The sequence below is a fragment of the Rousettus aegyptiacus genome, unplaced genomic scaffold (genome assembly GCF_014176215.1).
Source record: "Rousettus aegyptiacus isolate mRouAeg1 unplaced genomic scaffold, mRouAeg1.p scaffold_m13_p_17, whole genome shotgun sequence".
NCBI classification, from domain to species: domain Eukaryota; kingdom Metazoa; phylum Chordata; class Mammalia; order Chiroptera; family Pteropodidae; genus Rousettus; species Rousettus aegyptiacus.
In genome coordinates this window covers 39822225-39894313 of record NW_023416292.1, presented here as the reverse complement: position 1 = coordinate 39894313, position 72089 = coordinate 39822225, and the positions used below count along the sequence as shown (strand labels likewise).

The 72089-nt window shown below is 36.6% G+C and overlaps 1 protein-coding gene across 3 annotated transcripts; it reads left to right on the top strand.

Moving 5' to 3' along the window:
- Positions 1 to 27157: 27157 nt before the first annotated feature.
- Positions 27158 to 43453, top strand: VCAM1 (vascular cell adhesion molecule 1). Of its 3 annotated transcripts, XM_016133541.2 has the most exons (9): positions 27159 to 27370; positions 27905 to 28180; positions 30461 to 30781; positions 31909 to 32175; positions 34024 to 34299; positions 36221 to 36541; positions 37405 to 37671; positions 38771 to 39037; positions 42537 to 43453. In XM_016133541.2, the coding sequence occupies exons 1-9, from the start codon at positions 27307 to 27309 to the stop codon at positions 42695 to 42697; spliced, it is 2220 nt and encodes a 739-aa protein (XP_015989027.2). In that variant the 5' UTR covers positions 27159 to 27306; the 3' UTR covers positions 42698 to 43453. The 3 variants fall into 3 exon arrangements, with proteins under 3 accessions (XP_036091033.1, XP_036091034.1, XP_015989027.2); XM_036235140.1 differs by lacking the exon at positions 37405 to 37671 and having other exon boundaries at positions 27158 to 27370; XM_036235141.1 differs by lacking the exons at positions 37405 to 37671; positions 38771 to 39037 and having other exon boundaries at positions 27158 to 27370.
- The last annotated feature ends 28636 nt before the right edge of the window (positions 43454 to 72089 follow it).

The following is a 72089-nucleotide window of genomic DNA, read 5'->3' as shown; positions in this document are numbered from 1 at the left end:
TCTCCATTTCTTCCCAAAGGAAAAAATGGAAAATTGCCACAACGTCTGTCCTTGTATGAAACTTACACATCAAAAAGGATGTGTGTGTGTGTGAGCGGGAACGGGGGTGGGGGGTGAGGGGGTGGGGGGAGGCACCTTTAGATATTTGTGTGGCATGATGCCCAAGAAAAGATAGTTCAAGTTTTCTTAGATTTAAAAGACTTAAAAGTCTCGATCTTTGATTTTAAATGTTTGGCAAATTGTTACAAAGCTTGTTATTGTTGTTCTCATTTAACTTTTTAAAAAGACTGGTTAACCAGTCTGCAAAGCTTTGTCTTCATGGAAGGGGAAGCTTTCAGCGTCCTCACTAAGACGATATTAGTCAGCTTTTTATTATCTCTTGTAAATAATAGTCGGATATGGTTTTCATCATATAAATAAATAGTTATTTATCCAAATATCCAACAGAGACTATATGTTTCTAATTAACAGCTGTGTAACAAGAACATTACAAGCTATTTCCTTTTAACAGGACTTCTATGTCCAATGCAATACTGCCTCAACATGGAACAGTCTCCTAAATGTCTTTGGCTGTTTCTAATGCTCCCTACCTCTCCAATCTTGAAATTTTATTTTTGCTTGTATATTTTTTACAAAACAACAACAAAATGCAACATGACTCGACTTATGTCTTTGATGTCAGAAACGACCAGTTAAAATTGATACAAAATTTATATACCATATTTCTTCTATATTTCAATAACTTCTTTCTTATATCTACTGTTTCATATATTTACACTTTCGACATTTTATTTAGGTATGCTGATATAAAGGGTATCATTCACGTCCTCAAGTATCCTGCAGGCTAGTTAGGGGCAGTGGGATTTGTGGGGGAGATAAATAATCAGAATTTAAGGTGCAGTGTATCATCCATTTTTTTATCTAACATAAGTTGATTGAGTATGTGTCATCAGCCAGAGAAACTTCTAAACATTGGGATATAGCGAGTGCAAGGCATAGCCTTTACTCACTGATTAGAAGATAATGAGAGCATGAGAGGGAAGTAGGCTTCCATTAATTCTCACTCCCATAATAATCTCAGTTTCTTTCACTCTTACCCCAGATTCTTTCTCTCAAACTCCAGCCTATTGGGCTTTCATTCAGTAGATCTAGGGTGAAAACAGGAAATCGATTTTTTTTAAAGCTCTCCTTGATAATTCTGATACACCGTCAAGTTTCAGTCAACATATGACTAAATAGCCATAATGATCTTACACAGAAATAGAAGAAATTGTTGAAAAGCAGCAGAAAACAATTATCTTTCCTCACCAATCTTGCTGCTGTTAGAATTTTGGTTTAGAATTCTATTATTAATGGTATTGTTGCTAACTCTGTCTGACTATTGATAAGACTCTACTGTGCTCTTCTGTACGATTCTTAGTTTTTGCAAATTATTGAGTTAATATTCAACTGACATTATTTCTTTAGTTTTCATTTGAAATTTTCTTATGAAAATGTCACAATCTATTTTCTTATAATTCATCCAATTGGTGCAAGTCTGTGACTTTCATACAGTTTTATAAACATTTCATAAATGTTTTCTCATCTCTGGGCCTTTGCACATGCAACTCCCTTCCCCATTCTTTGGCTCATTCATAATCAGATATCAAGTGTAGAAAAAGAATCAATTTGTGTGCACATATAAGTTCTCAAAAAAAAAAAAAGTAATTCTATGCATCCTGTCATAGAAAGCTATTAGAGATTGGAAAAACAAGAAGGAGGAAGACAATGTTTAGGAAATAGCTAGCTGAGGAATAGCAGCCAAGCAGAGGAAGTCCCAGAATGGTGCTGTGCAGAAGGATGCAGAAATCCGGAGGGAGAGCTCTAGAGGAAATAATAAAAAGAGAGTTCTTTAAAAATAATATAGACAAACATTTGACAGATATGATGAAGTAATTAGTCATGTAGAAAACTTTGCAAGTGAAAAAAGAAGGCAAAACAGAAGGCTGTTGATAAAGTATAATTCTTGCATACTCTTTGGCTCAGTGGTAAATAATATTTACATCATCAGTGCAATACAGTCATTGATTACTTCTTTTACCTCACACTGTGATGACTTTCTTGGGATGAGGAGAGAGGGGAACTGAGCGTGTTAGTCATGGTGGCGTAAGGGTGTTAAATCCTCTGCCAATGAAAAAAGGTCAATAAGGAAGATGTCAATTGGATAACTCAAAAAGTAATATGCGTATTGGAATCTAGAATAGAGAAAAATACCAGTAGGAATGGCTATAAGAATTCAAAGTCACTGCCTAAGTTGAGGATGGATGGGAGATAGAGGAGGTGTACAGAGGACTGTGTTGTTTTTTTCTAATGAAAGTTCTTTACATTTTTAGAATTTTTTGTTGTCATTTAAAAGGTATATATATTCCTTTGATTACAAAATAAATAAATCAATTTATATATATTAAGTAACTACCATGTGGTTGGCAAAGTGCTTAACTCTACCCAAGATACAAGAAAAGCTATAAAACAGGTTCTGATACTCCAGGGCCCTAAGTCACTTTGGAGGATATAAGCTACAACCCATATACAAAAAAAAAAAAAAAACAATGAAAGAAAAAGCTATGAGTAAATCTGAGAAGAAACACAAGAAGTTTTGTGTTCAAATTATATGTACCTTAATATTTATAAAAGTGTTTAAAATAAAAAGTGATATTAGATTTCCTTTCTCAAAGGGCAATGGAAATGAATCATTCTGGTTCAGTTCCTCCCTAAGGGTTCACAAATTTGGCTCCACCGAAGCTTTCCTGAAAGCAGGACTAAACTGAACTAAAATTCTGACTTTCTACTGTAATAGCTACCTTTTCAGTTTTCAATCTCAGCTCTGTTAGAAGAAGGAGGAGGAGAAGAAGAAGGAGGAGGAGGAGAAGAAGAAGAAGAAGAAGAAGAAGAAGAAGAAGAAGAAGAAGAAGAAGAAGAAGAAGAAGAAGAAGCAGCAGCAGCAGCAGCAGCAGCAGCAGCAGCAGCAGCAGCAGCAGCAGCAGTTGTTAATTGCTTACTCCGTATCAAGCATTTTGTTCTTATAAGGTGAGCAATGGGTTCGTGTTCCCTTTTGCCCAATAACTGTCTTAAAGAATGCTGCAGAGACGGCTGAAGAAGCACGAGCAAGTAAGAAAATCAAAACAAGAGTCAGAAGAATGGAGGGCAAGAAGGAAAAAGAATACAAATATTGTGTTTGTCAAGATTTTGAGAGCAGTTTCACAAATGCATTTCTTGCCATTGTTGCATATTTTACTTGGACATCCTGTTACTTCCTCTGTGCCCTTTGCTACAGAAGTATTTGTTAAGAAGGTTAAAATCACTGAACAAATTGTTTATGTAGCATGTTCATTAGTAAAAGTTTGATCCCCTAAATCCTTTGAAAAGTGTTAAGTTACAGCAGAAAATTAAGCCTACTTAGGTTAGTGTCAAAAGCGCTCGAATTAAAGAAAAAGCAAAAGAACTTTCTGCTGGCAAGGGGTATCTCAGCAATCCACCATTGTGTATATTCTGGGAGTTTTGTTTCCCAAAGTTAACAAAACCGACAGTCTCAAAGCCTGAAAACTAATCTGCCTTTTTTGACTAGTGGATTTTAAAGGTAATACATTTTTATTAAATACATTTTGGCAAAAGAAGACAACTATACAGAATGGGCCTGGCTCCCAAGCCGCTGTGAACAGCGCAGGAAAATCACTTAAATAGTGCAGGCTGTGATGCCGCCATCCCAAGTCATGAACTCATGCCAGAACACGAGCATAATGTGGGAGACGTGAGTCTTTTATCCTGGCTGTTTCTCTGCTCTGCATCTTTCCTTAGACTGTTCTTTCAGAATTCCAGAAGAATATCTATTCATCTTGCAAGTCTCAGCTCAAGGGTTGTTACTTCTGTAAAATCTTTTCTGACAAGCTCATCCCCCATCATTATCTGTTCCTTTCTTTCTTCTCTCCCTCTCTGAATCCGGTCAGTCGCTGAGAGGCAGAAAAGCTTAGATTTTTTTCCAGCATTTAATCAGAGTCCTATGCTGGTGTGAGAATAGTTACTGTAATAGTGTCGTTTTAAAGAAAGCTATATATTCTGGTCACATAGAGGGTGTTTGGCAGCTGTCCAAGACCTTATGCACATAGACATTTTTGGTAATTGCTCCCTTCTGGACCCGAGACTGAGACACGTGGAGGAGGGGAATAGGCCCATCCTGCAGGCTAAACACAAGTGTTTGAATATCTCCTTTGGGCAGAGGAATGTCCATTTATCTTTCCTTTTCTTGAATCCATTTCTTCATTTGGGTGCAATCAATCATCCTTTTGTTAGGAAAAATAATTTAAATGTCTTATAGTGAGTTTACCTTGCAATTGGAGAGAAGCTAGAGAAAGATTATTCTTGTATAGAAAATCATCTTGCCATTCAAAATGTAACCCAAAGACACATCGAAACTGAAAGTAGTTGGACTGAAGTTTGTAGCCAAAATAGTTATTTTGAGACATATTTTTGGTAAGCACACTTGAAGTGCCTCACTACCTGCTGCCATTGCTGTTGTTTAATCAACAGTCTCCAGGTGTCAGGTCAGCAGGCCTGGATCCATCAGCCCTTTGTGACTAAAGGCGAATGCAATTAATAACTTAATTTTGAGATGCCTGAGTTTAATTCCATTAAATGCTTGTTATGAAACTATGGTTCTACGGAGGATTTATAACTAAAGAAGATAGCTACAAATAAAGCCTTCATATGGTTTTTACTCAATTTGGGTTCCATCACTAACTCTGGCCTTTCAGCCATACTCCTTTGCTATTAAGCAAACAACCAAGCGACTTACTCAAAGATTCAGTCCTGTGACCCACTACTGAAAAGGGATGTTTACTTTCCTCCCTGAGCATTTTTATTTTTGTTTGCATTTTGGTGGAAGTGGGCAGACACCAAGATGTCATGACCAAATGATTTTTTTAAAGACTAATTTTTGAGAGCAGTTTTAGGTTTACAATCAAATTGTGGAGAAGCAACAGATTTCCTATATACCCCCCACTCCTACACAGGCATAGCCTCTTGCAAAATGGTTCTTTATTTCTGTAGAGATGTCCTCTAGATCTCACAGAATAAATTCTTACATTGGTAACTTTTCCTTCACCTCTCTTCCTACTACAAGCAAATTCATTCAGTCATCATTTACTGAGGGAATGATAAATAAATACATCCGGGTATCTGGATCCTCCCTCTTCCCCCAACTCATGCCCTTCCAAGACAGCATTAACAGATCATAGCGCATCCATGGGGGACAGTGCTAGTGGATCGCAGTGCTGTCTGAGCCTTGGAATCCTCAGTACAGAGCTCCCAGTAACAACTACCAGTAGACCAGCAGTCCCTAACCTTTTGGTCACCAGAGACTGGTGCTCCTGTGAGAATCCAATGCCTGATGATCTGAGGTGGAGCTGAGGTGGTGATGCTAGTGCTGGGGAGTGGCTGCAAATACAGATGAAGCTTCTCTCCTGTGCCTTTCACCTCTCTCCCGCTGTGCGGCCTGGTGTTCCTAACAAGCCACAGTACCCGGGAGTTGGCGGCCCCTGCAGTATGTTATAATTGAGAAACAAGTTAATACCTTTGTGCTACTCATGGTCTACATGCCATATACCGAGTATATCTAGATGAATAACACACAGTCTTTGCATTAAGACCACTGCACACCGGTGGGTGAAAGAAAGTTAATAGTCCCTTACCTCCATCCCACCCCTACTGTACTTCCTGTTCTTGAGAAACCCATAATAGGAATAACTTTCATGGCTAAAGGTGAGAAAGCTAAGACCATTTTAATTCTCAAGTCTTTCCTTCTGCTGAAAGGTCTAAAATTGAAATGTATTATTTAATTATAAAATTGCATAATTTGTGTTTGTTTTTCTCCTTATTCTGGTTTAATTACTTCTGGCCTAAAACAGCAGAGCCGCATACTTCAGTGGGGAAAGATTTAAATTTCCTCTTTGTGGCTGGTAAAACCACCCACCCACCCCTAATGAGATTATTTTTTTTCCCTTGCTGAGAAGGTAGCCACAAAATTTCCTTCCTCAAAATCCTAAGCTAGTAAATGGTGTGACTTGGGCTCAGGGCTGGCAAGTGAAAAGGGAATTGCCCACTTCTTTGTCCTGCAGTCCTGGGTCTCAGCTCCAAGAGGGATAGGCCTGGCAAGACCCTCAGCTTCCACCCAAAGCTCCTCCTCTCTCTTCCCACAATTGCTTTGATAAGCCACTGAGTTTCTCACTCAACAATTAGAGGTCAACCTTGAAAAGCAAGTGCCCCTCAGCAATAAAGCTTTTGTTTACACTGAGATGTAAATTATTCAAAATGGATTTGTAGCCAGAGCAATGAGGAAGCAGGACAAAGCTGGCCAGTAAGGGGAAGGGGAAATAAGTCTTTCCCAGCAAGAGGATTCTGAAGTATGGGAGGTCGGGGGAGGAGGGAGGACTTACAGTGGCTTCCTCATCATTTAACTAGGCCTTGCCTTTCACTAACACTGAGAGATGCCTTGGGTATCTTCCAAATAACTCCACCCCTGAGACTCCTCTTATCCTCTTGCCTCCGTTGCACATGGATTGTTCTTCCTTGCCTAGAAAGGCAGTGGGGTTCCTGGATGCTCTTGATGAACCCCAGAAGAACAAAGCCCTGAGGATTTAGCTGTTTTCACGCCTGCTAAGAAAGGCCATTCCTTTGTTTGAGCATCTGGTTTCATTTTGTGCTTTCTGAGAAAACTCCATTTGTAAGAGAGGAAAATATCCCCATACATTTCTTCTGAAATAGCTCATTGTATGGAATGGTTGACAGGATAAAGGCATGCTGTGCATTCTTGGCTACCATTGGCTGACAACTCAGGAACTAGATGCCTCATTGCGTTTATGACACAGCAGTTTCTCACACGCTCTGAGGTGTAGTGAAAGCTGACTGCCTTTCTAATTACTTCCTCAGGCCCTTCACACCTCTTTAAGGACTAAGGAGCCATTTCCTTTCCTAGTTTTAGCTCATTTCAGAGTGTCGATTCACATTTGCTTAGAATGTTTATATATTTTTTTTGTACTTGGTAAATATTGTGTTGTATTTTAACATTGGCGTCAGGATAATATGAGTTCAACGGAGTTTCTGTAATTTTCCACCAGTGACCCTCGTCGAATTCCATGGCCTTTCTAAATCACAGTGCCATTGTCTTTTTAGTGTGGATATCAATACCTAATCTGAGGTGATGAAAAATAATGGGAAAATATATGTATTCAGTATACATATATGATAGTATTATTACATCTACATGTTCCAATTTTTTAAAACAGTGAGAAAATTGCTGTGATAATGATAAGCATACCAATAACAAGAACATTAACAGGAAATTACATTCCGCCAAACGCTTTACATGCATTTTCTTATTTGAGCTTAACAACTTGGTAAATTTGGTAAAGTGGGTATTTGTAAATATCTATTTGAGAAACTGGAAATTGAGAATCAGAGAGGCAAATTTAAAGTCACGCAGTTGGTCAGGTAGGTATTGTGCATCCTATTGTCGAGAGGATGATACTAACATTCAAAGATAAGTGATTTGTTGAAAGGAGCAAGGCAGATAAAAAGACACAAAAACTAGAAGACAAGAGAGATGATAGCAATTTGAATTAATATCAAATATCATACTTTTTGTCACAGATAACTTTAATTCTCAAGAAATTTTCTGTTTAATATATCACTTTATGAAAGAGGTATGTTAATATTACCAACTATCAATTGTGACTTCTTGAACTGTTCATTTTCTCAGCATTATAGAACATCGCTCTTCAACTCATGTTTTTATTTTGAAGTGTATTTTGATATTAAAATTTCTATACTGATTTTCTTTTGGGTCATATTCACCTTTTCTCCCTTTATTTTCAACTCTCCTTGTCCTTTTCTTACAATTGCGTGACCCCTGTAGACTGCTTACCCCTGGTTTTGGTTTTGCAAACACAAAATGAGACACTCCTCTTTTGATCGCTAAATTTATTTATATCCTGTTATTGTAATTACTCTTACATTAAAACTTATTTCTGCTAACTCATTTTATATTTCCTAATTATCTTCTTCCCTTTAAAAACAATTCTTTTCTGTCTCCATTTGACTAGATTAAATTATATTCTGGCCATTTAAAAGTTATATTTTCTATCTTTGTTTTTTGTATGGTTTCCTTACACATACAATTTATTACTCTTAATATTTCCCTCTATGCAAACAGACAAACAACTGAATACATTTTCATCTCCCTCTTTTTTTTGAATTTCTTTTTGTTCCCTGTCTCTAGCCATTTCCTATTATTATTTTCTAAAATTTTAGCTCTGGGTCGATAAACATTATTGAAAATTAGAATTTTTTTGTCATTTTGTTTTGTGTGATTGTGTTTAGAAAGCAATAAATCTTTGGTAAGTTTTTTACCCTCCTTTTTTATGCATGGTGACTTTAAAACATGTCTGTAGATTATTTGCATTTCTTCCACAAATGATAGATCTAAATTTCCTCCCTTTGGATATGGACCCGTTAGTGGCTCCCTTCCTCTCTCCCTTCCTCCCTCCCTTCTTTCCTTCCTTCTTTCCCTTTTCCTTCTTCCTTCCCTCTTTCCCTCCTTCTTTCCTTCCTTTTCTCCTTTTTCTCTCTTTCTTTCTTGGCATATGGTTTCTAACTGTTCCACCCCATTTGTTGAAAGGCTATCTATCACTTGTCCACTGAATTACCTTTGCACAATTGCATCATTGTCCATATAGGCATCAATCTATTTCTGGACTCTCTATCTTATTTCATTTATCTATTATTTGTCTATCTTTATAAAAATACTGCACTGTCTTGATTATCGTAGCTTTCTAATAAGTCTCTAAATGAGGTAGTATTAGTCTTTTTAACTTTTTTACTCTTTGTAAAGTTGATTTGGCTGTTCTAGGTCCTTTGCATTCCTATATGAGTTTTAGAATTAGCATGTCAGTTTCTGGGGGGAAAACTGCTAAAATTTTCATTGAAGTTGTATTAAATCTCTAAATTATTCTGGGAAAATTGACATCTTAACAATATGGAGTTTGCTGACCAATTGGCATGGCGTATCTCTCTATTTACTTAGGTCTCCTTTAAAATTTCTCAGTAATGCTTTATAGTTTTTAGTGTACAAGTCTTGCAAAGCTATGTAAATATACCTAAATATAACATTTTTGATGCTATTATAAATAGTATCTTTTCATACTTTCGTTTTCAATCATTCATTTCTAATATATAGAAATTGAATGGATTTTTGTATGTTATTCTTGTATCTTGCAACCTTGCAAACCCACTTGTTAGTTCTATTTTTCTACATCGCATGGGATTTTCTACATAGAAAATCATGTTGTTTGTGAATAAAGACAGTTTTACTTCTTCCTTTCTAGTATAGATGTCTTTCTCTCTTCCTTATTATCTGATTCAATATATAGGGCCTCCAATGCAATATGGAATGGAAATGGTAAGAGTAGACATCTTAACTTTTTCCTGGTTTTAGGAGGAAATTCTTTCACTATTAAGTATGATGCCAGCTGTAGGTTTTTTTTAAATATGATCTTCATGAAGTTAAGGAAGTTTCCCTCACTTCTTAATTTGCTGAGTTTTTAAATCAGGAATTGGTGCTAGATTTTATCAAATGATTTTCCTGTTTCCATTGAGATTATGTCATATGGTTTTTCCATTTTAGTTTTTTGATATGATAAATTATGATGATTGGTCTGTAATTCAGCTTTGCATTCTCAGGGTAAACCACACTTGTCACAATGTATTATCATCTTAATATATTGTTGATTTGGTTTGCTAAACTTTTTATTAGATTTTTTTTCACCTATGTTCATGAGAGATAGTTGCCTGCAGTTTTCTTTTCTTGTGATATATTTTTCAGTTTTAGTATTAAGGTAATGCCAGACTCATAGAATGTATTGGGAACTATTTTCTCCTCTTCAGTTTTCTGAAAAAAAATTCTGTAGAATTGGTATCATTTATTTTTTAAGTGCTCGGCAGATCAAACCAGTGAAGCCAACAGGCTAGTATAGGGATATAAACTTTATTTCTTCTTGAATGAGTTTTGGTAATTTGTGTTTTCAATAAATTGTTCATTCCATCCAAGTTGTAATGGCATAGACTTGTTTATAATATTCCCTTATTGTCTTTTCAATACCTGCAGAGTCTATCATGTTGCTATCGCTTTCATTCCTGATACTGTAATTTGTTTATTCTCTCTCTTCTTTCTTAATTGTCATGCTTGCTGGAGGTTTGCCAATTTTATTGCTCTTCTTGAAGAACCAGCTTTTCTTTTTCCTCAGGACTTCTGTTTTTCTATTTTCTATTTTACTCTGATCTTTACTATTTTCTTTCTTATGTTTACATGGGTTTGTCAACATTTTTTCTTGTTTCTTATAGTATAAGATGCTTTCTTTTTTTAGGTGTTTGGTACTACAGATATTATAAACACTGAATTAGTAGCATCCCATAAAATTTTATGCTATGTTTTAAATTTCATTTCATTCAAAATTTTTTCTTATTTCCTCATTAATTTCTTCTTTGACCCATTAGATTATATAAAAGTGTGTTCTTCAGTTTCCAAACATTTGAGAACTTGCTTTTATTGATTTCTATAATAATTGAATTAATTATTTAATTCAATTGCACATCCATGAAGTAAGCCAGCAAAGCGAAAGCGAACTTCCAAAATTCTTAGTTATCTTGTTCTCATATTCTGAGTATGAGAAAAAAAAAAAAAAAAAAGCTCAGTGCTGCTTCTCTTGACTGATGCTTTTTTACTTTCACTCCACACCCCCCAAACCTCCATTAACTGAAATACAATTGCCTTCCAACTGGTCCTTCTCCCAGTTTTTATATTAGTGTTTAGGCTCCATATTGTTCCCCATTACCTGTTTGGTGACGTCAGACTGGTGAAGGAAAAGCTAGCAACCCATGTATTTGTTATCACATCAGCTGTAATGATATTCAAATGTAAGTTTGGGATTTTTTTGTAAGAAATTATTAAAGTAATATAAAAAATGATAAAAGAAGCGACTGGCTTTGTTGGTTATGTGACTTTGCTTTTCTAAAGATTAGTTTGGCACAGTTCTCTTCTGACAAATCTTTCTTAAGGGAAAGGACGATTATGAATAAGCTTTTAATCATAGGGTTTTTAAAGAGTTGTACATTTTTTGGCCCAAGCACCAGAGTAGATATGCACTTAAGGAGAGCTGGTTGTATCAATTCCCCCTAAAAATGACAAGGAAAGGCTCTACCACGACCAACATCTGCTCTTCTTATTTTGGAATATCATTTATCTACCCAATTCTTCCCTTTGGGTCAATAAATTGCAGCAGTATTTCCTTAGAAACCAAAGGAAAAAATACATCCTTCCTGTGCCTTTAATTTCTAATCCTGGCTTGTGGCTGGTTAGAGTAACTGGTAGCATCTAGCCTGGCCAATACATTTTCATGTGTCTCTGAGATGAATTTCCCAGTGCTCTGCAATATAAAGCTACATAAAATCAAGGCAAACAACATAAACTAAATTTTATTCTTATTTGGGTATCATAATAAAATTTAAATTCTCATAAATGACTAAAATAAATTCAACCACTTAACACAATATACCAGAAATTATGGGGTCTTAAAATTATTTTTTGAGCAAGTGACAACTCAATATCTGGATCTTTTAGAGTGGAGCATTCTGGTCAAATAATTACTATAGAAATGCTCCTCAATCAAGTAAAACACGTACACACGCGCGCGCGCGTGCACGCGAGAGAGAGAGAGAGAGAGAGAGAGAGAGAGAGAGAGAGAGAGCGCAGAAGATATTAATGCTCTTATTTGATAATGCTTTTACCGTAAACTATTTTTGGAAGATATTTTGAAAGATAAACGTTTTGAGGGCAGGCCACATACTATGCTCCTTCGCTGTCTTACAAGATATGGGAGATTGAGTAAGACTGAGCAAAGAACAAGAGTGTCTTCAACACTTTAAAATTCACAAAAAAAGTTACCAGGTAAAAGGGGACAAGTTTAGTGACTGATCTTCCTGACAAAAATGACTGTGTCATGACAATGGCTATGAAAGTTTGATGACCCTTAACATCTAATAAAACAAAGGAGTCAGTTAAACAAGGTGAAAATGTTAAAGGGGAATATAAGAAACACAAAAGAAAGATGACAAAGTGACAAGTTAAACATAATCCCCAGAATAAGAAACGTCAGATGCCTCCTCCGCAGTACACCTACAAACACCTGCCCTTTTGTTAATACATAAAAGAGAGCCTCTCACTCTTCTTCCCTTTCTTGGTGGTGGAGAAACCAGATGACTAGGCTGCGAGGTGGTGGGAGAGATTTTCCTGGGCAACTCTCTGGTCAATGAATCCAGCAAGCTGTATTTTACTAAATCGATCTTTTATTCATTGCCCCCAGTTAACAAATATTCTAATTATTCAAGTCTTTCAAATCTACCTCATTTCTCCTTTTTCTCTCCACTCACAAAATCTCAAAGGTGTTAATAAAGTAGACATATTCACTGAATAATTCACTTGTTTTGCATAAGAATGGTAGAGAGACCACCTTGACCTGAAATCTTCTACTTTGATATCTTATTCAAATTTTAAATCTACTGTCACAGACCCTGAGGAACTTTGATGTCTATGACCTGGTACTGGTGGAGTACTCTCCACACTTCCAAACAGTTCACCCATTTGCCTTAGTCTTAGATTCCACCATAAAGGGGAGAGCCTTTCATTTTAAACATTTCTTTGCATCTAGTAATAAGAAATAGTATTTGAGTGAATAAGACAACGGGGTACAAAAAACCATATAAATGAGTTACTCATATCTGTTCCTCTAATGGAAGAATTGCTGTAGTTGATGAAAAAAAATTTTCAGTGAAGAGTTAATGGAAAGGGATGAAAAGTCGGGAATAGAGGCAACAATTGTCTTCTTAATAAATATATAATTTATTATATATATATTATATATCCATTTCCTATGGGCTATCTGACTATTCTCTCCTTTGTGAATAAAGTGTAATAGAGATTCACAGGACTAGGTTAGTGATGTGGGCTATACAAACTCCTTGTTGGCTGATGGCAACTCTACTGATCTCATTTAACCATTTTCCAGTGTACTTCTGCATCAAACATCAGGGACACTCAAATGAGTGCAATTTGCTGGCACAGGTTTAGAGGTAAATTTCCAAGAAGAAAGCTGGCCCTGAAGATCTATTAAAGTAATAAATCTTTTAATTAGTACCCCTTGTATATGAAACATATGTAAGACTTAACACCATTGGCTTATGAAAGGAGAGATTAGACTTAAATCTGGTGAAAAAAGGAAATAGAGCAAAGCCACCTTGTGATAGATTCCTCAAACATAGTTTATAAATACTTAATGATAAATAATCTGAGTGTTACACTAATTGTATTTTGTAATTCATTGTCATTGTGTATGTATTATTTTCTTTGTTTTTAATGTCATTTCACACAAAGCCCCCACATTCTTCTGATATTGTCATGTGGCAGCCCCAGTGACCACACTGCAAGCAATACCTCTCTTATCAACTTGAGGTTCTCAGTCCCCAAAAAATCCCGATATAGTCATTCCAGACATTCTTACACAGATATTTTTCTTTTACAGGGCCTTTGAACTTCAATGCGAAGTCAAAGAATTATTTTGCGAGGGAGAATGCATCCTATAATTCACAATGGAAATTTACTTCATCAAGAACAATGACTGACTCTCAAGTTGAAAAGAGAGATAGGGAGACTTCTCTTAGGGTCTCCTGGGATGCAAGTGTGTGTGTTTGGAAAAGAGGAGGTTTTAAATACTACAAGCCTTTACCTAAGAGATTCTGATCCCCTCCCCCGCTGAATGTTGACCCAGTCACCCACCACCTATAACTTTTAGGTCAATTTTCCACATTTTTTTTTTTTTTGTAGACAATCCACCCCTATAAACAATAACTGTGTCAACTGTCACTTAAGCAAATGTCTTTTCCAGAGCCTGTAAAACAAGCTTTAGCAAACTGGGTTAAGTGATTGGTCAAATTAAATTTTAGGAGAAAATATCTCCTAGGTTTCTTCAATAGCCGTGACATTTTTATTTTTCAAAAAGTAACAGAGTCTATTAACCCACTGCAAAAGCAGTGAGCTCATGTTAGGCATGAGGCCTGGGTTGTAATCGTGGTCTCTGTAAACAGCCTGTGTATTTGGGAACATGATGACTCTTCTGGGCTTTAGTTGGACTAGACAAATGCCAAGATCTTGTCCAGTTCATAAGTTATTAAGCTATTAAGCCTAGAGGAAAAAGCAAACTACAATAGGAACTTAGAATTATACCTCTGATTGTCCTCATTTTCTATTTTTTTTGGTGGTGGGGGGATCAAGAACATAAAATACTGTTTCCTTTCATCTTGAAACATTTTTTCCGTGATTTAATCTTCTCTGGAGCAAAACTATTAACATATGTAGAGGCTCTGTGCTAAGAGGCAGGTTAGACCAAAAAAGTGTGTTTCTGGCCCCTTTTGTTGGACAGCCTAGGAGAAAAAGGGGGTTTCCTTGAGAAGCTCTCTTTGGAGAAGAGTGGTTTTCATACTTTAGCAGCATCAGAATCATACAGATTGCTTGGCTTCACTCTCAGAGTTGCTGATTCAGTAGGTCTGGGGCGGGGTCTGAAAATTTGTATTTCTGTTAAGTTTTCAGGTGGTGCTAATACTGCGGGTCTAGGGAGCGTGCTTGGAGAACCACTGTGACAGAACGTCCTCTGCCCAGTGTTGGGGCAGTAATCTGAATCTCTCCATGCCAACATCTCCCCTAGTTACAGTAATGTGATAAGCAGTTTTTGAGATGATGCCATGACCTTCTGTTTTGGATTCCAGAAGATTCTGTTTTCCAGTAATAATCAACACACACACACACACACACACACACACACACACACACACACACACCAGTAACACACCAGCAACGCAGAAAATGGAGAATGAGGCAAACACATATAGTCACCCAATTTCCCTTCTTTCTTTCTGGCTTAAAACTGCAGACAGTCTACTCCATATAATCGACCTAAAATAAAAAAAAGTTGGTGTATTTTGGATGAAGTATCATCAGTTTTCAGCAGACTCCAATGAAGAAAGATCACTAATCAGAGTTCAGATATGATCTTTCTTTCTCTGTGGGTTAGCTGATATTTATTGAGTATTTTCTGTTTACCATGAAATGTATTATTAACTCTACTTACATTACCTCTCGTAACCCTTTACACAATCCTATTAGATGGGTATTATTTTTATCTTATAGATAGAGAAAACAAGACCTAGAGAGGAAAAGTAACTTACCTGAGGATGTTAAAGAAAAAGGGGTGGAACTAGGATTTGCCGTACCATACTGCCTCCAACTATATAATAATGCAAAACCCTTAACATCCACCTTACTGTTTACATTCTGTAAAACGGGTCCATGTACCAGGGATAATGTGGTAATGAATACGATAGCAGACACTAAACACCATGGAGAAAAAATGTGTTGTGGCTACAAAATACTACTTTTTGAAATACTTTATATGTTCCTCTCTTTATCTACAACAAATCAAATGCTGCATTGTATACATTTATTATCTATTTTACTCTCTTTGCGTATCTGATCCTTAAAGAATTATTTTTATGTTCTTTTCCTTGAAATGGTCATGCATTCCTTTTTCCTGCTGACATTCGATGGAACTACTCAAAAATTATTTACTTTTAATGTGTAACCACAAAGGCTAGTGTCACCAGTGATGAATGGAAAAATGGCTCTCAGGATTGGAGTTCTGTGCCCAGTCCTGTGGCTGGTCACTGTGACTCCGGTAGTCACTGAATCTTTATAAAATATTTTAAATATCCATGAGGACAATGCAATATGAAAGTTGTAATTTCCTTTCCAAACATTTTTATCAATTAGTATTTACCTTATTTGTCCTGGCACAAAGTCTTCAAAAACAGGATATTCTCCTTACGTCTTATTTTAGCTATAATGTGGCAAATCACAGGCAAGTTTTTCTAATTTTTTTATATGGAAGTCTTGGAATTTCCACAGCTTATGTTCTGAGCCAATAAAAATATACAGAGATGGAAAGCAGGGAGTTTTTGAAATCAGTTGACTTACTTTACAACACACTTTTTACAAATATATTTGCTTGACAGGCCAGTACATTTTAAGTGTGATTTGGAAACAGAAAGTTAATGTTTGTAAAATTGGAAGGTAAAATGGTAAAAATGGTTTGCCTCTGACGATATCATATCCTAGGAAAGGGTGATGCCTACGTTATCTCCAAGGCTTTCCTGGCAAGTCACTGGTACAGGAAGACCAAAAAAGCCTGGGTTTGAGCTGAACTGGGTCGATTTTGAAAGTAAGCAGTGTGCTAGAGCAGAAGGAACACTAAACATGGAATTGGGACATTTAACTTCTAGTTCTAATTTTCCTATTACCCAGCTGGTTAGCCAGTAGGTCAGTTAACCTCTCTGCCCCTAGCATAGCTTCCTCCTGCATCTGATGGAGATGGCAATACTCACCCTGCATACTTCCTAGGAGTATTAGGAGGCTCACATGAGATAAGATATATTAAAGAATTTTAAAAATTATAAAGCACTTTACAAATGTGATATACCTTTCTATCATGTTTCAACGATTCGCTTAATTTTTTTAACTAGATGGGATGACAAGATTACTAGGGACGTTTTAGTTGTCGAGGACACGTTCTGTGTATCAGTAGTACTTGTTTATACCTTCAGAAGTCTGTCTAAATATCTGTTTGAAGAAGGGTCAACAAACATTAAAGATTCTACTGTAAGATTTAAGGAAAGCCGATTAAGCTCCTCTTATTTCTGTTAAGATCACCTTTCTCGATTCTGCTCTTCTTCCAAAATTCAAGACGCTCTGGAAAGACTTCCCCTCCCCTGCCCATCGTAGTCATACCACTAGAAATTGCTTATGAAGTGGCCCCAGAAGATGGTAATAATTAGGTCTGATTCTAGGCCTTCATCCAAGAGACCATTCAGGCAAATCCCACCTTTCCTTATACCCTTCTTGACAAGTTCAAATGCCTCAACTCATTTTCAATATCTCTCTGTACAATCCTTATTCTGAGCCAATTCTGGGCCTTCTAAAGTTTTCATTGTGCCCTCCAGAATTCAAGATCAGTCGTCTGCAAAATCTCTGATAGTATCTACCTTCATTAAGCCTTTCCTTCATCTCGTTACTCTAAAGGAAGCCGGGGTTGGTCTGTTAACACCCTCTCTACTGGAGCCCTGTCAAATGGTGACCCCCAAATGCCACTGAGCCTGGAGATTAGATTATGGATCCTCTTTCTTCTCATTGCCAATTCCAAAGCATTTCTTTTCTCCACTACTGCCCAATGCTCATCTTCTTTAACCTCCTGATATCTTCTAGCGACCCTACATTATTCATTAACGATTTTGATGCCTACTTTAATTTCCTTCCTCTCTATCACTCTGCTCTGCACAATACCCTCTAAGTCCATCCATGTGATTGTAGATGGCAAGATTTCATTCATTTTTATGACTGAGTAATGTTCCATTGTATATGTACCATCTCTCTCTTTTTTTTATCCACTTTTCCATTGATAGACATTCAGGTTTCTTCCATATCTTGGCTATTATATATAATGCTGCAATGAACATATGGATACACGTGTTCTTTTGAAGTATGTTTTGGGTTCCTTCAGATAATTATCCAGAAGTGGGGTTACTGGGTCTTCTTTGTCCCTTGTTACAACCTTTGTTTTAAAGTCTATTTTGCGTGGTATAAGTATGGCTACCCCAGATATTTCTTTCATTTCCATTTTCATGAAATACCTTTTGCCAACCCTTTACTTTTTGTCCGTGTGTGTCTTTAGATCTTAAATGAGTCTCTTTTAGGCAGCATATGTAAGGGTTTAAAAAAAAAAAAAAAAAAAACTCCATCAGCCACACCTTGTCTTTTGATTGAAGCGTTTAATCCATTTACATTGAATGTAATTGTTGATACATACTTATTGCTATTTTATTACTCATATTTTTTATCTCCCCGTCCCTCTTCTTCTTAAAGAAGTTTCTTTAATGGTTCTTGCAAAACTGGTTTGGTAGTGAACTCCTTTAGCTTTTTTTAGTCTGGGAAGCTCTTTATCTTTCCTTAGATTCTAAAAAATAACTTTGCTGGGTAGAGAAATCTTGGTTATAGGTCTTTACTTTTCATCACTTTGAATATTTTCTGCCAATCCCTTCTGGTTGGCAAAGTTGCTATTGACAAATCAACTGACAGTCTTATGGGAGCTCCCTTGTAGGTAACTAACTGCTTTTCTCTCACCACTTTTAAGATTCTTTTTGGCTTTGACCTTTCACATTTGAGTTATGTGTGTCTTGGTTTGGGTCTTTTTGGATTCATCTTGTTTGGGACTCTCTGAGCTTCCTGGGCTTGTATTTCTATTTCCTTTGCCAGGTTAGGAAAATTTTTCATCATTACTTCTTCAAATAGGTTTTTAATTCCTTGCTCTCTCTCTTCTTCTGTACCCCTATGATGTGAATGTTGGTACACTTAATGTTGTCCCAGAAGCTCCTTAAACTATTCTCATTTTTTAACTCTTTTGTTTGTTTGTTTGTTTGTTTCTGTTCAGATTGGTTGTTTTATGCTACCTTATCTTCCAAATCACCGATATGATTCTTTGCTTCACCCAATCTATTGTTGGTTCCCTTTAATGCAGTCTTTATTTCAGTTACTGCATTCTTCATTTCTGACTTTTTAAAAACATTTTCTATGTCATGTTTCCTATCTCTTTGTTGAAGTTCTTACTGAGATAATTGAATACTTTTATAACCAGTGTTTGGAACTCTTCATCTGGTAGATTGCTTGTCTCCCTTTTGATTAGCTTTTTTTCTAGAGTTTTATTTTGTTCTTTCATTTGGGACATGTTTCTTTGTCTCCCCATTTTGGCTGCCTCCCTATGTTTGTTCCTATATATTATGTAGAGCTGCTATTTTCCCGGTCTCAGTAAAGTGGCCTTATGTAGTAAGTGTCCTCGGGGGCCCAGGGGCACAGTTTCCCTGGTCACCTGACCCAAGTGCTCCAGGTGTACCCCTTGTGTGGGTGTGTGTGCCCTCCTGCTGTAGTTGTCTTGTTTGCTTTTTGCACATCAATGGGAGGGATTCTCCCTCAGGCTGATTGGTTGTAAGAACTGGCTGCGACTATAGTGGAGGTGCTGTTGTGTGAAGCTGACCCTCCAAAGCAGAATTTGCTTTAGCAGGGCTCTGATGCCTGCTGAATCTGCCCTCTGGGTATATCATTTGTGGAAGTGATTGGGTGGTAAGTTAGTGTGGTCTGAAGCTGACAATCAGGTGTATTGGGTCTGGAGCTTCTCAGGAGGGGCACTGTTACAGGTCAAGTTCAGCCACTAACTATGCCCTACCTAGGGCCTCTTGGTGTGAGCTACAAAGTGATCTGAAGTGAGCTACAAAATGAAGCCCACTTGTGCTGGGCTTGAGAGACCTGGGAGCAGCTAAGATGTGAACTGAGGCCGGCTGCCACTAGTGCTGGCTTTGGGGCTGCTTCTCAAGAGGTATGGGGCACGCCGAGGCCATATGCTGCTCATTGGGTTGTGGGCAGGGGAGGAGGGGAAGGCGGTGTTCACCTTTGAGAGATTTTAAGAAAGTCCACAGCATGAGCCAACACAGGCTGTTTGTATAGAAAAGCCCTGGAACTGAAATCTTGATATCAATATTCCTATTTTCTGACCAACACCTCCTTATTTTTTCAATGCATTTGCTCGATTGCAAGTCAAATTTGATGGTTCTTTGACAGTCTTATTGTTCCTACATACCGTGTTCCCAACTCACCCTCACCTCCTGTGCCCCTCTTTGCCCTTTATTGTCCTCACCTGTCAAACTCACAGCTTTAGTTAATCCAACACTCAGAACCTGAACTGTTGCAGCTGAACTGTTGCAGCTAAGCCCAGCTGGAGAGAAATCAGCTAATTTTTTAGGTGTGTGACTTATTACGATATTTATTTCACATCATATTCTATATCTTAGGCCATTAACAATCTATTTTTAAAAAATAGACCGGAGAAAGGGTAACAGAGAGGGGGGCAGCTTCTGAAAAAAAAAGCTTCATTTAAACACTTTGTACTTCCACATGGTTTTGCTTTGCTTTCCTGTTCTTTGTAACTTCCCTTCACTCTGCTAGTCCATTTGATCTTTATCTTTCATTGTTTAGTTTAGTTACATTTCGCGAGAAGGTAAATTCCATGGAAGCAGGGATATTATTTGCTTTGTCACCACTGTATTTCTGAGCACCTAGAACAGGGCTTGGCACATAGGAGGCACTCAATAAATATTTATTTTGTCATCAATCTTAACCTTGGAGAAGAAATAGATATGTCCATGTCCAGGGGCTCAAATAGAAATATTGGGACATGCATAGAGCCCTGAGTCTCAGCCAACAACAGCAGAATGTTGGTCTAAAGCATAAACAAGCAATGGCAATGACCTAAAGATATGAAAAAGAATTTCTATGAACTTCAGCAGAGGAATGTGTGCCTTACAAGAAGATCTGTGTTGGCTTGCTTAGAGTTATAATGCCTGGAGAAGCAGACAACCGGCTGATTTGTCTATGGTTTTTTAAGTACTCATTATTAGCCCAGATATCATAATGATGAAAGGGAAGGACTTTGGAGACCATCTATCCTATCCTTCTGTTTTGTAGGTGAAGAAATTGGGACCCTAGGTGTTAAGGTTCTCGCCCTAGATTACCCTTTTACTTACAGAATAAAGAACCCAGGCATCCTTATTTTGGACTACTTTTTTCTTCATAATATCCTGCAAATGTCAAAATGTCTTTTTAAATCATTTAACTGTGCAATGCTGAGCTACACTTCTTGCAACGGCACTAGGTTCCAAAAGAAAATCTTATGTATTGCTTATTAATATTGGAATGTTAATTTAGGACATGAATTTTAAAATCACCACACATTAAAGGGATAGTTCCAAGGTGTTATGTTTTGGGGGGCGGGGGGGGGTGGGAAATGTCTATGCTCTAGTCAACTGGCAGAAAAATACATTTTCTTATTTGTTTCCTATACAAAACTCTGATCACTGTAAATTGCAAGATCATTCCCAAGTTAAATAAGCAATTTATAAACAGATCTAACACATTTTGGTTTAGAGTGATGGTATTCGCCTCTTTTTTCTTTCTTTCTCATGTATTCATTATTTGCCCCTATCTACCACAAGTTTATGAAATGTCCTCTCCAAATCTCTTCTCACAATGTAAACAGATGTTTTGCAAGCCTCTTGGAAGGGAAGGGACCTGGATATTTTCATTTCCTCAGTTCTTTAGTGTTTCTCATGTTGCTAATAAAGAATGGAGTTGAATTCATTTGGGGCCAGACAGCATAGGGGGTCGGTCTTATGGGCTGGCTTCCAAGGAAATCCCTCTTAGGGCTGACTGTAGGCAGATACGAGAACATGGGTAAGAAGTGTGTGTTGATGCTCAGGGGCTCCATTCAGTTTCCTTCTAAGCTCTGACAAGAGGCAAAGGGAATTTTTTTTTTTAAGAATTAGAGTCTTAGGCTCCTAAGAGTGAACCTGGGAACAGCATTCCCATACTGTCTGCTCAGCCCTTTCCTTCTTGTACGCTTGCAAAAGATTCTGAAAACTCAGGATAAACTGTTCCAGCATTTAAACTTCAAAAATGGCCCTGAAGATGGTATTGGGAAGCTTATAGTCATCAACTTGAGGAGAAATGGGCACAGTCTCCATGATCATCTGCCATATTCACAGCGTCAGATCGGAGTGAGAGCTCATGGGCTTCTGGGTCCTCCGAGTGGCAATGTGAATGGAAGGTGCATCCCTTCAACAAACACGGAGACTGAGGCAACTTGGCATCGTGCACCAAGCAGTGAGATGGGACTGAGAAGAGCCAGGTTTAAGACTCAATTCTCTGTCCATGTGATCTTATTCAACTAAACTTCTCTGAACCTCAGTTTTCTGATCAACACTGTGAAGATGAAGACAAATCCCTTACAACTCTCACAGGGTTGCTGTGAGGCTAACAGGCAGTAATCTTAAGGCACTTTGAAAAATGAGGTAAAAGTTATACAAATATGAAGTATTATTAATAATTGAAATAAATGTCCTGAATCATTGTCTCAGTAATTATCTGTTGGTGTGATAGCACCCGACAGCTCAGAAAGCATGAACATGGTTATGTGTAGCACTTCACAGGCACTTGGGGCAGACAGAGCATCAGACCCGTAATATGTAAAAATGGGCAGCACTTCTAGATCCAAAGAGTTAAAATCTGTTAAGAAAGTAAAGTCCATGCTGGAGAGAGTAAGCAATGGAGCAACTCAAGCAAGGTAGTTTTTAAGAAGGCCAGAGATGGCGATTAGCAGAGAATAAGAGAAGGTTCTCCCAAACAGACGCACCGGAATACAAAGGAGCATCTTTGCCCATATGAAATGATAACGTTTTGATCACATTCTTAAAAAACTGGGGTAGTCAAAGAATAAATGACCAAATTCTGAACTCTGTTAAATAAATTTACAAAATGAAAAGAAGATATAATTACATAGTGTCAGTCTTCTTCTTATTGTTATATGTAACAATCAGTGCCAGATTAAAAATTCAGTAAGTCACTTGTATCAGGTACATGTACTTTATTAAATAGACATTTTTACTTTTAATGGTAACATTTTTCTCAAAAATGCAGAAAGTCACAATAAATCCATGGTGATGTAGGCTTTTAACCAATGATATTGTTTGTAGTTTGCTTTCCAGAAAATTTCTAATTTATGTCAGCTTGGTAAAATACATTTTATAATCTAATTGCAGACAGTGATAAATACATGGCCCATTCTGAACCACAAGTTGAACTATGTGAACTCACTGATACCTTGCAGTTCTTCATTCTGAGATAGGGCTTTAGCCCACGGCTTCATTTGTACATTCCCAGTGCTTATATAGTGTTTGTAGTAGTCACTCAATAAACATTTTGTGAATTGACTGAATTAGGAAACTACGACAGACATTGGTAATTGACAACTCATCATTCATGCTTTCCTTTTTCTTATGAACAGGATCCTGATTTATTTGAGGCAGCAATATATTCATTTTCTTTTTTCAATGAGATGTACGTTGAAGTCACTACCTGGAACTTCTCAGAAAGCTCTTTAAGAGGAGATAAACTTTGTCCCCTTACCCTTCACTTTTTCCTCATTTTCCTGCCTGAAATACAGACATATTTAGCAGCGGAGCAGCTATCTTAGGATCACAAGGGTTAACCACATGCTAAGGATGACAGAACTGGAAACTAGAGTCAGTCTTGGTCTTGACATTTAACCTCAAGTAGCTGATTCAGCCTTTACCAGCATGTCCTTGGACCTTGCATTAGTTGTGCCACTGTAAAACACTTCTGTTACATGGAGACAAATGTAGTCATAGACATAGATTTTTTAAATCTATCTAAAGTAGTGATTCTCAAGTGAAGAGGAATTGACATTGTAGACTATATGGAAGTGGTTTGTAACTTTCCCAGCCCCATTCTGATAGTTTTCCAAAAAAAGAATTGCTCTTCCTCTCACCTGGGTGAGAATCACTATCATAATGAGCCACTGTTACTACTGAGGAAGTCACTTCCCTTAGGTCGCTCAAGGAAAAAAATGTAAAACTTCTGCTCCAGGGAGGCCCATGGAAAACTGACTACTTGGAAGCTGTGAAAGAGTTGGAGTTTTTACATACTCAGTAGTTATTAAACAGGCTGAAAGAAGTATGCCTGAAGCATCTGAGTCCAACCAGAGAAACATCAGAAGATGCTTAGAATTTTCATATGGACAATCAGGGGATCGACAAAGTTAGGCTAGAAAGAATGAGCAACGCTATCCAAAAGAATAGAACCTTAACATTAAATGGCACCTTGGTGGCTATCCAGTTGCATATATTATATAAGGCAATATTTGGCCTTGATCACATTGTTAGGAGATGTCATCCAACCTTGCTTGACAACTTTCAAAGACTAGGAGTTGATAAATTCACAAGACGACCCATTCCATTGTTGAAAAGATTTAAGAACTGGAAAGTCCTTTACAATGAACTTAATATGGTTGTATCTAATATTGCTACATGTCATTTATAAAGCATTTTATATATTTATCACTTCTGACTTGATATAAAAATTATCCAAATCATTTGAAATGGCACTAATTATCCCTATTCGAGCATGTGTAAACAAATGCAGAGAAGTTACTTATACTTGTGCAGGTTTTACAATTCCTAGGTGGAGTAACTGGATTTGAACTCATGGCTATTGAGCTCAAAGTCAAGCTCTATTTCAAATTGTTAGCATTTATTAATTCAGTATTGATTTACCAAGCCCCTCTCATTACTGGTCACTATGTTAAGTGCTGAAGCTCTAATAGTGACCAAGACACATTCCTGGCCTTCCTGAAGCTAATAACTAGTAATTGCTTACCAATGGGTCCTACTTTTAGCCTTTCGTATAACACAGAGCAAGTACTGTCCTTCCTCTGCATGTTAGTCATTCAGTTATCACATGGCTTTACAGGTGTCTCTTATCCAAACAAAACATCCTGTTTCTTCAACAGTTCCTACAAGTCAGGGATTTTGCCTCTGGACATCTTCTATTTTATCAGTCTCCCTATAAGGAATGGCACCCCAAATCAGACACTGTTGCTCCCAATATGGTCATGGCCTCAGGCGATTGGCAGGTTGAATGCGATGAATGTACCTTGAGCTTATTGCATATATTTTGATTTCTCATGGCAAGGTTGTCTCATGTTCACTTTATGGATCACTGAAGCTACCAAAGTGTCATATGGATGATAATCAAGACAACTCTCTTCCATACTGTACTCACTTTTTTGATGTTGTACATCTAAGAGCTAGACTTTAATGCATTTCCATGAAATTTCTCTTTATCATCTGGATCATTATTACATCCCTTGAGCTCTTCCTTATCTTGAGTCTGTCATCTCTAAGGTTATCCATATTTCCCAATCTTATGTTATGAATAAATTAAATAATCATATCTTCTATGTTACTGACAAAAAAAATATGTTGAACTGAATGATTTCAAAGACAAAACCCAGTAACACTCTATTCAGGCAGATTAGTCCCAATCCGTTAACCTACACTTGCAACTCTACTAATTCATTCATTCCATAGATTTTATTCAATGCTTTATTCTGGGATAGATGCCAAGATGAAAAAATAAAACCACCAGAGTTTGTAAGTTAGGAACAGTAGACATGTTGACATCCAGTGTGCAATACTGTAGAGAGGCCACAGAAAAGAGTACAATTAATTCAAATTGGGAGAAGCAGGTCAAACCTCAAATGGTATCCAACTCAAAAACATATTGATGGACTTTATCAAATATTTTGCTGAAACTACTATAAACTAATTCATTAAATCTGGCATTTCCCCCAATGTCCTGAACTTGAACTCATATCCAAACCGAGAACTGAAATTACTTACCATGAGTGGGCTTTTGTGATCCCATTTTAGATCCTACTGGTCTCTTGTCTTTGTACCTCAGAGAAATGCATTAAAACATCATGATTCCCTTTGATCTCTTACGAAGTTAAACAGGCAACATAATGGTTCTGATCATCTTCTCCCATAACACCAACATCGTAAAGGACATCTAGGTTACTTGTTTACCAGCTAATTTTGCCTGAAGCCACTTTTCTGATCATGGGATATTTAATAGGTGAAGTTACACTTACATATTATCCCAGCCCTAGAATAGCCTCTTTCACTTCTTTTTTCCTCCTTATCCTTCAGTGGGAGCCTCATTAGTATCCAAGAGGAGGTCCAGAAGCTTCTCTGGCCGTGGAGAGACAGGTGTAGATTCCAAACCTCAGTTGTGGCCTTCATTACACAGCACAGCACTGCTCACGTGCACATCCCCATTAGTCTATGAGGGGTGAGATTTTCTTGTAGACTTCAGCATTTTCTCATGCAGTATTTGCATATTATTACCAGCATTTCAGAAGTTTCTTTTCCAATTTTTAGTTTATAATATTGATTATCGCAATTTTTTGGTATCCATTAAGTGTAAAACCATGCATTAGATATTAGGAAGGCAGAAGTAGATAAGATTATGAACAAGATCTAGTTCTAGCCATGAAGGGAACTGATGATCCAATAGGGAAGGTAGACCTGCATGTGTGTAACACGAGGAAGTGGCTATTCCGGTTTCTTTTTGATGGGTAAGCATTTTTCACAGACTTGAGCTATGTACATGTAAGGCTAACCAGCCATTTTAAAACAGCTTTAAAAATGTCATTTCACTGGGACGGGGGGAGAGCATAGAATTTGTTTTTATCCCCTCCCATATGACAAAAACAAATTATCTTTCATGTTTTAACTATGTTTATGGTAAAATCTCATAGTCCGCTTCAGATGAATTCCATATATTTGCATTTAAGCCTGCAAAAGACGTCCAATTAGTCAGCAATTGAATCAGAGTTGCTAACTTTTCTTAAGTAAAAGAGAAAAATGATTTCTCTTGTTTTGGTAGCATTTCTTTACTTTCTACTAAAGAAAATTATTTCAGAAAGTTGATGTTGTCAAAGGAACTATTTTTACAAATAAAAAGCATAAAACTAAGAAGTTATGCTGTCTCTTATTTTAAAAATAACTCACCAAAAGATAAGACCCTTTCCTATTTCTTGTGAGAGAAACTTAATCTCTGTTTTGGAATTAAAAATATTCTTCTTCATGAAGAAAAATCAGTTCACATGGTGTAGTGGTTATTTAGCTACTTTAAAAATTAGAGTATAGTTAATTTACTTTCTCTCTTTCTTCCTCTCTCTTTCTCTCTCCCTCTCTCTTCTCTTGTCATGGATTCAGACATTCTCCTTCTGCAGTGAGCATTACTTTATATCCTTCTTGCAAAAATATCTTTGTGGAATAAAAATCAGGAAAAGCCTTTATAACCTTAGAAGTGTTTCGTTTTTCTGGAGCAGAGAGAGTAGCCTCAGGACTGAGCCCGGAAAGGGTTAATAATGGATTTGGCCAGGCGTCAGTTAAACTTTTTTTCTGGCTTTGCTCCGGGTTTCCCCTTGAAGGGATTTCCCTCCGCCTCTGCAACAAGACCCTTTAAAAAGAGCAGACTTTCTATTTCGCTCCTCACTGGCTTTAGGAACTAAAGACTTTTTCCCAGGCACTGTCAGTTGAGAAAGAAAGAAGGGTTTTGGAGCCATTATTTTCTCATCACAGCAGCAACTTAAAATGCCTGGGAAGATGGTCGTGATCTTGGGAGCCTTAAATGTACTTTGGATGGTGTTTGTGGTTTGTAAGTTCTCCTTGATCTGTTTCAAATGCTTGCATTCCATTTTAGCCTTGATTTTGGCTTCAGTCAATTTTGCTACGGTGGTGAAGAAAGGCACTAGGATTTTTAAACAATGAGAAACTTAACTTTTAATGTGCTATTGAGTATTGCTATGTACCATTATATTGTCATAGTTGGAGCTGCAAATTGATGTTTTCTGTATATATTTTTTCCAATGTCAAAAGAGTAATCAAATTCTGTTTCTAGTAAGGTCTATCTCTCTAGTTTCTTGTACTTGATAATGAGATCTAACTTAGAAAATAACAAAACAAGTCTGATAAATGGGCATCAGATAAGAACTGGGAGTTCCCTAAGCGAAGATCACTTCAGCACCTTCTTTGGCAGTGACTCCAATGCGTTTTGGTTGCCCACAGTTACTTCAAAGCAGTTTAGTAAAGGGATTGGTCAGATCGTATTTTGGACATGATACTAGAACAGAGAAGAGCAGATTACTAAACGAACCAGTGTAAGTTAGCTTTTCTCTTTTTGCCTTCACAGCTCAAGCTTTTAAAATTGAGATCTTCCCTAAATCCAAAATTATTGCTCAGATTGGTGCCTCCGTTTCACTGACTTGCAGCACAGTGGGCTGTGAGTCCCCATCTTTCTCTTGGAGAACCCAGATAGACAGTCCGCTGAGTGCGAAGGTGAGAAGTGAGGGGAACACATCCACGCTGACCATGGATCCTGTTGGTTTCGAGAATGAGCACTCTTACCTGTGTACAGCGACTTGCGGATCTGGGAAACAAGAAAAAGAAATCAAAGTGCAAATCTACTGTGAGTACTTCAGAGAATCTTGGATTTTCTCTCACGTTTGCTCTAAATAAGTTTGTTTGTTTTTTTTTAATAATATTTTTAAAAGAAAAAATTGGATATATCTAGATTCCTGGCTAGAGAATATAATGTACCAAGAAAGTTAGAGACAGATGAGTCTACCACTACCAGACCAGGAACCCAAATCTTGGCTTCTCTTTCTATCTCTGCCACAGGCTTGATGACTGTAGGTAAAACTCATCTGCACCAGGGTTTGATTTTCTTAGCTGTAAAATGAAGATCTATAAGGCTTCTTAAATTTTATTTTCCTCGAAGTTTTATTTGCTTGTATCTTTATCTATTTACTTGGCCATGCATCTAAATTTTGTATGACTGCCATCCTTTGGGGGTTTTCCATTTATTTATTCGTTTGCAGTTTGGTACTTAGAATCAGTTTAAGCGGGCGGCATATAATTTAGTAATAGGTTTCCATACAGAAGTTTCCCCCTTAGATATGAGAAAAATGTCTGCATACAGTTCACTCATTTGATTTTAGTGTAGATAAATTTAAGAGATCCTTCTGGTTGTTGTTGTTGTGGTGGTGGTGGTGGTGGTGGGTGTCATCAAGCCCTGATGCTCAACCGCTCAACCTCAGAGGTATTTGATTAACCTTGTGACTATGGATAAATACCACCATTTTACTAAAATACATCCCAATCTACTCTCAATCCAGCAAATAAAGTTAGCAAGAGGAGTAAAAAAACTAACCTGAAATAATAAATCATCTGCCTTTGCTTACTGTTGACTGCTCTATCAAAACAAACCACAAACAAAAAACTGCAATTTCTTACAGTCATCTCCTCATGAAGACGTCATTTGAATATCTTGTAATTGTGTCGTTTCCCTTCAGCTGTAGTGGAATTCAGCTTTGCCCAATAACTCTAACTGATTCTTCAACAAACGCCATGTGTACCTAATGCTTTCTGAGGAAGTGCGCCTGGCTGGCTGCTTTCAATTACGCCAGTCCTCCGCGCATATTTTAAGTCTGCGCAGCCTCCTGTGCTCCTCGAAGACCTCCTTATATGAATACAGGGGAAACTAGCAACTTCTTATGTTACCTGACAGCAAATTGTGGAGATTCCAAGCACATTTCTTATAGAATATGAGGGACAGAAATAATTGGTGGAAAAATGAAAAAGACTTTTTTCCCCCATAACAAAACATTTCCGGTTCCTTTGTTTTTGCTCACAAGTACAAAATAGTTGGAGATTTTAAAAAGAGAAATGAAGACCCTTCTGGCTTTAATTAGCTTGCCTGAAGTTTTTCTTTAAGTTTGTCTGTCTCTCACGTTTAGCAGTCCTGTCTGCATTCTACATTTGATTGTAATTAGAGTTGGAAACTTTGTGTTCTTGTTACACAGTCTCAGATCCAGTCAGGGTGTTACCATCGTGAAAGTTTGTAATGAAAAGACAGCCCTTTCAGATGCCGTGGCGGCTGACCGAAAGAGTGTGTTCCCATGGCTCTGAAAGGCTCAAGTAGGGTACTGGTTAGACATGAGTTAGGTATTTCAGGAGGCAAATCTGCCTTCCAGAATTTAAAGATTGCACAAATGTTCATTTCTGGTGAATCAGTTCCTGTCAGAGGCACCATTTGCAGAAGCCAATTCTTAAATGTTGCCTTTTTAAAAATTTTTTATTTCTTAGCATTTCTTGCCCAATATTCTTTGTAATGACATATTGAGCTTCCGATTCCTTATCTGTAAAATGAAAATATATTGGCCCTGACTAAAAAAAGAGACTGTGATTTAACATAACATTAATCTGCAGTAGAAAACAGAAATATAGAATAATAGAAATCGTGAGTTTAAATCCCAGATTTACCATTTATTAGTTGAGTTACTTTGGGTAAGTTATAGAGATCTGCTAAGTCTATGTTTATGTGTATGTAAAATGTGGTCTGTACCTCTAAGGGTTATTGTGAGGATAAAATAAAATCATTTATGTTAAATGAATGGCACAATGATGGGCACATATAAGTATTTAATAAACATTAATTTCTTCTCCCTTCTTTTACTCCAATAACATGCAACCCTCAGTACATGCAGGATAAGAACAGAAGAACTCACTAAAAGGTGATTAACTGTAATTTGTAAACCAACCTGAACCATAAAAAGCTACCTAAACAATAAATCTTGACTGTATTAACAAAAACATTAGATTCGGTTTGCATTGCATTAAATTGGTGAGGGGCCTTTCACAACACGAGCAAAAAGCCCACTCATATATGTTTGTTTGACCTTTTCAGCCTTCCCTAAGGACCCAGAGATTTACCTGAGTGGCCCTCTGGAGGTTGGAAAGCTGGTCACGGTCACGTGTTTGGTTCCCGATGTTTACCCATTTGACAGGTTGGAGATGGATTTGTTGAAGGACAACCAAAATTTGAAAAGTCAGTACTTTCTGGAGCCTACAGAGAAGAAGTCCCTGGAAACCAAGAGTCTGGAAGTAACCTTCACTCCTACCAATGAAGATACTGGAAAAGATCTTGTCTGCCGAGCTAAATTACTCGTTGATGAAATTGATGTTGAGTATGAAAAAAGGGAGACCACCGAAAAACTGCAAGTTTACAGTAAGTGCTTGTGCAATGTGGTCAAGTCTTTATGGGAATTTTGTCTTGGATGTATACAGCAGTACACCTAGCAGCCAAAGTCAAGAAGAAATTTGTTTTACTGTATTTTTATTCACTGAGAACATAATATTTCTAATAGCATTATTCAATGAAAAGAGTACTGCATTTGGGTTAAGTAGACTCAAGCTTAAGTTCTGGCTCCATTAACCATGTGAACTTGGGTCACTTAATTTCTCTATTTCTCAGTCTATCAAAGGGAAATAATAGACTCTTACAATATGCCCTGAAATATCAAGGCATAGAGATTTTACAGGGTGAGCACTTATTCCATGTGTATGTGTGTGTGCGCACATGTATACAAGTGCATGGTGTGGGAGGTTGGGGATGAGGTTCGATTACCTTGTAGTCCCAGAACTGTGTAGGAGTGGACTCACTGTGCTCTGTTCTAGACAAAAATGCTGTGTTCTGCTCTGGACATCACAGTGATAAGGAGTACTGCCAACTGCAGTATGTTTAGCTGAAAAAATAAGATTGAAAAATTTACCAGTGTTTTTAAAAGAATAGACAACATAGGAGATATTTTTTCTACAGAATACAAAACTTGGAAAAGAGAGCTATAATTTTTTGAAAAACAATCATGTGGAAAGGAATTTAATTTATTCTGTAACAGCGGAGGACTGAACTATGACCAATTTGTAAAAGTTAGTTACCAAAAGGTAGATTTCAGCTCAATGAGGGAAATGTTCTAATAATTGGAGCCGTCCAAAAATCAAATGGACTGTGTTGTAAGGCAATGGATTGATAGCCTCACACCATATTTGTTGAAGCCAACTTAGGCGAATACTTGGCAAGGATGCTGAGATGAGATTCCTATCTTATTCAGAAAATTCTTAATTTCTGATTACCTATGGCCATCTGAAAACACCAAACATCAAAAAAGTAACTTAACCAAATTATTCAGCAATTGAATTGACTAATTTTTATGACTTTGCTATTCTTTATACTAATTCGACAGAGCAAGTTTGTCAGATTTGTGGAAGCACATAAATACAGTCTGAGAAACACATTATCCCTGTTGGATCAAGATGATTCTTAGCAATTACTAATATTGTGCCCTGCCTTTTCAGTTGCACCCAGGGACACAGTGATCTTTGTGAATCCCTCCACAAGGCTGCAAGAAGGTGATTCTGTGACTATGACATGTTCCAGTGAAGGTCTACCAGCTCCGCAGATTCTCTGGAGCAAGAAATTAGATAACAGCAATCTACAGCTCCTTTCTGAGAATGCAACTCTCACTTTAATTGCTATGAGGATGGAAGATTCTGGAATTTATGTGTGTGAAGGAGTTAATATAATTGGGAGAAACAGAAAAGAAATGGAATTAATTGTTCAAGGTAAGTAGAATGGGAAAAAATAATGATACAGATGCTGTTATTGGGATTTGAGCAATATTGAAAGGGCATCGATGCCAAAATTGCTTCCTTAAGTTTCATTAATGACCTGTCTGATTATTATGTAATTTAGCACGATTATATATTTATCTTACACATACTTGTGATATTTGAGTGCCTGTTACATAATAGGTGCTCAGAAAATATAAGCTGAAAAAATTGTAAACACAGGCAACACAAATTTTTAAAATGTGAAAACATGGGGTTTGAACTTGGTTAAAAAAACAAAATTCAAACTCACCATCAGTAGATGAACTCAGTTGGATGTTAGATTAGCATTTCAGGAGACTAGGAAAAATATTACACTAGTCAAAGCATGTAAAGCTAATCATCCATCCTGGAAAACTCCATCCCATAATAAGCTGTATCCCATTTCAGTGAGAAGGAAATGCGTTCTGGGAAATGCCTTCTTGTTTTGCACTTTGCAATCACAGGATACTAAAAACCTTTGGTACTGAAGAGGGCACTGAACTTTCAAAAGACCTTTCAGTTACCTAATAGTTACTCCCACAAGAGCCACAAATTAACATCGTAACATACATAGCCAATGTAAAAAAAATGATGTGAGAACTGTTCGCAAGCAGGAAGTGGTTCTGTTTTTAAAGTTCCCCGTTCTCACACTAACATATAAGGAATCTGGAAACTCTGGGCATCGCTCTGAATGATCTGTCTCTTTCAGAATCTAATAACATATCTGTTTATTGAGGTAATTTGAACAAAGCCTACTTTAGAAGATACTACAATGTCACAATTAGACAAACCAAACTGAAAAAAGACCCAGCACAGATGAGACCCCAGCATGACACAGTATATTTGGCTTATGCTTGACACACTGGAAACTCTCAAATTATTTGTGCTGTTGTCCACTATTGCAGGGATTTGTTAAACTATATTTGAGCATAGATTAAATTATTTTTATAAAAAGATGCCACTGTCTTGACAAATTTTTATCCCCATTCATTCTGTTAAATGAATGAATCAACAGACTATTGTGAGTTGATTCTTCTATTATATTTTTTATTTTTCAATTGCAGTTGACATGCAATATTATATCAGTTTCAGGTATACAACACAGTGATCAGACATCTGTGTAACTTATGAAGTGACCACCCAAATAAATCCAGTACCCATCTGACATCATACATAGTTATTACCACACTACTGGTGCTATTCTCCATGCTATACTCTACATCCTCATGACTATATTGTAACTACAAATTTGTACCTTTTAATTCCCTCCCCACTTCACCCATCCCCTTAATCACCCTCCCCACCCCCAGTTCTGCAACCATCAACATGTTCTCTGTATCTATAAGCTTGTTTCTGTTTGTTTGATTATTCTGTTTTTTGGATTTCACATATAAATGCAATCATATGGCATTTGTCTCTGTCTGACTTACTCTGCTCAACATATTACCTTCTGGGTCCATCTATGTTGTTGCAGATGGTAAGATTTTATTCACTGTTATGGCTGATTAATATTCCACTGTATATGTACCATCTCTTTATCCAATCACCCATTGATGGACAGACACCCAGGTAGCCTCTATATCTTGGCTATTGTAAATAGTGCTGCAGCGAACACATGAATGTACATATCCCTTTGATGTAGTGTGAGTTCATCCTTAAAAAGTACCTCATTCCCTATGGTCTCAAGGTGGAATGGAATAATGTTTTCTTGGCACAGGTGTTAACTTAAAGGAAATCAGATTTTAAAAGACTATAAATTGGAATGTGGTGAAAGAAGAAAATAATCTTACCTTCTTTTTGTCTTGCTCTTTTTTCCCTCAGAAAAATCATTTACTGTTGAGATCTCCCCTGGCCCCCAGGTTGTTGCTCAGGTTGGTGACTCAGTCATGTTGACATGTAGTGCCACAGGCTGCGAGTCTCCATCTTTCTCTTGGAGAACACAGATAGACAGTCCTCTGAACGGGAAGGTGAGCAGTGAGGGGACCACATCCACGCTGACCCTGAGCCCTGTGAGTTTGGAGAATGAACATTCGTACCTGTGCACTGCGACCTGTGGGCATAAGAAACTGGAAAAGGGAATTAAAGTGGACCTCTACTGTAAGTAGTTTTCAAAATTGTTTACTTTTTTTTTACTCCCCCCCTTCCATTGGAAGAAACATAATACAAATCCGTGGTATACAATGAGATCCATGTTTTTAGAAAGGGAATTTAGCATTGTGAATTGCTCCTAAATCTTCAAACCAGACTTTTTAATGTAGCTTAATTGGCCAAAATCCTAAAGTATGTATTACATAAGCACACAGCAGCCACAGTTCTTAGTTTGTGTCTTGTCAGGACTCTCGTCATGCACTTGAACGCACTACATGCTCTCTGTTTCCCATCCCCTCTCTGTGTAGATGGGGCGTTTGAAGGTAGTAGTGGGCAAGGAGTGTGGGAGGGGTCAGTTTCCATTTGGATAACCGGGTAGGGATGACTGTTGCTAAACTATTCCATTTGGAGTTGTGCCCTGAGCCTACCGTTTTGAAGGCATGTTTAGAAAGCTAATTGACAGGATGTGAAGAATGAGGCAATGGGAAGCAGGAGAAAGCCAAAACTGGAGACAGCCTGTAAGAGTGATCACAAGGGATGGTGTGTGGCAGCAGCTCAGGTGAAGAGCAGAACCAGAGATAACCCTAGATCTCAATATTGATTAAACTACATATATACAGTACACATTTTCCTGCTATTCTTGTCACCTTAATAAAATCCTTTACAACCTTGAATCTCTATGAACTCTACATTGCTGGAGTTTCTCAGTTTATTATGAATAAGGGACCAAATATGCAAAGTAACCACAAAGTTATTTTTTGAGAAGGTTACTCTGCCTTGTCTTATTCAGCAAGATTCAAGAGAACATATTGTAGAGATTTTCTACCAGAAAACCTGCTCGAACTTCTGTTACCCGTCAGGATTTGTTCCGAACGAGTTAGAATATATCTGTAAAGGGATTTGAATCTCTCAAAAAAAGGGTAAATTTTATTGTGGTATCATATTACCCAAAGTCCAGGGTTTGCTGATGTAGGCAGATTTCCAACAGAAAAGAGAACCAGAGGTGAAGTCTTATTGCAATATAAAAATATTTGAGAATGGATGACTCTAACATTTTACTTAAGGAAAAAATTTTTTACCATTGCTCTTGCTCTCGATAGCTATTTCAGTCTCATTGTTATCGATTTGCATAAAGTGCACTATAAATATTATTTAGAATCTAAAACTTTTATAGTTTTTTTCTTAACTACAAGTGATATCTGAAAAATATTAAAAATTTCTACCTAAACTTGGCCATTGGAAATTAAAATATTGAAATTGAGAACTGTCTTGTGGGTCTTATTTGATACCAAGAGGCTGAATGGTTCTGTGAAACCAAGGCTGGACTCTGAGCTCAAAGAAATATGGATTCTGATCTCAACTCAGTGACTTACTAGATACGATGCCTGAAGAAAGGCTCTTAGCTTCTATGAGTTTTGTAACTTTTCCTAGCTTTCAAATAAGTTCTCTGTAAGTTTTCCTTAGTTGTAAAATAAGTTAAATAATATCCATTTTTATGAGGCTGTTTTGAAGACTGAGATAAGGAATATTATTAAGAGACTAGTAAATATTCAATGCATTATGGCAAATATTTAAAACATTTAAAATATATAGTTACTAGATAAGAGGGTGGCAGCCCATGTGTCCTTTGAAAAGATAAGTCCATGGCTGTCGGCAGGACTAAGAAGAAAAAAATAAGAAATATATTTATTACTTGATTACTTCATGTACTACTTTTTGTTTCCAGCATTATTTATATTTTATATCATAAATATTTTACATTTTAAAATAAATGACATAAAATGCTTAATGTTGTTATATCTATATTGGTGATTATCCAATCCCAGGTAAGTTAAAACTGTCATTTTGAGACTTTGGCATTTAATAGAGATTAATTCCATTTTTTCATTGAATGTCACATAGAAACATCATTTCCCCTTGATATTTGCAGCCTTCCCTAGAGATCCAGAAATTGAGACGAGTGGTGTACTAGTGGATGGAAACCCCGTCACTATAAGCTGCAAGGTTCCTCATGTGTATCCGTTAGACCGGCTGGAGATTGAATTACTTAAGGGGGAGAGTGTTATGAAGAGTAAACATTTTTTTGAGGACGAACATAAAAAATCCCTAGAGACCAAGAGTTTGGAAATAACCTTCGTCCCCACCACTGAAGATACTGGAAAAGTGCTTGTTTGTCAAGCCAAGTTAAATATTGATGAAATGGAATTTGAACCCAAACAGAGGCAGAGCACACAGACAATTTATGTTAATGGTAAGTGCATGTGTGATGTAGCCACAATTTCTTTTTCATGTTTGCCAGGCAATAGTTAACATGAGGTTAATAGTTAAAACACTTGTTAAAAAAAAAAAAAGAAAAAGAAAACTGAAAATAAAAATAAATGTCAAAATAATGATTATTATAAAAAATCACCCTGACACTGAAAACACCATTTATTAGCCTATAATTCTGAGTTGGAAGCTTTGGAAGTGGTCGCAAAGACAGTTCGCCTGCTCAATGTGGTATCAGATAGACTCACTCATGCATTTTCAGTCAGTTGGCAAGTAAGCGCAGGATGGCGGGTCCCAGATGGCCTCACTCACATATCGGAGGCTTGTTCTGGGATGTCCGGGCCTCCCTTTCTCCATGTGCTGTCTCACCCTCAAGGAAGGTGGCCTAGGTTTAGTCACCAGAGCTCAGTGTTTCAAGAAGATAATAATGAAAGCAACCTCTTAAGGCTTCGGCTTAAGAGTGTCACTTCTTCCCTGTTCTATTGGCCACAAGACCAGCTTAGATTCAAGGGGTGGAAAGTAGACTCCACCTTTTCATAGGAGATTCAAATAATTTGTGGTCATGTTTCATGTACCATAAATGTCAATATATTCGATCATTGATGGCAAGAGAGTTTCTTTGGTGGCAAGAGAGTTTCTATAGAATTTATTTCCATTAGAAAATACCCATTATGTATCTATGTTCTACTTTCTATCATTCTGTATCTGCTAAAGTAAATGGTGGTTATCAAGGTTTATAAACTATTTTAATCCATAGAATTCATAGACCAGTTTTACAACATTATTAAAACTCTGTGGAACTCAGGGCATAACGGGTCAAGCTAACAAGTGTCCCTACCTTTTCAGTTGCCCCTAGGAATACGACCATCTTGGTTAGCCCTTCCGTCATCGTCAAGGAAGGTAGTTCTGTGAATATCACATGTTCTAGCAATGGCCTTCCAGCTCCGAAAATCCTGTTGAGTAGGCAGCTAAATAATGGAGATTTGCAGCCTCTTTCTGAGAATACAACTCTCACCTTAATTTCTACAACAATGGAAGATTCTGGTATTTATGTGTGTGAAGGGATTAACCAGGCTGGAGTAAGCAGAAAAGAAGTTGAATTAGTTATCCAAGGTGAGCAGAGTGTGATTAATGACTTATTACTGCTAGTTATTATTTTGGTTGTGTTACTGGTTTTGAATAAAGTCCTCTTTAAAAACAAACTTTTCACTAAAAATTATATTGAAGAGCTAATTATATTTCTTATGCATGGAAAGCACCTGAAATAGTACTTTCTCATGAACCATTCCAAGTCAATTATCCTAAAATTCTTTTAACCTCAGGTAGAATGCTAGCTCTAGGAACTCCACCAGGAGTTTCAGTGGCACTTCCGAGGCAATGATTGTTGTGTTGAATAAGGATAGAAAGAGGTTTATATGTATTCGAAGATTACTTAGGATTAAAACCACCACATCTGGCTGTATTAGACTCTCAGCGGTAATATTACAAGGTGCCTGCTAGTATTTACTTGGAAGCATAAGAAGGCACTTAAACCTTTTGTAAATTCTGAGGTTAAGAGTAGCAGTGACTGCATCCTCTGACACATCAGCTTGATGGCACAGAACCATTAGAGTGGATTAAGTTATCAGATCCAGACCCTCTTTCCAGCATGGAGAGCCAAGACTGAAAACAAAACAAGGTTGAAGCCATAGGCAGTTTTGGGCAAGATCATAAAGTGACCAATTTAGGTTTTCTCTTATACTTTCCTTTTTGGTGTTCAATGCCCTTTCTTCGTGGGGATTTTCATTTTTTCTCTCACTCCTTAGTATTATTTCCACTAAGGTATTAGTGACTTTCTTGTTACCTCATCTCAGTGATAATTTATTTGTATTTTAAAGGAAGCACCTTGAAAGGGCAATGTACAATCTTAAAGAAAGCCCTTAGGATCGATGTCATAGTATTGTCACTCTGCTTGAGGAAAGGATCTCAAGTCAAGTTAGAAAAACTTAAAGGGAATCCCACTCACAAGATGGTGATAGTGTACCTCCTTCCATGGGTTGTGTATTAATAGAAATGTTGTATGTCAAGTACTTAGTTTGGTGCCTAGAATTTAGTAAATTGTACATGTAGTTGTTATGGTGGGTTAAGAAAGCCACCTCTGCACAGCTTAATTTCTTGATCTTGATCGTTTATATTTCACTTAATCAGAGTGCCTTTTAAATTCTCTTCACAGTTGCTCCGAAAGACATAAAACTTACAGCTTTTCCTTCAGAGAGTGTCAAGGAAGGAGAGACGGTCATTATCTCCTGTACATGTAGAAATGTTCCAAAAACTTGGATAATCCTGAAGAAAAAAGCAGAGACAGGAGATACAGTGCTCAAGTCTACAGATGGTGCATATACCATCCACAAGGTCCAGTTAGAGGATGCAGGAGTGTACGAATGTGAATCTAAAAATGATGTTGGCTTGCAATTAAGAAGCATAAAACTTGATGTTAAAGGTTAGTTAGTTTTTTGGTTTTGTTTCTGTTTTTCATTATCTTAAATAATAGGTTAGAAGTTTGGTGGACTGTAAAGAATTTCTGAGATTAGATGAATGAGTTGGGAACATGAAACTGAATTTCATGTTGATTGTGGTTATTTCTTAATGTTTCCTAAAATAATGTTGCGCAGATGCTCTATCCTGTGGAATTTAACCAGGAAGTTGTCATTAATCATTGGTGAGTGTAGGGTTCCTATTTGTTTTTTCAAAGTTGACAAGTCATCATTGGCCTCTGAGGTCTTTTATATCCTAAGTGTTTAAACATATTTTCAAAACCATTCCCTGAGGCTTATGAGGAAACTAAAGAAATAGGATTGGCACATGTAAAAAGGAGGGTTCCATCCAGACCCTTTTTCTTCCTACCACAAGAGAATGCTTTTTTCCAAATATAGAGTAACTGTATGTTTTCTGGATTGACTCTTTTCAGGCTAATAATCAAGAGTTGCCATCTCAGTGCACAACATCAAAGAATCTCTAGATTGCTTCCTTAGAAATTCAAGCCCCTTTTCCCTTCTACCTTGATATGACAGAGAAAGAGAGGGAGAGGGAAATGGTCTCACCAGAGAAACTTCAGGGACCCCTCAATCTTCTAACCACCCCTCTTGTGAATGCACAGTAAGACCTATTGCTCTTATTGGTGTAAGAAGAATATGTCAGCCTTTTCTAACTGGTCTCCCACTCTATGGGTGCTAACAAGCTTCCATTGTGGATTAGAAGCCATCCCTGGAGTGAAGCTACCACAAACAAATGCAACTCTCTTCTGGTACTTCACTATCAGAGTTAGCAACCTCTTGTCCATGTAACGAGAATTTGAACCTAGGTCAGAAAAGGGGGGAAATTCTACTCATCTGGCCAAATTTTTCAAAATTGCAAGACTTACTATATGTTTTCTGTCTGCACAGTACCTCCTCTAAACACGACAATATCAATACGCCCTTCTAGAAATGTTAAAGAATGAGAAAATATCACGATTACATGTAAAACTTTCAGTCATCCTCCTGCAGTGATTATCCTGAATAGAGTAGATATGGCCAATGAAGTTACTATGTGTTCAAAGAATGGGACGTTTACCTTGTATCATGTCACTCAAAATGATACGGAGGTGTATGTAATCAGTGCTCCCAATGAGATTGGGGATGATTCTGGATGGATTAAGATCTTAGTTACAAGTAGGTTGAAATTCATTCATTCTTATTTCCTTTAACCCTTGATGCATCCAGGCCACCCTTAATTAAGCCTAGTCCCAGGAAATCAGACTCATGACATTTTTGTAATTTTGTTTGTAGTTAATGATTCTCTAAAAATATATCGAAGCTTCTTTACTTCTTAATTCTCTTGCTCTCACATTGTCTTTTCTAATTTCTTTATTAAATTAGATATATTTGTCATTTTTCACTTACTACTTAAAAGAACAAGCAAACTATGTTAAGTACTTAGCTAGAAATTCAGGCCCCAAATTAAATGTCATTTAAAATGACTCCAAAAAAATGGAGACAAGAATCTGATATTTTTCCTGGGATTTTAAACTACTTTTCCTTTGTATTTAGCTGAGTTTTAAACCGATTTTTGTTTTTATTTCTGTTGGCTTGAATGTATCCCAATGATAGAACTAGTGGGATGTCTTCGGGATTTTTGGTGTTTACACAGCTAATAGAAAATTGCATTTGAAGGTAGTTTTGTAACCAACTCAGCAGCAATTTGTGTTTTACTGCAAATGCCTGAGGGGAAAACTGAAAGCAAAAGATAATATTTATTAAATTGTAAAGAAATCAATAGGAGCAGAAATACCATTGTCTAACATGTCAACACTAATGTCTAATTATGATAATGGGCATCTCATTAAAACATTACTCATTTACTTTGACTAGTTCTGCTCTAGCGAGGGAAAGTAGAAAAACAAGGCAATTATCATTATGTTTAGGATGAAGTGTTTTTAACTTTAATAATTTGAAAAAATTGACTTCCCATCGTCTACTCTGTGTTTTCTACTTGGTTGACCGCCAGTGATTAAAAACCTCTAGAGCAGGGGTCCTCAACCCCCGGGTCGTGGACTGGTACCAGTTCCTGGCCTGTTAGGAACCAGGCTGCACAGCTGGAAGTGAGCGAGTGAAACTTCATCTGTATTTGCAGCTGCTCCCCAGCACTAGTATCACTGTCTCAGCTCCATCTCAGATCATCAGGTATTAGATTCACATAGGAGCATCAGTCTCTGATGACTGAAAGGTTGGGGACTGCTGCTCTAGAGGGAATGTCGTGATCACCAAAGCCAGATCACTCATTTATTCCAGGACTAAGACAACATATGCCTCCTAAAGAAACTTGACACTTGTGTGGTCATATGATGCTGCATAAACATAAGTACAAATAGAGATGAGTCTCCAGTAAATGTCATGCTATTTTCTTCAGATGTTATTGTAAGGTTAAGATGTTAAATAATATTTCAGCTGTCAGAGGATTCTTAGTAAATTAGTACTAATTTTAGTTTTTATATACTATTACCTTCTGTAATCAATTTACAACTAAATGACAAAATGATAGAAAGTGGAAAGAAAAAAATGTATTGCTATTCAAAAAATATATATTGAGTGTCAACTAACTACTCGAAGCAGTGAGCTAGGTACTTGCTACTCAGTGGTGGACCAAAGAGAAAACAGGTGCAAGCCCTCATGTAACTTACAGTCTTCAGGAGGAAACGAAATTTAACAGGTCTTCATATAAATAGATGTTTAATTATAAACTGTGAAAGTATCGTGGGTTATAAAACTATATTAGGGTTCCGAATTTAGGCTGGGGGAGATGCAAGTCAGAGAATGCCTCTTTGAGTAAATAATATTAACACTAAACTATGATACTATCCAAAGAACCTCAGTTTATCAAGAGATGATATAAATGCTGAAGAGGAGTAGCATATATTAAGATACCCTACTTCAGCAATACAAAAATATAGATTTTTCTATATATCTCTGAAAAAGCCACTGGCAATTATTTCTTTTACTATCTTATATATATCGTTTGACTACATGGTTATACTCCAGTTGTTACAAGGATTTTATCAGAGAACTGGTTAGTAATTTCAATTTATGGTGATCAGAATCCTAATTCTTTAGTAGATATTCATATTTCTCAAAACGAACACTCTTTTCCAATGTTTGCTCTTGTAAATGGGCCCTAAAAGTTGCACCTCTTCTTTCATTCTATAATCGAACCTGAATCTATTTGAATTCAAGTTTGTGGACGTCGATAACTGTTATCATGACCCATCATGACCATAGCAACTACTAACTGATTATTTTCATAATTCCGAAGAATATGCATTCGAAGTCCTATGGGCCCTTATCACTGTTTTGATTCACTTGTCTTTAGAGAATGAGTTGACTTTTAAAATAAAACATGTAGATATTATTATTACCGTTTCTTTTGGTACTAGACATTAATCACTCCATTTTATTATTTTCCAGGTAGAGAAAGTAACAAGGACTATTTTTCTCCTGAACTCCTCATGCTCTACTGTGCATCTTCCTTAATAATACCTGCCATCGGAATGATCATTTACTTTGCCAGAAAAGCCAACATGAAGGGGTCATACAGTCTTGTAGAAGCGCAGAAATCAAAAGTGTAGCTGATGTTTGAAATGTTTGACCAGAGACATTATTTACCAGTCTAAATCTTTAATACTGCTCATCATTCCACAAGGAGAACAACAAGCTGAGAGTCCAGACTTCTGTGAATGTAGTGAACTCTTGGAAAGAAATGGCTGTCCGTATTTCCTGCTGTGAGCAAAAGCCAAAGGAAAACTTTCCGCCTAAAATATAGGCACAACCTTAGAGATGTGATGATTGGAGGGAGTAGTTCCTTGATGTGTACATATGTAAAATAAAAGTATGCCATAGCGAGATTGCTTGAGATAACAATACTCTCTAGTCAGATCTCTAAAATAATTAAACAATATTGCCTGGACACATTGTTATAAATTCATGCAACTTTAAAAAGTTTTAATATTAATATTGACAGGCAGCTGACCTATGTTATCTTTTTATATTTAATTTCCCTTAACAAAATGTCATTCCTATAAAGTTCACTGACAACAACTTCGTGTTTGTAAAGATGCCAGGGTTTTTATTTTTATAGGCAAATGATAAACTAAGAGGACACTGGGTTGACTTTCAGGTACTAAACACTTCAACCTGTGGTATAATGGTTGACTGGATTTCTCTGAATGGTACTGACATGGTACGGAGATGTTTTATGATGTTGTTTGTTCATTGGACTCTTCTGTAGTTTTCCCAGTGTGATCTAAAAATGCAACTTCTTTTGATCTTTCTTTGTAAATGTTTAGTCTTTTTGTATAGTAAAGTGATGATTTCTGGAATGATAAGAGTTGTGTATTTATTTATTATAAACTACCTTCTTTAATCACATTGTAGCTTTTTTTGAAATCTCAAGTTCCAAGGATGAAGAGTTTAAACCTATAGAAATAATAAGTAGCACTCATAGTGTTCAGAATATTTTTGTCAGAATCATCATGGGAACTTGATAAAGATCCAGATTTCTCGGTGCCATCTTAGCCTATTGAATTGAATAGAAATATCTGGTTTTATGTCCTTGGAGGCTGCAATTTAAATAATTGAAAATATAGCATACACAAAGCAGTGAATGCAATAAATGCACAACTGTTAAAGGGCCACGAACAAATGAATGCCATGTACATACCACTAAAACCAAGAGTGAGAGCATTCCTATTCTTCAGAGCCTCTTAGATACCTCTCACTGAGTAGTAACCAGTATTTTGAATTATACATCAACCATTCTCTTGCTTTCTTTAAAGGTTTAATACCTATATAGGTGTCCCTGTGGCCCTAAGTAAAACATTATTTAGTTTTGTCAGGTTTTGAATTTTATATCAATATACTCAAATGACATATTTGCCTGTGGCTTTATTCTTTCACTCAAAGTTATGTTTTTGCATAATTTATCCATGTTGTTGCATATAACTATGGGTCATTCACTGTTATTACTCTATAGTAGTTATTTTGCTATATTACAGTATAGTATTACAACATTTTGCCACAATTTATTTATCTATTGTTGATGGATATTTGTTTTTTTCTGTTTTATATTATGAACAAAGCTTCTCTAAAGACAATTTTACATGATCCTGACTAACACTGAGTTAAGGAAATCATTACAAAAGAGTACACACTACATGGTTTTATTTATAAATAGTTTAAAAGTATGCAAAATTATTGTGTGGTGTGAAAATCAGGATATTAGTTAGTTACTCCTTAGGTGATACTGACTGGAAAGGAACATGATAAAATTTCAGGGCTTCTGGTTTTGTCCTGTTGTTTGATCTAGGGGATGATAATTTTAATAAAATTCACATTTAAAAGAAGCAGATTCATGAAAATCAAAGGCTTAGAGGAAAGAAATAGGGTTTATGCATTGGGAAGAGAACAAAGAGAAAGGGAAAACTTGCTCATCCCTCCTCTACACATTTCATCTGTCCTAGGGTAATAGGAAAGAGAGGAATGTGATAAGATCCTATAGGAAATAGTTTATAACCTGTGCTGAACAGGATAATCTGGCTTGAGGAGGCCTCCGATGAAGGAGATAGCTCAGCATGGAGCAGCTAGGAAGCCCATGGAAGCTGAGCCAAAGTCTAAGGAGAGACCACTGTTGCTATTCACTAGAGCTCATCACATCACCTTAGCAGAGAAGTCAAGTCAGCTGTCTCATCACTGCCTAGAGAAGGCCTTCTATTAAACAGCTGCCTGTAAACCTTGTTCATTTTCCAGAAAGATGCCTGTTCATGACCTGAGACTTTGCTGACTCCTGGCCCTTGACAACAGCTCAGGGCATTTATAAAGTCCTTTTAGAAATATGAGGTGGATTGTAAACCTCCATAAGTTCAGTGATGGTGTGAGAGAAAAAATAATGGATCATTCTCTCCTAGAGACCAAAGCGGTCTCCACTTCCTCTTGCTGATTTTGGTTACAAGAACCCTTAAAGGGGAGGGAATAGCAGAAACGAGATTAAAGATGAGCAAAGGAAGACTTGTGTCTTATACTTCCACTGAAGTTGCCAGATCTTTAGGTAGAGGGGAATTTTTATCTGACTCTCCTGGCCTCTGAAGTGGGTGTGATTTGTATTGGCCAACACTGTCTACTTTACCTGGCTGACTGGTATTACGGTGAAGGCACCCATCAAGGCTTTCCCTCTCAAGTAGATATCCCTCATATTGTCTGTAAATCTGAACATGAAATTAACTCTTTCATTTGCTTAATACTCTAGTGAAGAAGAAAGAAATGGTTGATTGAGGGAGGTACATAGAAAGCACTTTCAGGATATTAGTGAACTTTCATTTCCCTCATAATATGTTTCCTAGTCTGATTTTCTTAAAAATGAGTTCAGATCTTGCTGTAGACTTTTGATACTATTGGTTCTCAGCTGCTGGAACATATTTTAAATGTGTGAGATTGGCAAATTTGCCATCTACTACTCTGATACCATAATCATCAAACTAAGACTAAAAATAGGTTGAAAAAAAATCATGACGGTCCACCTCTTATAACCATGACCATTACTTTTCCTGCTCTGGATAAATGATGTAGAAAAAATATCAAATAGAATTCAAGATTGTTTATAAATAAAGGAAAGCTGTACAGGCCCACAAAAACTTCTTGATGAATGCAGATTTGAATAATAATCTAACACAGAAAATTCTTCTTGTGCCTAAGATGAAGTGTTTCTATCCATAAACTTTAAGACCCCTTCCAACTCTCAAGCACAGTGGTTCTTTAACAATTCACACATGCATCGGGTAACTTTTTTTCACTTATTTTAGTGAATCTCTTTTTGTATTAAGCCGAAGGCCTAGGGACCTTATTTTCATTCCTTGCTCGATCAACTTTAATACAGTTCGAAGAGAAAAAATAAACATTTAAATTAATCCCAATATTAAAAAGTAGTTTCTGTGAGGATTTCATAATTGCCACTCTTCTCTGCGAAGAAGAAAGGGGCATTCGTATTGTCTTTCAAAATGCCTTTTATTTTAGCCATAATGATAGTTAAAATTTCACTTCTCAAAAAAAAGTGTGCAGTGGCTTTTCAGATTTTGTTGCTGTTGAAGAATGTGGTTTCTCTCAAAAGAGACTAATCTGTAAAGCTTGTTTGAGAAGAGTAAAACAAATCAGATGGAATCAAACAGGGTTTTTTATTTATTTTTATTTTTATTTTTAGTGAGGACAAGGCTATTCAGAGACAGTACTTCATTGTTTTTAGTTATTTCTTCATTGGCAGGGACTCTTAGGGATATTGTAAAGCAAAAAAAAAAAAAGTTCATTCAGTGATTGAAAAAAGCAATGTTTCAGTCTTGAAAAGAAAAAGACTAAGAGATGACAATGACTTTGTGGAATAAAGGGAGCACAGCAAATCGCTCCTAAATTAAACCGTGTTATAAAGAACTTCAACAAACGTTCTCAAATGAAGGTTTCAGTCTTTAAAAAAAGAATGTTTAAAATCATAATTTTTAATTAAGGATGTTATTACTATCTTCTATCCAGAGAGCATGCAATTAAAATTCATTCAATTACCAGGACATCGAATGCTATTCTGCTGAAAACACAAGAAGTAATATTAAACATAGAACATTAAATGCACGATGAAAATGAACATTATTACTTTGACTTGAGGTCATATTCAGTATTTAGAAATTTATCACATGAAGCCTACTTAAAAAGCAGCAGACTCAAGGAGTTAGTTGCTTTTTATTGGAGTTTCTGTCATTGCCTTGCCAAGATTTGTGGATGTTTTTTTCACATTACCATGAAAATCACTTTATGCTCCCAGAAAACTGAACAAACAAGTTCATTCCCCTGATGACAGTCTCATAAGGTTTTGCTTCTCCTTATTTGTTTGAGTTCCTCTTACTTAAGTGTTCTCATCGTTTTAGAGTTAACCCTTAATGCCATATACTTGCATATCCTCTGGCCATTTAGCAGTGTCCTGCAAATATTTCCCAGACTCGCTTCATCATGAGAATTTCATGGAGTATTAATTAAAAATACAGAGTCTTGCACCCAATTCCAGACTTACTGACTTAGAATCTTTATATAAGGCCTGGAAATCCAAATAAAATATATATATCCCTAGGAATTCTGATGTCTGTATTTGGGAAACATTATTCTAATAAAACTAAGTGTTTAACTCTTCAATGCATTTTCACTTCTAGAAAGCATTGACAGAGACTTGTTAGAAGGATTTCTCTGGTCTGCAACCATCTCTTCTCACCTTTTCTAGAACCTTGGTCTGTCATTCAAACACTTTTCTCTGTATTCAACCTCAAATCTCTACTATCTCTTATAAGAGTTTAAACTCTTTGATCTTAAAAAAAAAATCGGACACAGAATTTTCTCAATCATGCACTCCTACTAGTTACATCCCTACTTCACCTTCATTTTCACAGCAAGATTCTAGAAGAGATAACCTCTACTTCTCAATCACTGTGCAATAAACTCTTATCTAACTTCTGAATCTGCTCAAAGTCAGTAATAATCTCTTAACTGATATAATAGGAATAATTGAAATATGAATCCAGTGTATTTTCATTTCTGATAATCTCTAATTCCTACTTGCCCCAAGGCTTCCCCACTCACCCATTCATTGTTTTATGGAGGCAGAAGGAACTCAGGTGATAAAGAATCACTACTCTGTTTTCAATTTCAAGCCAGATTTATTTGAATCCATAGGAAGACCATGGTTTTAGAAGGCAGACTATATAGAGAAAGTAAAGCACTTTTCTACATTCCAAAAATTCCCCTAACATAATAAGAGATTAGAGATCTAATATAACAAGCTATAGTAAGGAGAAGACAGCGGATGTATGGTAAGCACCTGAGACACAGATGGGGAGAAAGCCGTCCTAGGGCTGAGAAGGAGTCAAGAAATGGAAAGGAATAGCGGGATATTAGACACAAATACCCTTGCTATTATCTGCTTTAGGGTCAAATATTATTGGAAGAGCACTGCAGCAGAATCATTGAAATCAGTTAAGGGGAACCAGTGAAGCTCCATGAATGAGGTACTATTAGAGCTGTGTCGTGAATCAGTAAGACGTAGACAAGTCGCTGTGAGGAAAAGCAGGGACATTCAAAGGGAAGGGGAAATAATGAGCACAGCTGTGAAGGGAACAAAAGCCTTAGACTTCTCTGTAGAGAAGAGTAAATCGCTCCACTTGGCAGAAACACGGGAGGATGTGAAAGAGCACAGTAAGAACTAAGATTGGAAAAGTAAGTTGTAACAAAGTATGGGAGGCCTTGAGTACTAGCCTGAGGATCTTAGACTTGATTCATGAGTCAGAGTCAGTGAAAGGGTCTAAGAGAATCAGGGCAGTGCTGAAGGATGTTGACACTTAATGTTTGATATTTTCTATCTATACATTTATCTTCTGACTATTCCCAGAGATTCTCTTTCCATCTTCCTGCCTTCAGTGGGAATCACCTTTTTTTAAAAAAATGTAGTTCCAGTGCTGCTACATTAGCGAGAAATAGGAGAACTACTTTTTTTATGCTATGCACAGATAAATCAGAATATTATTTAGCTATTAAAATAACATTTTCCCAAAATATTATTTAGCTAGTAAAATGACATTTTCCAAACATATGTATTGGCACGAGGAAGTGCTTATGTTCTAATAATAAAATAATAGATTAATAAAATCAGGATAAAATTTTATGTAAAATGTGAAAGCATCATAAAAATTTGATTATATGTCTATATGCATGTAATATATACAGAGAGATGAAAAGAAATCAAAGTGTAAACATTAATAATGATATTATGGGTATTCTTATTTTCTTATTTGTACCATTCTCCATCTTCCAAATTTGAATGTAATACAATTATAGTCAGAAAAGTTATTTTCTAGTGTGTTAACCACAGCAAGTAAGTCTTCAAACAGCAACCAAGTAAAAATAGCATCCTACCTGAATTTGATACTTGGAATTCTCAAAGACCTATAAATATTCAGGGCTTTGAGATTCAGACATGGAAAGCAGCTTTGGCTTCCTGAGTATTTGAATGTTTTCTCTGATGAGAAGAAAAAGGAGAGGAAAGTACTTGAACAACCTTTCACCTCTAAGCCACTTTTGGAATTTCCAAATAAGGCCTCGGAGGGACAGAGGTGACATGTAGAGCCTGCACACCATCACTCCACACTCTCGCGGGGCTTGGGGTCATGAAGGACCCGGTCATAACTGCTTAGTAAAAATGCCGCAGCACCAAAGTGAAATACTGAGCTTTAAACCTCCAGCCAAGTACAGTTGCGATTTCACCCTCTATCCAGTCTAGCACTGCGCCTCATGCAGATTTCAACTTTGTGACTCAAGAATCATTCGTTCACTCTTTTTCAATCTTGCATAGTTGACTGTGGGAATCTGATAATACTTAAGCAGATTAAGAAGGATTGAAGGAAATCCTGGGAAAGGAGACAAACTGCCATGTCATTATTTAAATTATTGTATTTGAGTGACTAGATTGATTCATTTGATTTGATCAGAAATTTTTAGCCGAGCAGCTCCAGAATTTTGTTTATGTCTTTGACATAATTAAATTATCCTATTATATGTCTCTTCCAGGTTTACTGTTGCTAACCAAAGTCCGCTTCTTGGCCCTTTTTCTGCCATGCAAAAGAACTTGGGCTCCTCTATGACTGGTCTGAATAAATGGAGTCTTACTTTATCAAACCCTCCAAAAAAAGTAAAGAGACTTTAGGCGTCTTTAAAAAGTAGTTTTATAGCTTTACCAGGAAGAGAAAGGAGAAACGTGACTAATCGTAACAGAAATTCTAGAGGACTAGACCTTTCTTTGCCCTGTTTCCTTTCAAAAAAATAAATTCTCAGGATCTTAGAATAGAGACAGCACAAACCAGTGTGTTTCTTTTTAATCAATAAAAGAAGCTGAGGCCAATGTTAATGAAAAGCATAGGGAGACTAAAGGCCTTGAGAAGTTTTCTGCCACCAGTGGTGCTATTGCTTCAGGGTATCTGTTTTTCAGGCTGACCGAAGCTGGGGGACAAATCTGTTTGATGTGTCTGGCGTGTTTTTAATAGGGCCTAATAAAAAGAACTGATAGTTAACATTTATTGAGAATTTATTGCATGTCTGTCCTGGATTAAGTGCTTCGCATGAATTGTTTTATTTAATACAACAATCCAGCTAAGTACTGTTATCTAATTATAGGAAAACTAAATTAGAACACTTAAGTAATTTTCCCAGGGTCATTAACAGATGGACCTGTGGTTGACCACGGTTTGCTTGTTTTTAGAACCCGTACTGTTATTCTCTACACTTTGCTGTCTTTAATTCATGCACATGAAATAGACTTCCACAGGCTCAGACATCTTCGAAGGACAGATGGTAAGTAATCTTTAAGAAATTTGTCTTTGGTCCTCAGCTTGTTATGGGAAGGAAGAAGGGCTGATAATGTTTGTCCAGATAAGTTTTTGCTGTGTGTTTGTCTGGAGAACATAAGAATCCCAGATTACTTATGCTAAGCTAAATATCCAGGATTTTTCACTGGGCACTTATCTGCTTTCAGTTGAATTTAAAAGAAACATATGGGTTACTATGTTTAAACGGCCATCTGCCAGCATGAGCAAATTCTTGAGGAAATTGCTTTGGACCTAAAGTACAGCACATGTTTGATCTTTATGTACATTTGTACTTTTTGAATTTGGAAACTTTGAAATCAAGAGGAAAATATGTAACAAGATGGAAAAGCAAAGAAAAAATCATTTTAAAAAGCAAAATAAGTGATTTGTGATATTTTGTGCTTCTGAGAGTAAGAGAGAAAGAATGGAAGCTGCCCAAACAGAGCCAGCCTCACACCAAATCGGTATTATGGCACCAAATAAACAGAAATGGCAATAAGATACAGATGGTAAAGAAAATCTAATTAATGTATGTTTAGCTGAAACTGATCATTTTGGCAAAGAGAAACTTGGCACAAATTTCTGTGTGGTAGGTTGAGTTATGACTGTGCTGTCCCCCGCCACCCCACCCCAAAGATGTCCATGTCTTAATTCCTGGAATCTGTGACTATGTTACTTTACGTGGTAAAGACATTTTGCAGATATGATTAAGGATCTTAAAATGGGGAGATTATACCGGATTACTGGATTACCGAAGGGTTCTTATGAGAGGGAGATGGGTGCGATGGAGTCAGAAAAGAAGACGTGACAGCAGAAACAGCGTTTGGAGTGGTGCACTTAGAAGATGGAGGAAGGGGCCACAAGTCGAGGAATGCAGGGGGCCTCTGGAAGCTGGAAAAGGCAAAGAAATGGATTCTCCTCTGAGTCCCAGAAGCAATGCAGCCCTGAAGATACCGTGATTTCAGCCCTTTAAGACCCATAACAAATGTCTGCTGTTTTAAGCCACATAGTTTGTAATAATTTACTATAGTAACAATAGAAAACTAAAAGATATCACTCTGAGAATTCTAAAAATTCATAATGGGGTGGGGGTGGGGGAATCATGAACTCCTTTAGTCATCTTATCTCTCACCCCTACTACCTAGACCACCACCAAAACCCTTCTACTTTTCCTCACTTGCTGAACAACTTTCCTTCGCATTCTGTCCCTGTGGCCCTCATTCTTTGCATTCGAATGGCTGCAGACAGTGGTCTCCTGATTATCGGCCTCATTCCCTCCAGAGTAAGGGGACTGTGTCCCTCCACCTACCACCAGGCTAACGTTTATAAATGTCTCTGCCCTAAACTCTGTTGGATTGATGTCTGATAATGGGAATAGGAGAAATAAATGTGAACATTAATGAAAAAAGTAAAATGAAGTAGAACATCAAATTAAAAGCGGGGAATAAGGAAAAGGGAACAGAAATATCTCTGTAAAATAAATAAAATACTAGGACTTTTTCATTAAAATTATAGAGTAAGCAGGTATACGCACTGCCACCATTTTTAGTTAACAAGCTCACAGAGGTGAAAATCAAAAAAGCTAGAAAAATATACAAAAATGTGTGCGAACCCGAGAAAAGATAATGCAAATGTGTAATAACGAAGCACCACTTTAAATTTATAAGCCCATCAAAGATTAAAATGAGAAACAAAATACCTATGGCCAGAAGAGATGTGAGAAAAGCAGTATTCCCAGACCTGGCTGAGAGAAATGTGCCTTTGAGAAAAAGAATCTAGCAAAATCTATTATTTAAAGTAATAATAGTTTATTAGCCAACATTACCCCAATAAACTTAATTTAATAAAACGAAAAAATAAAATAATAATAGTCACTCTTGAGACTCTACCCCAGAAAGAAAGGCATCAGAGAGAGGAGAGAGCATATATGTTAGGATATTTGTTGCAGCAGTATTCATGGTGGAGAAAGCTTAAAAATAAAATTAATGTGTTTGCATTCATCCCTTCAGAAAGCATGTCTTTACTGAACTGCTGGGTGCTTTTTTCTGCTCTAGATACCAAAGAATAAGAAAGGACTCTCACCTTCAGAGGACTGTGGTTGTGACTGAGGAGCCAGATGCAAAGACACAGTTATAGAACAGCACAAACAGGATAATTCAGACAGAGGACCCTAAAAGCAAAGGTGAAGGGCGGGAGCGGTGAGCAGAAAGGGCAGAGTGTTTTCTAGTAATGGGAAGTGGCGAGCTACCAGAGATGAGAATCATGGGGCTCTAGATGTGGACCTGGTTAATATTCTTAAGACTTTACAATAAAAATGAAGCAGTAATACCCAGAATTTGAAAGGGGAAGAAAATTATGTCAAACTAAATTTGTTTTCTTTTTTTTTCATGAAACTTCTAAATAAGAGGAAGGCATAAGATATGATGAAATCAGAACTTTGGCAAGGGCCTGATAAAATTTCTTTAATATTTTGAGGCAGATGTGAAACAGAAAAATTGATTAAATGATGACACAATGTCTACTGTGTGAACGGGTCAGTAACCTACAGGAATATACAAGGGACTCTCATCTGTGATAGACACACCGATGGGTCTCAGTTATGCGTGCAAAGAAATTTGTTACTAATACTGAAAAGGCAATTGACATGGATTCGAGGTTTTCCCTCTAATAATGTCTCCCGCATTGGCATTCAGATGGTTTAAGTGCATGGGAGAGGCATGGGAGTTAAAATTAGCGGAGAGAATTGGGTATAGCAGGCAGAAACTCCTAACATCTCTGGATCTCCCATGGCCATATGTCGTATATCTGGACACTGCTGCAGAGATACTAGTGGAAGGTGCCGCCCTGGTGGTAAGAAGCCCTCTGATCTCACCTTTCTGATCACCATCTGAGATAAAGCTGAAGCTGAAGCAGGAAGTAGCTGATATGTTCATTCCAGAACGAACACTTTAAAAGATTCCAGTCTGTGTCACGGAAAAAGCTAGGTAGCAGTTAATTACAAATAATACAAAAGTCTATTCTAGTTCCAAATGGTCAGAACATGATTGGAACATTGTTTAAAATTCTGTCCACACTCCATTGTGAAAAGAGACAGGTATTAAATAAAACTAGTTAAGAGGAAATCAATTAGGCTGGAGACAGTGACGAAAGGAACTGAGCTGTTTAGGTTAGAAAGAGAAGATTTAGGAATATGAAATCTGCCATCAATTACCTGAAATACTGTTGTAAAGAATGGAAAAACAATAGAAAAAAATGTAAGGCTTTTAACTCAGATGGGGGTAGTACTATTATAGACTTTAGGATTCCTTGTAAACCTGAGTTTCTAGGAAATCCGCAGTATGATTTTATGCTAAATAAGGTTCAGAACGCCCAGGGCCCACCCTAGTATCAAATCCAAAGAACAGAGTAGAGCTCAAGTTGTTGGGGCCAGTGCCAGCAGAATTTCCTGTAGTGGTAATTCTAAGGAGGGCATCCAGAGGACAAGCCAAAGAGTTAGTTAACAAACAGGAAAGTGACAAATGTCATGATGATGAAAAGAAAGAACTCAAAAAAAAAAAAAAATGGCAATGGTAGCTGGAGAAGCCCAAAATTCAGGATGTTATAATCAGGGGGACTAGGGCAGAATTGAAATAAAATAATGGAGATAATGGTTAGAGTGGGATGGCAGAGCAAGAGTCATGGTAGGACAAGGATTACTTCAGGTCAAATTTTGTGACCATCGTGTTAAGGATGATGTGTGCTTGGCACAAAATAAACACTCAATAAACATGATGTATTATTTGAAACTTTTCCCTAATCAGCTGTGTTGGAATCAAATATTCAAGATGACCAAGACATGCTACATCAGGACCAGATCATAGGACCTCGAATGTCACCCTAAGGAGTGTGGATGCTATTTTTCAGGCAAAAAAGAAACAGAAAATTATTTGAACTGGGATGAGGCTTAGGAACATTACTCACTCAGTATTGTGAAGAGTAGATGAGTATTACGAGAGGAGGCAGAGCCATTAGGTTAGGCTTCTTGCAAAAATACAAAAGAAAGTGATGATGGCCTTAACTGGGGGTGGTGGGTTGGAAGTGGGTGGCATAAGAAAAACCTAGGGAGGGGATCTAAGGATGCATTGTCTAATAGAGTCACAGGGCAGGCTGGGTATACAGCCAACATGCTCAATGAAAAACATAGCATGATGTAGTGTCCTTATTCAGGATACGACAGAGCAGGTTGAGAATAACCAACTCTATCAAACACTACAGCTGATCTCAAGTCAAGGGAAAATCTTTTTAATGGCTGATGTTTCAAGCACTTGAAACGCAAGGTTTTGGTTCTTTTCATGGCACTTTCTTCACTCGAGTGCATTCAAGAAGAAAGTTAAATTTAAAATTCTGCTAGAATCTGAGCTGATCAAGGTTCATCCACTAGAGAGGTAAGGAAAAAAGAAGGAAATACATTCTCACAGAAGCTAAAGGAAGAGGAAAGTTCATGGATGGAATGATCTGGATTCAGATGCTACAGAGTAGTCACCTGAGAACTGAAAAATGGCCAAGTATTTTTAAAATTTATTTTATTAAAGTATTGTTAATATACAATATTATATTAGTTTCAAGCGTACAACATAGTGATTCAACACTTATGTACCTTATGAGATGATCATGATAAGTCTAGTAACAATCTGTTACCATACAAAGTGATTATATTATTGGCTAGAATCCCTATGCTGTGCATTACATCCCCATGACTTATTTATTTTATAACTGAAAGTTTGTACCTCTTATTCTCCTTTAGCTTTTTCACCGATCCCTCAGAACCCTTTCCTCCAGCAACAATGTTTGTCCTCTGTAATCTGTGACTCTGTTTCTGTTTAAATTTAGGTTATCAGCTTCTGCACAAAACAAAAAAGCCTGCATAGAATTTAAATGGGATTGCCTTGGATCTATACATCAATTTGGGGAGGACTGACGTCTTAGCAATATTGAGTCTTCCAATCCATGTGCCAATCAGATCCAGCAACATGTAAACACAAATCTGTTTATCTTTTCTCTTTTTAGTTCTGTCGATTTTTGCTTCATGTATTTTGAAATTTTGTTATTAGGAACATACAAATTCAGGATCGTTAAAGCTTCTTGTTGAATTGACTTTATGAAATCACTTTATCTCTGATGATATTCTTGTCTGGAAGACTCCTTTCTTTGATATTAACAGCAGACTGGTGTGACTAGGCTATGCCTACTGTTTTTATTATACATTTTTCCACCTTTTTATTTTAACCAGCCTGTGTCTTTATATTTAAAGTGCATCCCTTTAAATGGCATATAAACCATATGATTTCACTCATATATGAGATATAAAACTGAAAACAACAAACAAACAACACAAATAAAAACTCAGGCAACAGTTTAGTGGTTAGCAGAGGGAAAGTGAAGAAAAAGCGGGGTAGATGAGGGTAAAAGGGGTCAAACACACAGTGATGGAAGGAGATTTGTGTTTGGATGGTGAACACACAGTGCAATATATAGATGATGTATTATTGAATTGTGCACTTGAAACCTATATAATTTTATTAACCAATGTCACCCCAATAATTTAATAAAATAAAATAAACTCTGTATAGTTGGATCTTGCTGTTTTAAAAAAATCTAGTCTATAGACTCTGCCTTTAAACTATATTAGTTCATTTACGGTTGATGTAATTACTGATATAATTTGGTTTAAATCTATCATCTGGGTCTTTGTTTTCTATTTGTCTGCTTTGTTTTATGGGCTTTTTTTCCTTCTCTTCAGCTGAGCATTGTTTAGAATTTCATTCTATCTTCTCTACATATGTTTTTGTTGACCTCTTTGTATTGTATTTAGGGCTTTCTCTAGATTTATAATATACATCCTTAACTTGTTATAATCTATCTAGAATTAGTATTATTAGACATATAATGTAAACTTACAACAGCACAATTTCACTTATATCCCTTCTTGCCTCTTGTGCTATTGTCATACATTTTATTTCTGCATATGTTTTAAATCCAAAATACATTTTTATTTTTGCTTTAGTTAATGAACTTTTAAAGAAATTAAGAAAAGAAGACAGACCTTTATATTAACCTATGTATTCAGAGTTTCCAATTCTTTTCCTTCCTTCCTTTCAATCAAAATTTACATTTTATATCATTTCCTTTCAGGCTGAAATACTTCCTTTGACATTCCTTGTAATACAAAACTGCTGACAATATATTTACTCTTTTTGATTATCTAAAAATATCTTTATTTGCTTTCATTTTATAATATATATATTTTTTAATTTTATTGAGGTAAAACATATGTAACACAAAACTTGCTATTATAACCATCCTAAATGCATAGTTTAATGATATTAATTACATTCATAATGTGGAACCATCACAGCCATCTATTTCTAAAGCATTTTTATCACTCCAAAAAACTCTGTAGCCAATGATTATACAATAACTTCCCATCCACCCTTCTCCTAGACCTGGGTAACCTTTAATCTACTTTCTGTCCCTGTGAATTTACCTATTATAAATATTTCATGTAAGTGACACCATATAATAGTTATCCTTTTTGTCTGATTTATTTACTGAACATAATATTTTCAAAGTTCATTCATATTATAGCATATATCAGATTTCATTCCTTTTTATGGCTTAATAATATTCCATTGTATGTTTATAATCACATGTGGTATATCTATTCATTTATTGATAGACATGGGTTGTTCTCACCTTTTGGCTATTATGAATAATGTTATAATTAATATTGGTGTAAAAATATCTATTTGAGTCCCTGTTTTTAATTCTTTGAGGTACACTCTGAATACATAGGTTAATATAAAGGTCTGTTTTCTTTTCTTAATTTCTTTAAAAGTTCATTAACTAAAGCAAAAAGTACAAAGACATGTTGCTCATGTCTTTTAGCGCATAGGTAAGAATCTATTGCCAAATCTAAGTTTATAAAGATTTACTTCTCTGTTTTCTTCTAAGAGTTTTATAGTTTTAGCTCTTATACTTAGGTCATTGATCTACTTTGAGTTAATTTTTGTGTGTGGTGTGGGGCAGGGGTTCAGCTTTATTCTTTTGCATATGGTAATTTAGTTGTTCCAGCACTATTTGTCGAAGAGACTATTGTTTGTCTATTGAACGGACTTGGCAGCCTTGTCAAAAATCAACTGGCCATAGGTATACTGGTGTTTTTCTTGACTCTCCATTCTATTCCATTGGCCTATACTTATGCCAGTAAAATTTGCTTTGATTACTGTAGCTTTATAGTAAGTTTTGAAATTGAAAAATGCAAAGTATCCAAATTTATTCTTTTTTAAAAAAAAAAAAAGACTGTTTTGGCTATTCAGGGCCCCCCACAATTCCACATAGATTTACAATCAACTTTTCCATTTCTGCAAAAACGCTATTGAAATTTTGATAGGGTATGGTGTTGAATTTGTTGTTTTCATTTTTAATATTTAGAATAATTTCCTGGATATAGAATTCTTAAGTTGACTTTTTTCCCCCCTTGTAACATTTTAAAGATGTCATTCAATTACCTTCTAGCCTTCAATGTCTCAATTTACTTATTGTTGTTCACCTATATTTGATATACATTTTATTCTTCTGGCTACTTTTAAGTTTATTTTGTTTTTAATCTCTAATTTCAGCAGTTTGGCCATGACATGCTTAGATGTAGTTTTCTTTGTTTTTATCCTGCTTGAAGTTTGCAGAGATTCTTGGGTTACTCTGAGCAAATTTGGAAAATTTCTGGCTAATATTTTTTTATGCTTCGTCCGCCCTATTCTCTCATCAATCCTTCTGGATCTCCCATAGTATGTTTATTTTATTACTTATTTCTTTCAACAAATCATTTCAACAAGTATCTTTTCTCTTTTTATTTCTTTTTGTTCATTTTTGGGTTTTTTTTGTTGTTATTCATTTTATTTATTTTTTTGTTTTCTCTTTATTTCAAGTTTATTTTCTCTGTGTGCTTCAGCTTACATGATTGCTATTGTCCTGTCTTCAAATTCATTGATCTTTCTTCTGCTGTGTTCAGTCTATTTTAAATACCTCCCAAAATTTCTGTTTTTGTATCTTGAGTTTTTTGTTTCTAGAATTTCTATTGTGCTCTTTTTAAATCTCTCCTGAAATTACTCATATTTTCACTCACTATATTCATCTTTTTCTATAGATTCTAAAATATTTATTATAGCTATTTTAAACAGCTTTTCTATTAATTCCAACATCTGAGTTATTTCTATTAATTGATTTCTCTCTCTCTCTCTCTCTCTCTCTCTCTCTCTCTCTCTCTCTCTCTTTTGGTATGTGTATTAATTTTGCTTGTTTATTGGACATTGTGAATAATACGATGTAAAAATACCGGGTTCTACTATCTCCCTCTGAGGAGTTTTGTTTATTCTACCAGGCATTTAATTGCTTGAACTCACAGAGGATTGATTGTACACTTGCGGGGAGGGAGAGTGGGTGCGGTGGAGAGAATCTATTTGACTTTTGCCTTTAGTCTTAGAGCAAATCCCTTTGTTCTAAAATGTAGTTTTATTCCTAAAGCATGGCTTTTCTGAGATTTCAATGGAGAACCCAAAATGGTTACCAAGATCTTTTTAATTTGGTGGGACTTTACCTCCAAATGCTATTTAGAAGAGCTACAATTAAAATCTCTCTTCAGCTCTCTCAGACTTCTTATTAGAGTATTGCCTATGCATATACAGTCAGAACTTAACCAATATTTTGAGTTGACTTATTTTTTGGCTTCCCATAGGGGAATTGAACTCTGGTCTCTCACATGACAGGCAGGGATACTCATCACCAGGCAAGCAAGGATTGAGTTGACTTTATAAGTAGATTTCGAGCCTCTCCTCACTTGTACCTCCTTTTTTCTGGCATTTCCCCTTAATAATTTTATTTTATTTTTATTTTTCAGCTTTATTGAGGTATAATTGACAAATGAAAACTGTATATGTTTAAGGTATGTAATATGTTTTAATGTACACATATATTATGAAATGATTATCACGTCAAGCTACTTAACATATCCATCACTTCACATAGTTACCTTTTATGTGAGCATATGTGTTAAGAATACTTAAGATCTACTCTTTTAGCAAATTTTAAGTACACAATATATTATGATTAAAACTTTACATTCTTAACTGCTAAACAGTATTGGGAAACATCATAAAGAACCAATCCAGATAGCCTACAGGCTAACTATGTGAATTCTTTTTTGTTTTCTGTAGAGAATGCTAAACTCAAGTAGAACTTCCATGAACTTCTTATTTGGCTCTTTGCCCTTCAAACGAAAGAATATAGAAATTTTTTCTTTCTTCCTCAGTTCACATTGAACTTCTTGTTTTCAGAAATGCTGAATTCATCCTGAAGTCTGCCTACCGAGCATTACTAAATTAACTGCCTAACCAGTGGATTTATTACAGGACTTTTATTAAATAGGGCTTATCCAATTCACTCAGTGGGAAAGCTTTCCATAGAAATCTGTAATCGATTAATCTAAATCTGAATCATTATATTGGCCCTTCTTAAAGGACATATTTTACTTTACTTAACATAGTTTTGAATTCAATTTATAATTTAAAAACTTTCTCAGAATATGAATTACTTTTTGGCTATGTACTTGTTAATACACACATCAGTGTTAATTAACATTATAAAGGTAAGCACTAGATTTTTTTATATAGGGTCAGATTGTTCTAAATATAAGTGCCTAATTCAGTATAACTTTGGGGGTAATAATATTATTTTTAAGTAAATTAAAGTAATATGGGTGGATTTGTTTTTTTAATGTAGATATTGGACTTAAAAATTATCACCCCAAGATTTTTCAATAGGTCTACAGATTAAACTTAACATGGTTTACTTTAAGACTTTATAAGATTTTAAATTGTGGTGCCTATGTGTGGAAAAGATCCTGACTTTGGAGGCAGAAAGCTCTGAGATTAGACACTACTTCTACCTTTTTTTTTTCCATCATTGATATTTTGTCTATACTTAGCAGATCAAATCTGTTCATAATTTTTAAATACAAAGAGTTTTATTTCTAAGAAGAGTAATATATGCTATTGTGAAAATTTTGGAAAAAATAACAATGGATGAAGAATGTATTAAATCTTCAACCCCTAAATAACTACAATTAGCCATTGCTTATTCGATAACAATCAATTCATCTTTATGTGATGTTAAAATAATTTTCTATCATGAATTTTCATTAAACATACATGTCTTTTACTGTTAGTAAAGAGAAGTTCTGTAAACATTTTAAGGGTTGAAAAGTATTCTATGGCATGTATGCACCATAACATACCTGTATTGTCCCCTAATATTTGATACTTAGATTATTTCTAAATTTTAGATAGTCCAATTAATATTGAAATAAATATTTTATGCATAAAATATTTTGTCAATATTTCTTATTGTATTAGAAGTGCTAGGAGAAAGTATCCTGATCCATTGCCAAACTCTTTTTCAATCATCTCTACTATATTATAATTCTACCAATATAAGATAAGAGGGCTCATATCATTACATTGTCATCCGGACTATCATTTAAAAAATTTTTGTAAATATTATGGACTATGATGTCTCTTTGTTGCTTTATTTTGATTTATAGGTAAACATATTTTTATTTTATTATTTATTTATTTATTTTTGTGAACGGTATTGCTCTTTTGCCCATTTAACTATTATGAATATTTTTCTTATGGATTTTATAAGCATTTTTTTAAATTAAGGATATTAACCCCTCTATATATTTTTTAACTTTATTGGGGTAACATTGGTTAATACAATTATATAATTTTCAGGTGTACATTGTAATTTGACATCTATATATTCTATTGTGTGTTTACCACCCGGAATCCAGTTTCCTTCAGCTACCATATATTTGATCTCCTTTACCTGCTTCACCCTCCCCCTACCTCCCTATATTTGACCCCTTTAACCCCATCTACCTCCCCACTCCTTCTCTACCCCCTACCCTCTGGTAACCACTAGTCCATTATCCATGTCCCTGAGTCTTTGTTTGTCCTGTTCATTTGTTGCTTTTAGGTTTATATCCCACATATAAGTGACATCATGTGATTTTCTACTTTTTCTGTCTGGCTTATTTCATTTAGCATGATTTTCTTGAGGTCCATCTATGTTGTTGCAAATGGCAGTATTTCATCTCTTTTTATGGCTGAGTAATATTCCATTGTATGTATGAACCACAGCTTCTTTAGCCAGTCCTCTATTGTAGGACACTTCGGTTGCTCCCATGTCCTGGCCACTGTGAATATGCTGCTATGAACATCGGTGTGCAAATATCTTTTCAGATATGAGTTTTCAAGTCTTTGTGGTAAATACCCAGTAGAGAGATTGCTGAATCATATAGTAAATCAATTCTTAGTTTTTTTGAGGAACCTCCATACTGTTTTCCATACTGGCTGTACCAATCTGCAGTCTCACTAGCAGTGTATGAGGGTTTCTTTTCCTCTGCATCCTCTCCAACATTTGTTATTACTTGTCCTGTTGATTATAGCTATTCTAACAGGTGTGAGATGGTATCTCATCATGGTTTTGATTTGCATTTCTCTAATAGCTAGTGATGTTGAGCATCTTTTCATGTTTGTTGGCCATTTGTATGTCCTCTAAGGAGAAGAGTCTGTTCGGTCCTCTGCCCATGTTTTAATTGGATTGTTTGTTGTTGTTGTTGTTGTTATTGAGTCATATAAGTTCTTTGTATATTTTGGATATTAGGCTCTTATTGGAGGTGTTGCTTGCAAATATATTTTCCCATTTGGATGGTTGTTGACAGTTTCTTTTGCTGAGCGGAAGCTTTTTAGTTTGATGTAGTTCCATTCATTTATTTTTGCTTTTACTTCCCTTGCTTTTGAGGTCAAATTACTAAAATCCTCTTTAAGTCCAAGGTCCTTGAGTTTCGTTCTGTGTTTTCTTCTATGCATTTTATTGTTTCAGGTCTTATATTCAGGCCCTTAATTCATTTTGAGTTAATTTTTAACCCCTCTATATTTTTTATAAATATATTTCCCCCCCAAATTTTTAGAATGTGTATAGTATTACTCTCTTTAGTAAAATAGAACACTATATACAGTGGGTGTAGTTGTTACCAGAAATTTAAAATTAGTCTTTTTACTACTTTCAAATAAAAAAAATTCTTAATTAAGATTTTAACTGAGTTATAATCAGATTAATTTTAAATTTGTTAGCTAAAGGTATAGACCATAAAAAGGACATTAATCTTCAATGAATCCCTTTATTTTCCCACATAGGTATGAATGAGTTTAGTCTGAAAGAGTTTGAGAATGAGGATGTGGTTCCATAGTGTAGCAGTTAGCACGTCTGTTTTACACACAGAAGGTGCTGGGTTCACGCCCCAGGGGAGCCAAGGTCTGTGGTCTAAGGCCATGCCACCTTGAACAAGCTTGATGTCGCATCTCAGAAGCTAAGCAGAGCAAGGCCTTGTTAGTACTTGAATGGGAGACCACCTAGTAAGACCAAGTGATGTAGGCATAAACAATAATAAATAATAATAATTTGAGAATGAAAGAAAGTAACTGACTATTCTGCAAAATAATGTGAAATGCTAAATTCAAAGTGAAATACACACCTCACAAATCCGAAGCAGCCAAGGCTATATTTCTATAGTCTCAAAGTCTCAAATGGTTCATATAATACAATTTCTGAGAATTAGTATTTTACTTTGAGTGTGTGTGTGTGTGTGTGTGTGTGTGTGTGTGAATATTTACTATACATTCATGAGAATAAACAAGTTCCTGAGTCCCACTGGTAAGGAATGGGGCTGAATTTGGAGTGCCCACCTAGTCTCATTCCACCTAGCTTGTTGTGTGGACTCCATGTGTCAACAGCTAACATTGATTGTCCTGCGAAGGTCTCCTAGGAATAACTCAATTATAAGGTTATCTTTATGATAAAGGTTTGTGTTTTCCTTTAAAAAAATTCCATAGTGGAGGTCAGAAGAAGGTATTTTCAGGAGAGCTAAAATATGAGACTAAGGGGGACTGAGTCTTGCCAATGATGGAGTCCCTCTGAAGGTTTCGACTCCTTGGTTTTTGTTTTCCCTGACCTTGGGGAAAGTCAAATTTAGCATACAGCATTCTACATTCCCTTTGATTTCACCATTTCAATAAAATCTACCATCTCACGGTGGTACTGAGAGGAACAAGACGATGGGATAGTAAAGGGAAATGTAGCCTACCCAACATTAGAGCTTTTGTGGCTCATGTATGGAGAGCAAACAGCATCCTGTTGAAGGTTATCCAAGTTCTCTGGAGGGTAATCAATAGCAATATGATTATGGTCCAAGGAGAAGCACAGACGGTATGATACTCTGCTGATTATATACTTCCCTAGGAAACCCTTCATTAAAGAAAATCTCCTCTTCCCCTACATATACCAGTGGGAGGTCACCTTTTAGAGTTGGGAGAGGAGTGCAGAGCTGGTGGAGGTACTTGAGGTATGCATGTGTTTATGTGCGTAGAAAAAACCTTTATACATGCACAGAACTGTTAACAAATTGTTCAGTGAGTAGTTGGTTGTGGTGGGGAAGGGGGAGTCACATTCACTTTTCCATATATATCTCTGGAGAAGAGGGAAAGCAAAGAATTGAAAACTTATCTAAAGAAATAATAATTGAAAACTTCCCTAACCTGATGAAAGAAATAGACATATGTTTAAGCCCAGGAAGCATAGAGAGTCCCAAACAAGATGAAACCAAAGAGGCCCACACCAAGACATATCATCATCAAAATGCCGAAGGTTAAATACAAAGTGAAAATCTTGAAAGCAGTAAGAGAAAAGCAATTAATTACGTACAAAGGAGCACCAATTAGACTGTCAGCTGATTTCTCAACAGAAAATTTACAGGCCAGAAGGACTTGGCATAAAATTTTCAAAGTGAGGAAAAGCCAAGACCTACAACTAAGATTTCTCTACCCAGTAAAACTATCATTTAGAATTGGAGGACAAATAAAAAGCTTCCCAGACATGAAAAAGCTAAAGGAGTCATCAACACTAAGCCAGCATTATAGGAAATGCTGGAAGGACTTCCTAAATAAGGGGGGAAAAGTATCAAAAAATAAGAATAAAAATGGTAATAACTACATATCTATCAACAAGTACTTCAAATGAAAAATAATTAAATGCTTTAATCAAAAAAATAGGGTTACCAAATGGATAAGAAAATAAGACCCTTACATAGGCTGCCTACAAGAGACTCACTTTAGATTAGAAGACACACACAGACTAAAAGTAAGAGGATAGAAAAAGATATTTCATGATGGACCTAGAGGGTATTGTGTAAAGTGTAGTAAGTAGGTTAGAGAAAGACAAATCCATATGATTTCATGCACGTGTGGAATCTAAGGAAGAAAATAAATGAACAAATAACAACAACAAAACAGAAACAAACTCATAGATGCAGAGAACATTTTGAGGCTTATCAGATGGGAGGGAGGTTGAGGAGGTAAGTGAATAAGGGGAAAGGGATTAAAAAGTACAAACTGGTAGTTACAAAATGTCATGGAGTTATAAAGTATAGCATAAAGAATATAGCCAATAATATTGCAATAACTGTGTATGATGTCAGATTTACTGGGGTGGTCAATTCATGAGATATATAGATGTTTAGTTACTATGTTGTACACCTGAAACTAATATAATATTGTATGCCAACTATAATTGAAAAATTTAAAATATTATTACAAAAAATAAAAATTAAAGCCTTATCAGTGGATAGGATAAAATGAGAAGGATTTTAAGGAATGGACATTTTTGATTAAATTTGATAGTTTTGGTTTGTGCCCCAGTGACCATAAGTTCCCCAATGGAAGGTACTGTTTTAAGGGCAGTCTCAGAAAGTCTTCTGCCACACAAACTGGGGTCCTTCTTGGGGAAAGCCCTCTCACTCACCCAAGCTACACTTGGAAAACTGGAACTTAAGGCACTCAAACCTACTGGCAATTGCCTCTTAGTCTGCTATCAACTCAAACAGCTTATTATTTAGAGCAGAAATCAAAGTAAAGCAGGCAGCTGAATGCAGAAATCAGCATCAGAACATGAGGAAAACAACTCTGTTCCAACTCTACATTCAGCAGAGCAACCTCCTATTTCTCCAGCCACGTGCCTCATTGCAAAATTTCTGAGAATTCTCAGATCTGGGTCAAGCATTTTTCTGTTATAACCCTTTCTATCCCAATTCTTCTGTGATTTCTGTTCATTTCCCATAGTTTCCTTTCCACTTTTCTTTTTTTTCTTTTTTTATTTTGGCATTCTCTTTGTCCTCTCCCTTCTGACTCTCTATCCCTAGGTTGTTCTTCCCTTTCCGATTTTCTCTCCTTGCCTTATTTTTAGTCTGGTTCTTGCCCACTGAGTCCCTATCACCATCATCCTCACTCTTCTGATAAGAATCTCTTCCTCCGTTATACAAATTTTATTCTCAATGTTTATATTATTGAGGTATCACTAATATCAAATTTCCTTGGGTATTGTTGGACTGGAAGTTTGGCTACATCAAGCACTTTTCACCATCAAATAAAAGCATTTCTAGTCATCTGTTAACTAGAGAGCAACCTCAGGATCCACTTCCATAAGCAGAGCTGGATTTTTTCCATTAATTAGCTGAAAGATCTGATGTATTTTTAAAACTATGAAAACTTCTAGTTTTGAGAAGTAGACATAAACATCCCATGGGAACCAACAGCCCTAGAAGATTAGTTTTGTGCTGTCCTATAATACACAAAGTAGAATTGTGTTTAATATTTATCAAATAGGTAACTTGTGCCTAAATGTACAGGTCACTAATGAATCGAAACACTCCTTGCTAAAAAAAAAAAAAAAGTCAAGGTTTTTTATTGAACAATTTCATTATTTGACAAGTTTTTCCATGCCAGCTATTCTAGTCTGTGTGCATAAACATCAAAGTCAATCCAGTTCCTACCCTCTTTGCCTTATCGATTTCAAGAGCTTCCACAGATTGTCTCTAATGACTCCGATCCTTATCTCATGGAGTTCTTTTTACCCTAAAGACAACAGTTATAGGCTTTCTGAAGAAGCAGTCCCTATCTGAAGATCCACCTATCTTCCCTTCTTTCTCAACACACCATTTTGTCTTATGTTATCTATGAAATCCAAATAAAACGCTGCCTTCTTACTCTTCCCTTTAATTTCATGTGGACACAATCAGCTAGAGCTGAGTAGAGGTTGCCACCTTATGCGGGTCTCATGCTAACCAATTCTCCAGAGTTCCCATCTCTATCCTTTGTTTGACTGGAAAACTTCACTCGTGTCGCTTGTCTTGCTCCCATTGGCACTGCTTGACCCCTGGTTGAAAGCCATTAAGGAGGTACACTAGGTGCTCCTGAGAAACACATTTAAAAAAGATCATTATATTCACAGGCAGAGATCGTTGTGAAGAAACATCACATTTTCAACAAATATTCAACAAGTATGCATCTCCTATGTGCCAGTCAGTTTTCTTGTGCTGAAGATAAAAACAATTAATAAGATAGAAACGTTTTCTTCTCTTACAGAGTTTATAGTCTAGTAGAAGATAGCAAAGGATAAGCAAACACGTTAACAAGATAATTTCAAGTAGTGACCAGTATATGAAAGAAATAAAGCAAAACAATGGAATAGCGTGCAGGGATGGGAAGATGTGGTGGATAATGGGGCAGAGGTATTAATATAGATCAGGGAAGGTGTCTGAGTGATGATAAACTGGGAGCTGAATATAATGTCCGTCTGGGGTAGTACCAGCTTTGCGAAGAGCTCGAAAAGCAATATTCTAAGCAGAGGAAACAGCAAGTACAAAAACCATGAGGTGGGCGTGAGTTTGACATATTCGAGGCATTTAAGGCTAGTGTGAGTGGGGTTAGAGAGCAGGAGGCAATGTATAGGAGAAATTGGAGAGGTGGGTGGACAGCAGAACTTGTAAAGCCTTGGAGTCCACAGTGAGGAATTTAGATCTGATTCTGATTGTGTTGGGAAATTATTGAAGACTATAGAATATTGTGTTACTATATGTAATAGCATGATCTGATTTTCTTTCAAAGAATAATGTCCTACAGTTTGTAGCTGTTGATTTTTTAACTTTTTCGATTGTGGATTATAACACACGTAGGAAAAACTACATAAAACAGATATAAAGATTTTAGTAAGTAATTATAAAGTGAAAATCTCATAACCACCTCTTGTTTAAGAAAAAGAACATTGCCAGCTCCCAGAAGCAACTCCCCCGGCACGTGGTCCTTCCAGAGCACAGGAGTAAGCACTGTCCTGCCAGTCAGACGGTTCACGTCCCTGGTTTTGTTTATAGTTTTACCTCTTAGCAACACAGGCCTATACAACACAGTTAATGTTGCCTGTTATTAAATTTTATATAAACATCATTTGACTTCTACATTAAAATGGTGAATAGAGACTTCCTTGCAGAATTTCTCTTTTTCAATATACAATGAGAAAAATAGTTTTGAAAATAGCCATTTTATTTTCACCCACAACAATCAAATAAGGGTATAGCCTAATGTAATACATTTCAAAAAAAATGACAACGAAGAGAAGAAAGATAAAATTCTTGGGCAAACCAACAAAGCAGAGCAAGCCTCCATTTCTAACGTCACTGCCACCCCCAGAAGTCTTTCAGTTGGTAGAAAAACTTCTCCTTACTAATATCTCCAAATACGCAGAGAAATCAACAGGGTTGGATATCTTTATCTTTTTCCTCTTTTAATTAAGAAATAGTAGACACAGCTGCTGGGTATAAATAGGTGAAATGGGTTAATGAACATTAGGCTTCATGGCTCTTCCCCAGCCCCAGACGACGAGGGTGGACTATCATAACCCACTGTGTTCATTTTGTTCCCCTTGCCAGTGGTATGCTTAAGCAGGGGCATGTGCTATCATCCTGACCACTTAGACACAAGAGAGGAAATTTAAGGAGGAATTATTTACACAAGTGATAGAAGAGCCAAGAAGCCATGCAGGATGGTGAGACATCCCAGAGGTTAGTAACTGCAGGAAGCCACTCTCACCCCCATGCTGGGGGGATGAGGGGAGGAAGGGTAGTTGACCCTTGAACAACATGAATTTGAATCACACAAGTTCATTTATATATGAATTTTTTTTTTCAATAAAAACATATAGTACTGTAAATGTAGTTTCTCTTCCTCATGATTTTTAAATAACATTTTCTTTTCTCTACCTTACTTGATATGCAGTATATAATACTGTATATAATACTGTATATAATACATATAACAATAAAATATGTGTTAATCAACTTTATGTTATTGATAAGGTTTCCAGTCAATTGTAGACTATTAGCAGTTAAATTTTGGGGAAGCAAATGTCACACATGGTTTTCGACTGCACAGGAGTTGGCTTCCTTAACCCCTGTGTTGTACAAAGGTCACTGTAATATTCTCATAGCCCAGAAGCCAGGGCCTTCCAGCAGAAACGGGGACGTGGAGTCCATCAGGAGGCTGGAGATGCACCCCTTACAGAGGCTCACTCACAGCAGGATGGACGGGGGGAAACTACCCCGGCTTCATTCCTTTTCCTGCCCTCCAGTCTGCTGCCAGTGCCTCTGAGGTAAACCCAGCTGACGGCTGGCCAAGAGGGGACTCTGGGAAGTACAGCCTGCAGAACTCAGTCCCTTTGTTGTACAAAACAGAGCAGGACCAGGTAGGGATTGGGTTTGAGGGTCAACAGGTGCAAGAGTTGGCATAAGGAAGGTGAGGGGAAGAGGGGAATCGAGGATGACATCTATGCTTCGGGCTTCTGAATGTGAGGAAATGACACTTTCTGAAATGGAGAACATTGAATCAGTAGCAGTTTGAGAAACTAAACTCAGAAGCCTTGATATGTGAGTGAAGTTTGAGATGTCTGTTGAATATCTGAGCAAAGACGTCAGTGGATTCTCACCTGTTCAATCCACCAGAAGATTCCCTGCACTGGGGAGAAAAGACAGAGAAAAGGCTTAAGAGGAGAGAATAAGAGGAAACAGGAGAAAGAGAGGGAAGAAGAGAGGAAGAGAGCCCAAGTGAGAGAATGTTGTGTCCCCAGGCGGGATGACCGAAGGCCTGATTTCTAGCAGTGCAACCAGATGGTGACAAGCCCCACAGAGGGAAATGGGAGCCCAGGCAGCTTACAATATGTTATTTCCCTGAACTGAGGCACGAAGTCCGGGGAATTCTGAAGGGACCACACTGTAAAGGATGGCGGCTTCTCAGCAATCACTGCAGTGGACAAACGACCAGACACCAGATTAGCTCTTCTCTGGATGTGGTGGTACTTCACAAATCTGACGTTACAAGGTTTGTAAGGAAGGGACACAGAAAGAACGAAGGTCGTCTGTCATCCGAACTGTATGAAGACTCAGAGACAGAAATTTAGTTCATCACCATACGTCTCTTTCCCCCATGAGACAATTTGTGGGATATAAAATCCCCCATAATGCAATATCCAAAGGTTGATATATTCAAGTGCAGCTTGACCCATTGGTGGAGCTTTAACGACATGAACCAGAGGAGCTTTGACTCTGAGAGTGGGAGCTGCTTCGAAATCTGCCCCCAGAGTGAGAAATCCAGAATGGAACAAGTCATATTGGGCATCGAATTTAAGCAAATGAATCAAATACACAAGCAGGCAAAAACTCTTCCCCAAAACACGCATTTATCCTTGGAAACAGTGTGACCTAGTTCCATATATCGAAGAAGAAACGTTTTCCCTACCTGCAACTGAATCTGTGCAGACCCCTGGCTACGAAGGAACCGCCCCTTATGGTATGAACAAAGGTGTCAGTCCCAACTTCTTCCTCCTCATTTTGTTCATCCTCTGGTTTCTAGGCTGTGCCCAGGGATAAGAGAGAGAGAGAGAGAGAGAGAGAGAGAGAGAGAGAGAGAGAGAAAAGCGAGCGCCCGTTTCAAATCCACCTACCTATCAAAGACCTGTCAGAAACTGCAAAGTTACTATTTTTCACCACTTTAGGCCAAACAGCATTTCTAGGCAGGGCATATTCACACTCTGTAAGTTGAAGGGAGAGAATATGCATTTATGAACTCTGTACATGCAATGCCCCAGGAATAAGTTGTGGGGAATTGTGTTCTTCCCGTTAGATGTTTATGCATATGATTTTACCAGCTTCCATGGGGTTCGATGGTTCGATGGCAAAATGAAGAAGAAGAAGAAGAAGAAGAAGAAGAAGAAGAAGAAGAAGAAGAAGAAGAAGAAGAAGAAGAAGAAGAAGAAGAAGAAGAAGAAGAAGAAGAAGAAGACGACGAGGAGGAGGAGGAGGAGGAGGAGGAGGAGGAGGAGGAGGAGGAAGGAGGGGGAGGAGGAGGGAGAAGAGGAAGAAGAAGGTAAACAGCATTTTAGATTCAATCCCCTCATTTTAAAGCTAGAAAAATGGAAATGTGGAAAGCTAAAGATTCCAAAATCTCATAATCTAGCCTCCCAGAACCTATAACATAGGCATGATGACTCCCAATCAGCTACTATTTTACTTTTAGTATCAAATTGTTTTAGCAATAGCAGCTTTGATCATTCAAAATATATAGTAAGATCTCATGAAATTTCATTGGACAACAAGACACTAATCATGCCTTTCACCTTTTTTTACTATATATATATATATACATACATATAATATATACATATAAATCTCTTAAAAGTGCAAAATCTCATCTTCTGATTTTGCTTAGCAAGGAATGTGAGCTGTGATTATATGCATTTATGTTTTGTAACACCAAAATGCTGATGAGTCAGCACAGTTTGGGGGGAAGTTTTATACACTGAACTGATTAAGTTACCTCCAAATCATGCTTGCTATCTAAAACTTCGAGTGTAGGAATGAAGAGCCGTAAACATAAAATAAACCATAATAGCTGTTGGGACTGCGATAATACTTTGTTCCCAAATATTTTGGCCATGTGTGCAGAGAATATAATCAGCTATGTAATTTTAAGGTTTATTAGCTAAGTTAAGTCAAACTGTTGATTTTGAACTTTTACAGCAGAATGAGTCAACCCATATGTTCTCTGTCACTGGAATATGAGCGCATAAACAGACTTGTCTGCAAGGGGGGAAAATTGCAGATGACTGATAAATGAATTATAGCAGTGACACATTATCATAATTGGCAATTACTGGGGGAAATATTGACAATGGTAAGTTTTCAAGCCCTAGAAAGAGCAACTCAAAGTCTGTCTTATACTGCAACTGTGGCTGAGCAGTGGAAGTAGATTCCTGGACCAGACAGACTTTAACTGTGCCTTTATGGATGGCAAAAATGGATAATAAATGGAAGCAAAATTTTCTAGGACCACGTCCAAAGTAAATGACAGTAGGTGTGTGATTTTCTCATTCTTGCTGTGTATTTCTTTTTTTGAACAGAATTTGTGTGTGTGAGGGTTGAGGCTAATAAATATTCATGCATCATGGGAGAAAAGTGTTGTTAACCTAGAGCTTTGAAGCTTATCTATCGAAATCCTGCAGGAGGACTGTGCTATCTGTCTTGATTTGTCCTAATTCAGGACATTTTACA

What these genes read in the sequence shown, in the direction of transcription:
- VCAM1 (XM_016133541.2), top strand. Translation starts at nt 27,307, where the DNA reads ATGCCTGGGAAGATGGTCGTGATCTTGGGAGCCTTAAATGTACTTTGG. An exon ending in CGAAAAACTGCAAGTTTACA is followed by an intron (nt 30,782 to 31,908) that starts GTAAGTGCTTGT and finishes CTGCCTTTTCAG; the next exon opens with TTGCACCCAGGGACACAGTG. An exon ending in AATGGAATTAATTGTTCAAG is followed by an intron (nt 32,176 to 34,023) that starts GTAAGTAGAATG and finishes TTTTTCCCTCAG; the next exon opens with AAAAATCATTTACTGTTGAG.